The 71901-nt window shown below is 50.6% G+C and overlaps 1 protein-coding gene across 1 annotated transcript; it reads right to left on the bottom strand.

The window, feature by feature from the left end:
• Positions 1 to 27516: 27516 nt before the first annotated feature.
• On the bottom strand, positions 27517 to 33013 carry Smim38 (small integral membrane protein 38). Its single transcript, XM_040750589.1, has 3 exons — positions 31937 to 33013; positions 31006 to 31076; positions 27517 to 30673 (listed from the first exon to the last, which is right to left on the bottom strand). The coding sequence occupies exon 3, from the start codon at positions 30097 to 30099 to the stop codon at positions 29944 to 29946; it is 156 nt and encodes a 51-aa protein (XP_040606523.1). The 5' UTR covers positions 30100 to 30673; positions 31006 to 31076; positions 31937 to 33013; the 3' UTR covers positions 27517 to 29943.
• Between the last annotated feature and the right edge of the window lie 38888 nt (positions 33014 to 71901).

Genomic DNA, 71901 nt, shown 5'->3' with positions numbered 1-71901 from the left:
TGGGTGAGTCCAGGGATGGAGGGATAGATAGAAAGATAATTGAAATAATGAACTAAAGATGGAGGGATAGATTGGGAGGATGGATAGAAGGATGGAGAGACAGAAAATTGGTAGGAAAGTGATGACTAGACATATGGGGGTGGACAGATTGAAAGACAGAAGGCAGGATGGATGAGGGGTGAACCACAAACTTGCAGAGGTACTTTTCTGCCTTTCTTTGGGCCCCAGCAGTAGGAGAAGCCCATCACAGTTGGCTATGAGATAAGTCATTTCCCTGACCCCTGCTCAGAGCACCCTCACAGTTAGACTCTACATATCATCCAGCAAATACTACTGCCCTGCACCTCAGTTGCCTCCTCCCTCCCTGACTGGGAGAGTCCCAGACTAATTTAGGAGCTGGCTCCTCTGTCTTCCCAGACTCACTCCAGCCTAGAGCAAAGGAACAAGGACAAGAACCAGAAAGATAGAGGGACAAGGGATGGTCTTCAAAATGCATTGTATACTTTCATGAAAATGGTCTTGTGTAACTCAGAATAAGATACAATAATGCTATATTAGCAAAAATTACAAATACAAATGAATTAAGGTAAAATGTCTTCTTGTCAAATCTGAGGCAACTCAAGAAACCCCAGGGCCACCAGGAATGTACACACCAACACCGTTAAGAACACATTCTGGACAGACTATGGACACCCCCATGGAGGGCCTCACCCTCCCTGGGGGAATGAGGGGATAACGGGGGGGGGGGTTGGGGGGAGGGCACGGGAAGAGGGGAGGGAATGGGAGAGGGACCTGGAACTGACTTGTGAAGCAACCTTGTTTCTTATCTAAATTTAAACTGGAAAATAAAAGAAAAAAAAAAAGAACACATTCTGTACATACCACAAACCTGATGGTAGAGACACCATATAGGATGTCAATCCCCAGAGTCCAAAGAGTTCAGACCACCACTGGACAAAGGAAGGGAACCTGCCACAGATGTCACCAAAAAGGGAGGATTCGAAGACCACATCCTTGATTAGTTGTTCAGTGAGGTGGTCACATGAGCAGGAGTCAGGGATGCCACACCTGCCTCCTGCCCTCACTGGGTGAGCCCAGGTAGGTAGCACCAGAAGATCTGATGCCTTCTTCTGTTCTCTTCAGGTACCTGCACACACATTTCAGATGCTTGCTCACCACACACACACACACACACACACACACACACACACACACCTTTAAAAATAAAAAAGAAGAATAAAAAGAAAGACTAAAAACATATGTGTTAACAGATCACCGAGTGTCCAGGCAACAGTAACTGGCCACCCTGCAGAGGGGATGGTGGTGCACGCCTTTAATCCCAGCACTTGGGTGACAGAGGCAGGCGGATCTCTGTCAGTTCCAGGCCAGCCTCATCTACATAGCAAGTTACCAGCCAACCAGAGTGACAAAGTAAGACCTTGCCTTAGGGGGGAAAAAGTACTAAGCTAAATATGAGGGTGGGCTGGGAACCTCTCTTTACCACCCACCTACCATCCTCTCCCTCCAGCCCAGGCAGAGTCCTACAATTTATGTAGGGATCCACATGATTGGGAATTAAAGAGGGGCCCTAATGCTCAGTGAGATTTCAAACTGATCTCTGAAGCCTCCCAGCAGCCCTAAGGACTCTGACCACCACTGGCCTCAAGCCTGGGAATGAATCTGATGCTATCCAGGCCTCCCAATCAAAGGCCCTGCGTTAGACACACATTTTCCAAGCACTTGGAGGGTCTGTGAGGTCCTGAGAGGCAAGAGGGCCGGAGGTTATAATTGGCCTCCCCTGAGCAGCCACCGCCTCTTGAGAAGGGGCCTCTGAGAGTGTTCGATCTCCCAGCCAGCCAGGCCATGTGTTTAATTAAGTTCCATGAAAGCATAGCCAGCAGAGTGTGAGCGTTTCATCTTTCACAGTCAATACGGGCATGTGTCTTACCTGGTAAGTGCCTTATGCAGGAAGAATTTCCCAAATGGGTTCCATATGCCAGGCCTCCCTGAAAGAGGCCCTCCACTGGGGCAGGCTGGGGCTAAGGCACAGGCCCCCTCCACCTCCGCATAGTCCCAGCCCCAGCCCTCCCACAGCTGGTACTGTTTAAACAGAAGACATAAAGGTGGAGAGATGGTGGATTCCAAAGATTGTTCCATCAGGGCAATCACCTCTGGAGCCAGACCCACCCCAGGTGAGTCAAGGAAACCTATGACAAGCACCGGTCCCCCTCCCAGGACCCTGACCACAGAGGGTCCCCCTGTTCACCAGTCAAGGCCAAGAACATACAGCCTGAAATACTTGGGAGCCCAGAGATGGAAGGGCCAAGGGAATGTGGGGTTGATCTCTTCCCACACACCTTCCTGATGCACCCAAGTCCTGAAAGGGGACACAAATCATCAGAGGCTGTAAATGTTGTAAGTCATAAGGAGGTACATGAACCTAGAGTACCAGCTATGAATCTCTGTGCAGCCAGTAAGGATAGAGTGTAGAAACAGGCGCCTGATTTGGCTCTTGCCTCTCATGGTGGAGGCCTGTTTCTGTGTGTACAAATGCCTTTTACAGTGCCCCTCCGTCATGTGACTTTCTCTCGTCCTCTGAAGTGTTATTCTACACATCTGTAAATTTGCTTATTTTCCAGCTAGTGTCCTAATTATGGCTAAGTGCTGGAGAAATAGGGACATTTATTTTGCTCACTGTGGTTTCTCCGTGCCTGGCACACATGTCAGTAAATAAAAAGTGATCAGTTCATTGGTCCCATCCCTGCCACCATCACCACCATCATCACCCTCATCAGCATCGTTATAGACATCACCACTGTGATAACACCACAGCTACTCTACGTTCAGTATCAATCAGGCCCTGTTCAAGATGTTCTAGGGATTTAAGCCATTGCGCTTCCTGGGCTATAACTAAGAATGTTATTGACCCACTCCATAGGTTAGGACATCAGGCCCCCTTGACCCTCTGCACCCTTCCCTTTCTTATTCTCAGCATGCTTGGCATAGCACCAGCTCCTACCACATCTTGTAATCTGACTCCGGCCCTGATGAACCCCAACTTCAGCTCTAGAGAGGCTCTGCCCAGCTGGCAGATAGACCCCCGGGCCTCCAGGATGAGTCCCCTCACCAGTCATCCGCTTCTCTAACTGCTAGTCATTCCCAACCTAACCTGTGTCTTCCCATCCCTGCAGGCTCAATGGACCAGAGCCCTGGGGGAGGGATTCCAGCTGAGGCCCCCAAGAAAGTGGGGAGGGCTCCTCCAAAGAGAGTCCTCCATCCACATCTGGAGATCTGAGTGCTTTCTCTACCTCCGGACTCTACCTCAGTTCCCCACCACCGCCACACGGTGCTCACTGGGGCTGGAGTGCCGTCTGTCATTGCCTGGCTTGGGAGGCACTTTGAACTATCAGGTGCCCTTGGGGACTCTGAGGAGCCATTCAAGCATTTGAAATTGCCTGAAGTGAAGGTGTGGGTGACATTTTGAAAGTGGGGCCACTTGGGTGTTCAGGATTTCTGGGCAGTCTGCCAGTTTCTACTCCAATTAAACGCCCCATTTGGCCAACTGGTGGGCCCCTGGGCTGGAAAAGAGTGACGTCTGCAATGGCCTGTGTCTGGATATAATTTGAGGGGGATGACAAGAGATTCATGTGCAGAGGAGAGGGACATGTTTGAGATGTGGTCAGAGCAAAATCACAACATCACAGTCCTCAGCAAAGAGAGTCCACAAACTCCTTCAGTGCTTCATTAGCAGTGAATTCATGAGGGACAGGAGAACAGTGAACAGTCCAGTGGCCAAGGCCAGGTGGTCCTTCTAGCTCTGAGGCTCTTTGCCCAAGATTAAAGGGCATCTTGGTGCCACGCTGGCTTTGGGCAAACGCTGGGGGTGTTCTGAGTGGCAGAGGCTCCTGTGTGCAGGCCTCTCCACAGGTGCTTTGTGGATGTACGTAACTCTCTGGAGAAACTCAGAGCACGGGTGTGCATACAAAATGGGGAGACTGAGGCTTAGGGAGTTGAACAGCTGAGGAGGATGGCTCTGAATTCAGGAGCAAACCCAGAGAGCTTCTTTGACTCTCTGGCGTCCACTGGAGCTTCAAGGGAAAGGAAATGCAGAGGAGATGAGTGTGCGCACACACACATGCACACATATACACTGACATGAACAAACACCCACACAGCTACACATACTCACACATTCCCGCACACCTATATACACAAATGTGTACACATAAATGCACACACGCATATATATGCACACACTTGTGCACACTTAAAAGTGCTTGGACATACCTGTACAAAGTGGAACATGCCTTTGACTATGAACAAAGCCAGGTTCATGGAACAGAAGCTGAGGGGAACATGAAAGGCAGACTCTCCCACCCTACCTCTGGAAGCTTCTACAGGTAGGCAACCACCTGACGATGCCCATTTGTGGAGGCCTGGCAACCAGAACTATCTCAGGAAGCAAGACCCTGTGGTAAACAGGACATATCAATTGGGGGTCCTGTGACCCCAAAGCAGCTATCTTGACTTGCAATCTGATTACCAGATGGATCCTTTCCCTTAAAAAAAAAAAGAAAAAAAACTCCATGTGAAAACCAAGACAAATGGCCACCCCACCCACCCTGTCCTCCCTCCCATCTGGCACTGTCTGTGAATATGAAGCCAGCAGCTATAGACACCAGGTATTTACAGTCTGTTCTCGGCTGTGCTACCCATGGCCCAACCCAGCCAACTGACCCCAGCAGCTATTTCAAGATGCCCATTCTCTGACATCTGTCAGCTCCCTGATCTGCAAAGGATTTGTGACCAATTCCAACGCAAATAGAAGGTCACTCAGAAATGGTACCCTCACTCAGACTCCAACCCAAGGTTACAAAAGGCCTCTGCCAGCCTGGGACTCAGTCTCCAAGGCTGTGCCCATGACCCATGCTTACAGGCATGCCTGCCAACCACCAAGGGGCACTGAGCATGAGGGTGACAGATAGTACCCCAGTTTGGAGCCTGGAAGATGACTCAGTGCCTAAGTATAAGGACCTGAGTTCAAACCCTTAACACCACTTAAAAATCAGATGTGATAGCATGTGGCTGTGGTCCCAGTCCTGGATCCTGGACACAGGCAGATCCCAATTCACTGGCCAATCAAACAGTCTAACCAATTCCAGGTTTGCTAAGAGATCCTGTCTTAAAAAACCAAGCTGGTGGCCGGGTGTTGGTGGCGCACGCCTTTAATCCCAGTACTCGGGAGGCAGAGGCAGGTGGATCTCTGTGAGTTCAAGGCCAGCCTGGTCTACAGAGTGAGTTCCAGGACAGCCTCCAAAACAATACAGAGAAACCCTGTCTCGAAAAATCAAAAATAAACAAAACAACACCACCACCAAGCTGGACAGAGAGCCCCCAGGATCCACCACCCCAATCCTGGGGTTCCATACATGTACCACCTGTCTATCTTGTTGTGCACAGGTGCTGGAGATGGAATTCAGGTACTTCCTCATGCTTGCACGGCACGTGCTTCACTGACTGGACCATCTACTGAACCATCTACTTAGCTTGATGGGGGAGATGACTGGGTGGAGAGAGGAGTAAGGTGGGAGGAGACTGGGACTCGGCTTTCTTTTGGCTGAGGAGTTATCACGGTAAGAGTTGGCTATGGATCGCTCTTTTCTCTTTCTGATCTTTCAGGATTTGTCCTGATATCTGGTGTGGGTTATTATAATTAAGACCAATTAGGACTTGTGTCACATATTGGCACCCTACTTAAAGGCACAAATTAATGAAAAAGTCACCGTCACATGCTGGAGCTGCACTCGGAGCTCCTGATGGAGTCACCGTCCCACCCAGCTAGCTCAGTTGGTAAAGCATGAATCTCTTAATCTCAGAGTCATGGGTTCAAGGCCAATCTTGTTAACATCTCAACCGAAAGAGGCCAAGTTCCTGTCTCCTCCAGCCTTATATTCCTCTTTGTGCCCAGACATATCACTTCCTGTCTGTCTGTACAGACCACCAAAACTCTGTGGTTAACTAGGGGCTATCTCTGCCCTCTGATCTTCAGACAAGCTTTATTTGTTAGAGTATAAACAAGATACCATCACAGAAGGGTTTGTTCTTACTCTTAATGTCAAAGGGTTCCACCCATGCTTTCCTGGCCTCATGTGCTAGACAGAACACCATGGCAATGGAAGTGTGTAATGAAGGTGTCTCGTGCCATGTTGGACAGGAAGTAGAGTGCAAGGAAGGGACCAGGGACCAGCAATTGCATTCAGAGGCATGCCTCAGTGCCACCAGATGAGGTCAAGCAGTCAACACAAGGACATTTCAGATGGAATCACTCATCACTTTTCTCTTCTCATATAGGCGCTTGTCATCAGCTAGGCAATCCAGGATGGCCACAACTCAGGCACACGCACAGAGACCCTTATTTCAAATAGTGCCATGCTCACAGGGACAAGGCTGGGACCTACTTGATTCTAGAAGAGACACACACTGCCCCTACCATAATTCCAAACTATCTAAGGAAAAGAAGGGTATCCTAGTTAGGATTTCCATTGCTATGAAAAGACACCATGACCATGGCAACTCTTACAAGGGAAACGTTTAGTTGAGGGGGGTCACTTACAATGTCAGAGGTTCGGTCCATTTTTATTGTGGTGGAGAGCATGGTGGGTCACAGACAGATGTGGTCCTGGAGGAGCACACTGGGCAGTATCCTGATCATAAGAAACCTCAAAGACTGCTCCTACAATAACACACGTACTCTAATAAGGTCATGCCACTCCAACAAAGCCACACCTCCTAATAGTACCACTCCCTATGAACTTATGGGGACGAATTACATTCAAACTACCACAAAGGGTTAGAATGAGAACTCGGCAATTAAAGCACTGGCTAGATTCCCAGCACCCACATGGCAACTCACTGTCTGTAACTCCATAACTCCAGTCTTAGAGGATCTGGTGTTTTCTTCTGTTCTCTGAGGGCACCAGGCACACATGCAGGCAAAGCACCCACACACATAAATTAGTGTGCTTTAGAGGCAAAATGATTGAACATCATCTTTAGAGAAAGAATTGGCTTTAAATCACAGAAGGGGACGAGCATGTCTGTTTCATCACATCCAACATCTCATACGTGGACTTAAGTCTGCGGTGGAACCATTCCAAGACTGGCTCATGTCCACAGCCGAGGCTGGCATCCCTGAGTACCTTGCTGGGCTATGATAGGCCAGCGCCACATGTGGCCTTGTATGACTTGAACTCTCTCACAATGTGGAGTATGGTATTCAGACCAAAGAAGCTGGATGGAAGCCATATTGCCTTAGTTAACTTTGACTTGGAGGCTATACACATTCTGCCAAGTGTTCCGTCAGAGCAGCATGGGTATGCCTGGGCTCAGGGGAAGGGACACATGAGATTTGCTCAATAGAAACTACAAGCTTCATGTGATGAAGAACCAGGATGACAGGAGCGTCGCTGTCTCTGGGAGCTGCCACTGGCTCTTGCTTCTCAGCTTGAACCTACCTGAGTAGGATTCTAGAGCTTTCTCTGAGCCTGCCTTCCCCCTTCTCCTCAGGTGTGCTATCTCGTGCTCAGTGTTCCAGAGTAAGGACCTCTTTGTCCTGTGCTGTGCTGTGGCAGCCACAAAGATCAGACCACTGAGAGATGTGGCCATCAAAGTCCAGCAGCTGGAGTCTCTCTGCTGTCTCCTTGTAGCACCCTGGCCCTTGTGTGTCCCTGGTGGGCAGATAGGAAGCAGGGCAGCACAGGCCCCAAGACAATGTGATTCTTGTTGGATTGCCTCATTCCCCAGAGGGCATTGATAAACAGTGAGATAAGCCACTAATTCCTGGGTGCTGCTGCCAGAGACACAGCCTCTACTAAAGTGCACCCAGCTCCTTATCACACTGTCACCAAGGACAGACTGATGTCACCTCTCTGAGGGGGGTGGAGGGGCTGCAAACCCTAATGGATTTGCCCTGTCTAGATAAGACAGTCTCAGCCTGCTCCCATAACACAGTAATTCATTTTACAAACAGGCTTGAGAGAAATGCTAGAGGTAGAGGGTCTGATTAGCCCCTCATGGCAGCTGTTTTCTAAGGATACAACATCCTAGAATATGCTACACAGAAAAACAGGTAGTCCTAGAAAGAGGTCCAGGCAAGGTGTGATGGTGCACGCCTTAAATCCCAACACTTGGGGGGCAGATATAGACAGATCTCTGTGAGCTTGAAGCCATCCTGGTCTACAGAGTGAGTTCCAGGACAGCCAGGACTACAGAGAAAAACTCTGTCTTGAAATAAATAAATAAGAAAAAGAAGGCCCAAATGTCTGAGTTCAAGCCCAGGGCCTGTAAGCTATGCTGATACAAGTGAGCCTTGACCTCTCTGAGTCTTAAGCTATTCATCTGTGGATCTAGATGAGCCAGCACTGATGTAAGACTAATATGGGCACCAAGGAAGGGATAAATGAATGTGACAAGCAAGGGAGTTCTAAACTGGAGCCAGGACCCTGGGTTCAAATTCCAGCACAGGCACTCATTGGCTGTGAAGCTCAAGTTAGTTGACTGAGTCACTTTTCCTGTATGTGTGGAATATGCATATGTGTGTGCATGTTTTTGCATGAGTGTGGATGTGTGTGTGAGCATGTAAACCTGAAGCTTATATTGTGAATCATCTTCAATCACTCTTCTATCTAAGTCATTGAGGCAAGGTCTCTCAATCAAACCCAGACCTCATCCATGTGGCTAGTCTTGCTCTGGGGAATCCTGTCTTCCATCTTCTGAGATTGCCCCCCCCCCCCCCAGCCTTTATGGCATCTGCGTGTGTTTCTGGGGTCCTGAACTCTGGTACTTACAGCTGTACAGCAATCTCGTTAACCACTAAGCCATCCTCCCAGTCCCGCCAACTTCCTGTTTAAAAAAAGAAAAGATAAAGGAAGTTCAAACAGACTCTGACTTTCTAAATTTTGACATCTTTTTATTTTCCTTTCCCATAGTACATAAACAACATTCATTCAGTAGAAACTATTTCAGGGCCTGGGGGTGTGACTCAGTTGGTAGAGTGCTCGTCCAGCACGCGCAAGGCTCTCTGGGTACTATCCTCAGCACAGCATAAACCCAGCATGGTGGTGCACGCCTATCATTCCAGCGCTGGGGAGGTGGAGGCAGAAGGATCAGAAGTTTAGGGTGTTCCTTGGCTACAAATCTAGTGTGAAGCCAGTGTGAGCTTCATGACACCCTATCCAGAAACAAAACAAAACAAGTGAACTTCACATCTTGAATTTGTTCTTTCTTCAGACCAGTGGTAGATATGAGTGACCCTCGACTCCAAGGTCACCTAGGGGCCACAGGGTAGGGTGGGGTGAGAGAGTTTACCGCACTTTCCACTTATGATGCTTTCAGCCTGCATGAGCTTTCAGGAAGGTATTCCATTGGAAGTTGGGGATATCTGCATATTCCAGGCAGGGAGAATTCCCATTCTGGCCAAGCTTCAAGAACAGAATTGCTCACTCACAGTGTCACTCAGGTTGCACCTGGCCCGGTTTCCTACAGACTAACTCTGGGTCTTTTCATCTCCTGCCTACCTGCATAGCCCAACACCGAGGCCATGAGAAGTGATCAGAAAACAGCAACACCTTTTATGGAACTACTGTGGGGGTGCTGTTTCTGTGGACACAAGTGTACTCTTTAGTAGCAGCCCAGCTTTCCACAAAACTGACCAAATCTACAAATGCATCTCCTTGGATTCACTTCCCCTTGGATCCTGCTCAGTGCCTCCTTTCCTGAATGGAAGAAGAGGCAGAGCAAGGACACCAGTGTCCTTTGCCACCACTGTCACATGCCTCTTTGAGACACACAGAAGCAGAAGCCCAAGCCTGGGGTCAATGCCTGTGAGGAGGATATGAGGCCAGTTAGTACCAGGGAGTTGAAGGCCTAGAACTGTGTTGTACCCATCCTCCAGCTTTTCCCAGGAGATCCCCACTATCACCAAATGATGGGAAACAGATAAACTATCAATAGACCTTCAGTCAGTCCCAGACATTGCAAAATTCAAGAGTCAAGAGCCAAGGTCCCTTTGTTCCAGGACAGTTTAGAAGCTGTGGGCATCTTCTTCAAGCAAAAATCTGAAGCAAATGCTGGGGAAACGTTTCAGTCAAGTAGTGTGAAGACCTGGGTTCAGATTCCCAGCACCTGCATAGAGAACTGGGTGTGGCAGCTCTTTCCTGTTGTGAGATGGGAGTGTTGGTGAGATGGGAGACAGAGACAGGTGAGTCCCCAGAAGTTTGGGGGCAGCTAGCCTGATCTATGTGATGAAGTTCCGGGCCAATGAAAGACCCTACCTCAAATAAAAGGTGGGGTAAGAAAAGAAGCCAGGACTGTGTGTGTATGTGCATGAGTACATGAAGGTACACACCTGCACCCCACACAAATACATAATACACACATACATACACACCGCACACACAAATGCATACATATATGCAAACACACAAATGCATGCATGGATACACATGTACACAAATGCATGCATTCATGCATATGCATACGCAGAAATGCACATGTACACACATACAAGCACACAGATGCAGACTCATGTACACACACAAAAATTGAAGCAAAAACAAAAGGAGAGATGTGACACTACTTTGGACAAGTCTCAGTCAGTGATATCCCTACTGAGTGGCTAGTGTTGCCCACCCAGGAGTCTCCTTCTGTGCTTGGCACTTTCTCACCAAGTTAGTCTTCCCTCTATATGGGATCAGCATGTGGTTACCTCCAAAGGTGCCAAAATCAGTCTCAGTCAACTTGACCTTTGCTCTCAAAGTGCTCCAGGAGCTCTGTGTTGGATGGTGAGGAACCCCAGGGAACCCCCTCACACAGAAGAGACAACAATATAGTTTTCACTAAGAATCCAGGACACAGTAGGTAGTGTGAAAAATGTGTCAGAAATCAGAGTCATTCATGTTCTCCCCAGTGCACTCTGATGATTTTAAACTTTATTTTATGGTAGGACCACAGCTTTGACCCTCTATCCCACCCTATCCTGAGGGAGCAGATCTGTCCTTGGGCAGAGTCAGGGTCACCAGAGCATCCCCTGGAAAATAAAAGACCACTCTGGAAACCATCATAAAACATTAAATACTCAAACTACATTTAGAGTCATCACAATCTGGGGGCACTCGTCCAATCTGTTGGGAGACGCTATAGATAAGGGGTCTGTTCATTGAATTAGATGGAAAAATGAAAAAACCCTGAAATTCATAGCTGAAAATATTCCATTTCTGAGCCAAGACTGTTTTCTGCTAAAAGGGAGGGATGGCCTGGCTTATCCATGAACAAAGGCAATTTGCCGAGCCTCTGGATATGTTGGAGTGAAAGATGAAAGGGGAGACATATTTAGACATATGAGGTCGCCAGCCGGTCCCTGAAAAAATGCAGAGATTTGAGATCAGTCAGTGAGCTAACACAGATTGAAAGGTTACAGCATACAATGAATGACATCATGTGGCCAGGTCTCGCCAGTAACATATGATGAGCCTGCTGATAATGCAAACCATCCCAGCTGTCGAGCTGCAGAGTGAGGTGTCCACAGAAGACAGCCATGGGGCCCAGCTGCCCCATCTGCATCCTGCATACAACAGGAGTCAGCTTGCTAAGGCTGTGAAGGAAACCGACCTGCAGTCAATGAGAAGCCTGCTCATGCTCTGAAACTGTAGATTTCTGCTGAGTTCATAGACCTGCTGGCAGGTTACAAAGCTGGGGACATCACAACCAGATTGAAGGATGGTGAGCCGAGAACTCTGTAGACACCTACATCTTTGGAGTGTGCCCATTATTCAGTCTTGTGAAGAAATGGGAAGGACCCCAAAATGTGTCTGTGTGTGCTGGGGTAGTTGTTTCTACCCCATTGAGGGGAGCAAAAGTGGATAGTTCATCTGAGGTGACATTTGTCAGAGCCCTCTGAACCCCACATCATTGCGTAAAGCACTCAAGAAAACAACCCAGATGTAGGACTTGGTAGAGGTGGCTGAGGAGCATGAAAGATTGTGTCAGCAGAATGGAAGGGAGGGATCCCTCGATGTGGGAAAGGCCATGAGGCATCTAGCCTGGCAGACTTGGAATATAGCTTCATGTAAACTGGTACTACCTGTCCACAAGAGAAGACACAGCTGGGTACCACAATCTAATTACTTTCCAAAGACTGCCCCTGTAGATACCATGAATATGTCCACTAATATGTGGTTTCAATATATGAGTGTGGGAATCCAGCTTCCATGTATGATTTAGAGCATGACCATAATCCATAGTAACCAAACACAGAACATATCTTCCTGGGAGAAAGGATATTTACTAGACTAAAGGTCCCAATATTGTTTTGCTCTTCACAGCATTTTCTTTCAAAATAAGATCAACCAATGCATCAACTTTGCCATCCTGTCCTATTAGTTTCTTTTTTGTTTGTTTGTTTTTGTTTTTTTTGTTGTTGTCTTTGTTGGGTGGGTTTTTTGTTGTTGTTGTTGTTGTTGTTGTTTGGTTTTTCAAGACAGGGTTTCTCTGTAAAGCTCTAGATGTCATGGAACTCAGTCTGTAGACCAGGCTGGCCTTGAACTCACAGAAATCTGCCTGCCTCTGTCTCTGTCTCCCAGTACTGGGATTAAAAGTGTGTGCTACACCCAGCTCCTATTAATTTTTTAACCATCCTTCCATCTTTGTTCTCACGAGGTCAACATTCTGAAGAATAATGTAAAGTATTTGGCAAGTTGCTCCTTAATTCTGTCCACCCACCCAAAATGTCTTTGACAAGGACATCACACAGGATGGACTGACACTCCCCAGTCCCAGCTATATCCCATTAGGAGTATATGACATTGGCTAGTATCTTTCCAGTGACTCTAATTTTGGTCACTTGGCTGGAAAGGGGTTCCCTCTGTGGAGTCACTAGGCTGGGGAGGGTTCCCTCTGTGAAGTTACCTTTCTTCCCTTAGGATATGCTGTCTTTACTCCTCAGAGCTGGAGAAATTGTTCAGTGGGTAAAGTGCTTGCTGCACATGCATGAGAACATGAGTTCAGGTCCCCAGATCCCACATAAAAGCTAGGCATGACAGCATGAACCTGCAACCCCAGTGCTGGGGGACAAAGACAGGTGTATCACTGGCCAGCCAGCATAGCCAAAACATGAGTTCTAGGTTCAGTGAGAGACCCTGTCTCACAAAATAAAGTGGAGAAGGATAGACAAAGGCACCCTTACATCAACTTATGGCCTCTACATGCAACCCTCAGTACACACATGTACACACATGTACACACATTCAGACACCACAGACATTCACAGTAAGTGAGGAAACAAAACTTTTACTTGGCCGGGAGAGTTCACTATTGACAACAGTGATTCTTGACTGAATCATTCATTACTCTGCTGGCTACAAATGTGATTTTCTTTTTTTTTTTTTTTTTTTTTTTACAAATGTGATTTTCTAACTCAGCCACTCAACATCCATTCACCGCCATCCCAGTGCACAGAGGAGCTCTCTCCCACAGCTTATTCACGTATCCCATCTGTTCATGCCTCTGTGTAGGTCTTATGGGATCTTGTTTTGAGAACTAGGTTCAGAGTCCCCAGCCTGAGCTATGAGTATGGGGCCCCTCAAGATAACCACATGTCCTCTGACCAACCCCAAAATGGGAAGTTTTCATCTCTCACTGGTGGGCTTCAGAGAATAGGTATCTTCAAAGGACACATGACAGTCACACATCTGTGTTTCATGATGGCTTCTCACAGGTTTCAGAGAGACTCTAATCTCCTCTAAACACAAGGAAACTCTAGACCAAGCACTTGAATGGACCCCTATGCTGACCCTGTCACAGTCTCAGCTGAGGTCCAAATTTGAACATGATGGAGACATTAGTATCATTTCAGCCCCTGAAGCAGGCCTCCCCTCCTCAGTCCAACTAGGGTCAGCTTGACTGAACAGAGGTGCACCGAGGGAGCTTGTAACTCAATGTGGCTTCCGGTATGTCTCTGAGGGTGACTCTGGGGGAGACTGGTGGGTTGTGTGGATCGGGTCTGTCCCCAGTATGGGCAGCACTATCCAGACAGAACAGAGAAGCAATGTCTCCCAGCAGGGGACTTCTCCCTCCCATCTGTGGCTAAGGCCTGGAGGGGACCCGAGAAAACAGCAGACCAGAGACGGATGGGATCCTCCCTGCTTCTGAGGGTCAAAACAGGGAGGGAGGAATCCATGTTCCTGACACCAGGTCTCCTAGAGTCTAGCAAGAGACCCCAGTGCCCTCACCCATTAACTGAGGTAATGAGGATTGAGCATCTCTGGAATGGCCACATGGAACTTGGTATGTCCTGGCCAAGCAGATGACTCACAACAGAGTCAGTTTATAAGGACTGAGGTGCAATTGGGCACAACACGGGTGTTCCAGGGTGCCTCAGGAGCATACACTTTGCAGTGGCCACTTTCTCTCCCTATGTACACACACTCAGAGCAGGACTCACATTCAGTCCTGGAGCTACTGTCACTGGTAGACATAGGAAGGTATGGGTGATGCTGTTCTGTCACCTGTGTCTCAATGTCTCTGCCTCACAGACTATACACAGCCATCCAAGGATGGAGTTAGGAATTTACAGCTTTGTGCTGGAGTTTGCAGGAAGGGGGCTGCTGGTGGTGGTTCTAAGCCCATAAAGATGGCACACATGGAGATGACACCCATGGAGATGGCACCCAGTAGCAGAGGATCAGAGTGAGGTCAGCCCCTGCATCCTGCCCTGCCTGGTAGGAGAGAATTCCCACAGAGGCTGGCTCATTGTCTGCAAGCTCTTATCTGCCAAGGCAGACATTCCTTTCACAGACATCTGCCACCCCTTGTCCTGCCTGGTCTTGGGTTTCCACTGGAGGCAAAGGTTGGAGTTGGAATAAGGGGCCACAGCCAAAGAGGACGGCTCTGTTTGCGGACGGCTCTGTTTGCACACGGCACGCCAGGCATCGCTCCCACGGGCTCGGGTGTCTGGGTGCACAGGTGGCAGGAGGGCTCTGCCTCTGCTCCCGGGCCCGCAGAACCTCCCCCTGCTCTGCTGTCCTCCACCCCTCTGCCCGTCCCCTTGCCTCCTTTTTTTCTTTCTTTCCATGTGTGTGTCTACACATGCATGCTGCTGTGTGCACGCGTGCCCGTGGAGGCTGGAGGTCGTTGGGTGTCATCTTCCACATTTTAAGACCTGGATTTTCTTCATTATTGGTGTGTGAGAGATGGGGGTGGGGCAGTACAGGATGCGTGTGGAGGTTGGAAGACGACTTTCGGGAGTCACTTCTCTCCTCATACCGTGGGCTCTGGGGATGAAACACTGGTCGTCAGGCTTGTTTGACAAGCGCTTTTACCCGCTGAGCCCTCTTGGTCTCACTGAGCCAGGAGCTCACTGATTTGCTTAGACTGCCTAGCCATTGAATCCCAGGGGTCTGCCTGCCTCTCCTCCCCAGCGCTGGGACAGCTTTTTACATGAGTGTTGGGGCTCCAAATTCAGGTCCTCGTGCTCCAGCAGCAAAACACTTTACCATTGAGCCACCTCCCTAGCCCCATTTCCCTTCTTCCTTCTCTCCCCTCCCTCTTCTCCATCCCCTCTCTCTCTCCCTCCTCTTTTTCATCTCTCTCTCCTCCACTTTTAGTTATCTGGGCATCTTGTGGAATCTAGTCAATAGTAAGAACTCCCCTTGGTTCACAGGTAGCTCACAGTTCCAAGATCAAACAGGCAATGTCATGACAGAATGTGGCCCGCCTATAGAGGGTCACCTATCCTAGTCACCCTGGTCAACTTCCTAGAGGAAGTGATACACTCCTAGCTTCTTGGAAGAAGACCCTGTAATCAGTGTTGAGCACTGGACAGCAATGGACAGGCACCGTGGGAGGGTGGGAGGAGACTATTGTAGAGGGAACGTGCAGGGAAGAGACTGAGAGAGGCCAAGGGACAGGGTGGTGACAGAGTCTGGAGGAGGGTCAGCTGAGCTTGTGAAGGCTCCAGCGGGTGGGTGATGGTGCCTTCTCACCTGAGTTTCAATCTCCATGTCTCTCAGTGGTAGCATTGGGGACAAGCACACAGCTAAGGCTCAGTCACTTAGCACTTGCTGATGGGGATGGGGGTGGAGAGAGCATCATTTCCAGATCATTCTTCTGGAAAGAAAGGCCTCATCATGGCATGGCTTTTAGATCACCACCCTGAAGGTGGTGAGGCAATATTCTAGCAAGAACTGGGAAAAGACAAAATAAGCTTGAGGGTGGGTGGACAGACAAGTGGACAGGAGGAAGGATGGGAGAGGTGGCACTAACTCATGGTCCTCCTTCCTGATCTCAGTCAAGGTGATGGCAAAGGGACTGTGAGGGTTGCCACTCACCACAGGCAGGCTGAGAAGAGGGCAGAGAGAATGGCACAAACCTTCATACAAGTGCTCAAGTGGTAGCCGCTGGAGGTTGGGGAGGGTATTTAGAAGAGGCATCACAGAGAGTGCTATACGGGAAGGTGATGACTGAGGACCAGGGACCTTGACAAAAATGTGGGTCCTGCTCTGAACTCTGATCCAAGCCATGAGAGAAGATTGAGGAAACACCAGTCGAGGTGTGGACACAGGGGTACCCAGAACCATCCTGAGCCTTCTATAATTCTGGATACAATGGGCCTGATAGGTGCCCTCTGTCAGGGACTGACAGCCAACACCTGTCACTGAAAAACAGCTTCTAACAGAGGAGAGAGACAAAACCATGAGCAGAAAAACAGCTCTGGGGGCTCAGAGGCTTTTCAAGGAAAAAGAAAAGTCTGAAGCCCTGGGTCCCATCTCCAGCCCGGCACAAACCAGGTGTGGTAGCATGTCTCTTAATCCCAACATTCGGAGGTGGAGGAAAGAGAAGTCATCTTTGGCTCTATAGTGAGTATGAGGCCAGCCTGCTTACATGAGACCCTAGACTCTAAGGACATCCGCACTCACACCAAACACACACACACACACACACACACACACACACACACACACACTTTAAAATAAAGCAAATCTTTTTTTTAAAAGAAAGTTAGTGGCAGCACCATGCATTTGAGTACCCATAGGAGGATTTTCTCCTGACCCAAAGCCAGAGTAAGAGCAGATGAGAGACCTCGTGAAGTCTCAGACCCATGCTGCACAGCCGTACTTCACCCAGAAGCTACCGCAGTGTAGGCTCTACCCATGCAGGACAATACCAACACAGAGGAGCTGAGCCTGCAGCTGCAGAAGACCCTGGAAGTGTAGCAGCATACTCAACAAGAAGCCACTGGTCCAGGCAACAGTGTGTGACTCAACCATCTTCCTGGTGAGCTGAGGGTAAGAGCAAATGGGCTGCCAGTCTTTCCTTGGCTTGTTATGATCTCCATGCTGACCACACTCGAGGTCTTCTGCCTCCAGCTGCCTCTGCCCATGGGGAGCACTCTTCCCTCTAGCTGCCTCTGCCCATGGGGAGCACTCTTTCCTCCAGCTGCCTCTGCCCATGGGGAGCACTCTTCCCTCTAGCTGCCTCTGCCCATGGGGAGCACTCTTCCCTCTAGCTGCCTCTGCCCATGGGGAGCACTCTTCCCTCTAGCTGCCTCTGCCTGTAGGGAGCACTTTTCCCTCTAGCTGCCTCTGCCCATGGGGAGCACTCTTTCCTCCAGCTGCCTCTGCCCATGGGGAGCACTCTTCCCTCTAGCTGCCTCTGCCTGTAGGGAGCACTCCTCTCTCCTGCTCATCAGGGGTGCACTCTGCAGGTGATTTGCCACTCCCAGCCCTGCTCTTCCACTTCACCAGGAAAGCTTTGTCAATACCAGAAACTCTCTTGGAGCCAAGCTCAGCATCATCACAGTGCAAACCTCCTGGCCCCTGCTATGTCCCCACAGCTCTTTGACCCTCTGTGTCCTTTTGGTCTTGTGGTGCTCTGAAAATCCTGGCCTAATAATTAAAAAGAGGGACTAGAACCTCCCTCACCAGGTAGGCTGTGACCTGATGTCTACCATCCACTGGGGACTGTGGCCAGCTTTGGGCCTCTCTGAGCCCCAGGGAGTGAACAGCACCTGCTGAAGAACAATTACGTAGAATTAGCAGAAGGATGCCGGCTTGAGCATTCTGATCTTCAAAAGCTGCTGGCCTATCCAGTGTCAGCTTTGGCTCTGGAAGTGTCCTCAGAGGTGGAAGTCCTGTCTGTACCTAGCTCTTGCTATGACCTGCCAAGCCCTCAAGGTCACTGTCAACAAGCCCCTAACCATTAATGGTCCAGAGTTTGGTGCTGGGTGGATCACCAAAGAAACAACTAGCTGAGCATGGTGGCGCACGCCTTTAATCCCAGCACTTGGGAAGTAGAAGCAGGAGGATCTCTGTGAATTTGAGGTCAGCCTGGTCTACAAAGTGAGTTCCAGGACAGCCAGAGCTACACAAAGAAACTCTGTCTCAAAAAAACTGAAAAGAAACAGAAATGAAGATGGCTAGTCTCTGAGGGGTGAGTTACAGCCATGCCTAGCCCACTGCGCTAGAGGCAGGAAGCCCTTATGCCCTGACATTTTCCCTACCCAGCCAGACCTGTTTGGAGGACTGACAGGAGCAACTGACAAGCAGGCAAGGAAAACCCAGCCAGGCAAGAAGATTCTCAAGAAAGAAGCCCTGCTGATGGACAAGCGATGGAGGGCGCTTACTGCCTACCGGCCACTAAGCTCAGGCAAGCAAGACAGCCTGGCCTGGTGTGCATCACTGTGGGTAGTGCATTAAAACACAGAACTAGATAGCTTGATAAACAGGCAACACAGGACTCGAGGGATTAAGGGGTTAAGAAGGCTTGCTGTTCTTACAGAGGACATGAGTTCAGTTCCCAGCACCAACACTGAGCAGCTCACAACTGTCTGTAACTCCAGTTCTAAGTCATCCCTCTTCTGGCCTTTGTGGGTACCAGTACTCATGTAGATATACTCAAACACACACACACACACACACACACACACACACACACACACACACACAGAAGCACACATTAAAAATAAAACAAAAATATGGCCAGGCCTAGTGATGCATGCCTTTAATTCCCCCACTTGAGAGGCAGGAGTTGACAAATCTTTGTGAGTTCAAGGCCACCCTAGTCTACACAGGGAGTGCAAGTCTAGCCAGGGTTACATAATGAGACCCTATCTCGAAATAAATAAAACACATAAAACAATCCCAGCATTAACCATATCCCCAGGGGATTTCAGTTCCATTAAGATTCACAAAGGCCTTGGAGATGATAAGGCAGGAACAGGCCATGGGTCCACCCATCCTCCATCTGAACCAGACACACCCTGAGAAGTAAATCTAGGGGCCCCTGCTGGCCAATTCATGCCCATATGTGCTGTAAAGATTAGAACAGACTGCCCCCACGATAAGTTTCATGTGTCAACTTGCCAGAGCCACATGATGCTGGGGACCCAGTCACATTATGGGTGTCTCCTTGAAGGTTCTGGGATGTGATTCACATTCATACTTGGAGACTTGGAGTAGAGAGCCCTCCCTCATGCATGTGTGCACGCCTCACCTCATCAGCTGGACGTCTGAACAGAATCCAAAGCTCCACAGAAGCTATTTCCCCAGCAGATGGCTTTAGATGGAAAGTGCAGCCTGCGAGCCCACCCTGCAGGCTGCAGCCTGTTCTACAGAGCCCACCAATTCCACACAGCCTGCGAGCCCACCCTGCAGGCTGCAGCCTGTTCTACAGAGCCCACCAATTCCACACAGCCTGCGAGCCCACCCTGCAGGCTGCAGCCTATTCTACAGAGCCCACCAATTCCACACAGCCTGCGAGCCCATCCTGCAGGCTGCAGCCTGTTCCACAGAGCCCACTAATTCCACACAGCCTGCGAGCCCACCCTGCAGGCTGCAGCCTCCTCCACGGAGCCCACCAACTCCACACAGGTCCAGTTCCAAGCTAGTTCTTCATCTCCTCCCTTCTTCTAGCTCTTCTGCCTCCATCTTCCTCCTGCTTCCCTCCTCACCCCTTCCCTACCCCACCTCTCTACTCCTCTACTCCTCCTCAACAATTTCTCCCCCAATTCTTCCTCCCCTTCTTTCCCCTCTTCCTCTTTTTTCTTGACATCTTCCTCTCCTTCTTCCTCTTCCTGGCTTCTCTCCCTTCGCCCTCTATTCTCCTCCTCCCCTTCCTTCCCTCTATTCTCTCACACTCTACGTGTCCCCTGTAATCATTTTGGGTTTCTATCCTGATCTAAGGGACATCTACCCAAATGCCCTCCCTGCAACCCTGTCAGATGCCCGACCCTTTCTCTCATAACATTGCAGTAGCACAGCTCCCTAGCATCTGCCCCCTCCTCAGCCACTCCCATTGGTCATTCTCAGTGCAGACCTTTCCAACTCCTAAGCCCCTGATAGTTCCTTTCTGCCTATGCACTAAAGTTCAAATTCCTAAGCAAACACCAAAGCCCTCACAATTTGAATCCAACCTGCCGTGGCATCGTGCATCTCCCCCACCTCCTCCATGTATGCAGCATCAGAATCAGCATGCCCAAGACCAGGGGAGCGAATGAATCCACTGGAGAGATGGTTGGCTGTGTTTCTGAGCCTCAGCTTTGGAAAGTCAAAACCAGGGAACAGGGTGGCCAGGACTCTGTCCAAGTGACCAGCATTCTCAGGAGAGATCTGAGATGCCCTACTTGAGGCTCATATCCTGAACGAGTCCACCAGTTTTCAGACTCCAGGGCCTTGCTTACCCTGCATATTTGGCCAGGAGCACCAATCCTTACCCATCTGCCTCCCTCATTGGGTAAGCTTCCCTGGCACCCTGCTGCCTTTGTACAGCCCAAGACTCCATCCATATGGTAGCTATTCCCCCACATTGATTTCTTTCCCCGTTCGGTATGGAGCCACTGTGGGCAGGGGCCATCCCAGCCTCCCAATGCTATGGGCCAAGGCTGCACAGGGGCCAGCAAATGCTGTTGTTTGCCAATAGGAAAAGGGGCCCCTATGGCTGGTAGCAGCAGGAGGCCCCCAAGCTCTCCCTGACACCCCAGCTGCCGGGTATCCCTAGGCAGGCGCAGTTGGCTTAAAAAGGAAGCACAGTTTCAAAGCTCACTCCACTTTATTTTTAGAACCTGTGACTCATCCCCAGGACCAGCATTGGAGGCCAGGCAGGGAAGAGGCCTGCAGCCTGGGGCCCAAGCAGGGCTGAGATTCCTACCAGTGCTGAGGTCAGTAACATCCACACTGGCCTTGGTGATGGTCCCTAAAACAGACCAGAGGAAACCCTGCACACCCTGCCTCTGTGCCCACGGTGGCTGCCACAGCTCCAAAGGTTCACCACTTTTTATCACCTGATTTTCTTCTCTTGTTGTTCTGTGACTTTTTTTTTGTTTTGTTTTGTTTTGTTTTTTGAGACAGGGTTCCTCTGTAGTTTTGGAGCCTGTCCTGGAACTCCATCTGTAGACCAGGCTGGCCTCGAACACACAGAGATCCACCTGTCTCTGCCTCTGGAGTGCTGGGATTAAAGGCATGCGCCACCAACGCCCGGCTGTTCTGTGACTCTTATAAACAAGATCACTGGGCCAGAAAGAGGCTTCAGCAGGTAAAGGCACCTGCTGCCAGTCCAAAGACCTGAGTTCAATCCCTAGGACCTATGAGATGGAAGGAGAATCAACTCCAGCAAGTTATTCTCTGATTTACTCTCTCTCTCTCTCTCTCTCTCTCTCTCTCTCTCTCTCTCTCTCTCTCTCTCTCTCTCTCTCTCTCTCTCTCTCTTTCACACACACACACACACACACACACACTAAAAATAATAAATAGGATCTTTGCCAGGCATTGGTGGTGCACACCTTTAATCCCAGCACTCAGGAGGCAGAGGCAAGCAGATCTCTGTGAGTTTGAAGTCAGCCTGGTTTACAGGACAGGCTCCAAAGCTACAAAGAGAAACCCTGTCTCGAAAAAAAACAAACGAACAAACAAAGCGGGGGGTGGGGGTGGGGGGAGGGTTGATGTTGTCTCCTCTAGCCATGATTTGAGGCAGCTTAAGTGCCTTAAGGGTTCATATACTTGGTTCCCAGTGTGAAAATGTTGGCACATTGTAGGACCTTTAAGAGGAGGGGCCTAGTGGGAAAGTATTAGGTCATTGGGAGCCCCCCTCCAATAAGAGCAACAGTTTCCCAAAGGAACCCTGTTAGTTCCCAAGAGAAGTTGTTATCAAACAACAAGGCTGGTCCCTCCCCTCTGGTCAGTTTCCTCTTACTTCAGGGCTTGCCCCGTTGTGTACTCCAGCCATTGCCTCCTTTACAACAACACAGCCAGAGCCACATAGATGCCAGCACTGTGCTCTGGGACCTCAGTAGCTGTTCACTAAATAAACCTCTTTTCTTCATGAAGTCCCCAGCCTCAGGTATTTCATGGCAATCACTGAACGGAGACTAGGGTGTTGTGTGCGTATTGTTTATCTGTATTGAGTTGGGTCTGCCTATTTGTCTATAATCTGCTGTTGTCATTTGAAATCATGTTTGTTTGCTTTTTATCTCATTTTCTAAAAAAAGTCATCCAGTCAGCGATAAACAGTTTCCTTCACTGTGTTCCTACCTCACTTCTAATATCTTCCCTTTTTTCCTTTTTTTTTTTCTCTCTTTTTTTGCAGGAAGCACCATTTCATGAGATGGGGTCCTTCACTGGAGAGAGAGAGAGACAGAGACAGAGAGACAGAGAGAGAGACAGAGACAGAGAGAGACAGAGACAGAGAGAGAGAGAGAGAGAGAGAGAGAGAGAGAGAGAGAGAGAGAGAGGGCATTCATTTGCTTGTGCCTCCTGTGTGTGGATGCAATGTGGCCAGTCCCCTCACATTCCTGTTGCCATGCTATCTCTGCCATGATGCACTGCACCATCAAACTGTGAACCAGAAGAAACCTTCCCTTCCTTAAATTGCTTTTGTTGAGCATTTTGCCACAACAAGAAAACTAATCAGAAAAATGGAACCAGGAGTGGGGTCAGTGCTGTGATAAACCTGGCATATGGTTCTTGGCCTTTTGGAACTGGATTGTAAGAGGTATGAGGGAGAAATTGGAACTTTGAGTTGTAAAAGCCCTAGAATGCTACAGCAGGACTAAATCAGCCAGACTGGTAGGACCTCAGAAGACCAGAATGCCAAGAAAAATGCAAACACTGGTGGTTCAGCTTTGAGGTTTGAGAGGGAACAAGGACTTTATCAGGAAAGGGATGAGGGGCCATTGGTCTGTTAATCTAGCTGAATCCTTCCCACGTCCTGAAAATGTATCAGGATTAATTTAAAAAGTAATGCACTAATTAGTTTAGTGGGAGAAATCTCTAGGCAGGCTAGCATTCAGGCTGTGTGGCATGGTTACTGCTCACGGCTGTCATCCAGGTCTACAGTGAGAGAGCAACAACAAAGCAGAAATATGGGAAAATACGCAGATTGGTGAAGGAAAGATTGTAGGCACAGTTCAGGTTACAGACAGGGCAGTCTGGAAAGTAACTGTGATAGTTAAAGAGATTAGCATCATTAAAGAGAGAACGTTACACTGTAATTGGAACTTTCTTTGGGCTGCCAACCAGCTCCCAAATAAAGATACAGAGACTTATTATTAATTATGAATGTTTGGCTTTAGTTTAGGCTTGCCCACTAGCTCTTTTAACTTAATTTAACCTGTTTCTATTCATTTACATTTTGCCTTGGGTCTTTTTACCTTTCTTTCATTCTGCACATCCTACTTTCCTGCTTCCTCTATGTCTGGCTGTCTGGTCCCTGGCCTCTCGTTTTCTTTATTCTCCCAAGCCTAAATTCCTCCTCCTACTTACTCTCCCTACCCCTCTATACCTCCTCCCTCGATATTGTCCAGTCAGCTTTCTATTAGACAAATTAGGTGCCTTAGGCAGACAAGGTAAAACAGCAACACACCTTTATGTAATTAAACACATGCAACACACCTTTATATAGTTTAACAAACATTCTGCAACATTACGTGCTGCACTAGGACAGTGGAAAAGGTGTCGTGAGGGTAAGACTCCAACCTGTGAAAATGCAAATGTAGCTGAAGAGAAAGTGACTGCACTGACTGAGAAAGCAATGATGGTTCCCTGCTCACCCCAAGGGACTTGTTCCCCAAGGACTGCCACACAAAGGCCTGCAGGGCCCAGGCTCCATCCTAAGATAGCAGAGGAACGTAGCAGCATCTTGCAGGACTGGAAGATAGTAGACTGAAGAGGTCATAGAGTCTTGAACCAAGTTCCAGAGAGTCACTATGCAAGGCCATGTGTGGCAAGGTTGGAGTTCCTGCAACGAGGCCCCAAGAGGCTACTGCATGAAGCCATGAAGGTGAAGCCTGTTTTGATGGAGAGCCCAGAATGTTGGCAATGCAAGACCTTGGGATATCTGCTAAGGAAAGCTGCAAGTGTGGAGTTGAACTGGCCTGAAAGAGAGGCTGTGTGTGCTGCAGGTAGCAGAGCGGGGACGGGGATTATTTAAGTCTTTGGAGCCCACAGGATTCCAATATGAACTCCATTTTCTGGACATGAAGCTACAGGATTTTTTTGTTTGTCCCAATGTGCTTCAGTATTGCTTTTGTTTGACCTTCCTTCTGTCCCTCAATCCTTCCCTTTTAGGGTAGGAATGTTTACTTGTGTCATTGTCTTTTAGAAGTATGTAACTTGGTTTTGGACATTAAAGAGCTCAGAATGAATACATTGCCTCAGTCTCAGAAGAGACTTGGTACTTAGACTTTGCCATGTTAAAGCTCATCTGTTAAGGAAGGTGGGATATTTGAAGTTGGACTATTGCATTTTGCATAGTGAGATGCTTATGCACCTATGGAGACAGTGGGGTAGAGGTATAGTTTAAAGTGATACATTTGATTATCAAGGTGATAATGAGTAGACTTAAGATAATTGATTGTAAACTTGACAGAATCAAGAATCACCATGGAAACAAATCTGGCCACGACTATGAAGGCATGTCTAGATTAGGTTAATTGGAGTGGAAATGTGGGCAGCATCATTCCAGGGTTCTGGACTTCATTTTTATTTTTTTGAGACAGGGTTTCTTTATATAGCCATTTCTGTCCTTGAACTCACAGAGATCCGCCTGCATCTGTCTCCCAAGCACTGAGATTAAGGTGATAGATCATTATGCCCCACTCCTAGGTTTTATTAAAAGAAGAAAGTAAGCTGAGCTCAGGGCCAACATTAAAGCCAGCTTCACATTCCTCTCTTCAGACACAATGGAGCAGTTGCTGTTTAGTTGCCCTGGTGGATTGCACCCTCAGAATACCTACTATTCTTCCTTCCTCCCTCCCTCCCTCCCTCTGCCCCTCCCTTCTTCCCTCCCTCCCTCCCTCCCTCCCTCCCTTCCTTAAATTGCTTTTGTCAGATATTTTGCCCAGCAATGAGATAGGGATCCAAGCAGTGTCCTGGTCTCCTGCCCTTTTCTGAGACTCCAGCAGATCTGTTGGTATGATATGCGGCATGTTTTCTTCATTTTTCCCTTCAAAGAGTCAGCATTTCAGGATTAGTGAGGTGGCTCAGGGTAAGGGTGCTTGCAGCCAAACTTAACAATCTAAGTTCAAATCTCAGGACCCACATGATGGAAGAGAACTGACTCCCACAAGTTGTTCTCTGACTTCACACACACACATACACACACACACACACACAGTAATAAATAAAGTTTTTTAAATGTTTGTTTGCTTTGAGAGAGTCTTACTATGTAGCCCTGGCTAGCCTGGACCTCACTATGTAGACCAGGTTGGCCTCAAACTGATAGTCACCTGCCTCTGTCTCCCAAATTCTAGAATTAAAAGTGCATACCCTTCCCCATTTCATTTTTATTCTAGGCAGGTTTTCTCTGTATAACAGCCCTGGCTGTCCTGGAACTACCTCTGTAGGCCAGGCTGGCTTTAGACTCACAGAGATCTGTCTGCCTCTGCTTCCCAAGTACAGGGATCAAAGGTGTGAGCTCAATTTTTTTTAATCTGGTATGCGTGTACAATTATTCATCCAACCACTTTTTTTTTGAGACACTACTCTATGAAGACCAGGTCACAGAGATTCACTTACCTCTTCCTCTCAAGTGCTTGCAGTTCAACCACTTTTTAATGTATTATTTATTTTTACTTTTGAGGCAGGGTCACACTATGTAGTCCTGGTTGGAACTCACTATGTAGACCTGGCTGGCCTCAAACTCACATCAACCCTCTTGCTTCTGCCTCGTGAGAGCTGATATCACAGGCATGTACCACTGCCCTGGCTCTTCATTCCTTCTTGTATGTGAACATAAGCTTGGAAGGCTATGACTTCTTCACAAACTGCATTGGCTGCCTCGCATGGGACACTGTCATTTGAGAGCTTTCTCTGAGAGTGCTCCTCTCTGTGTTCCTGTGACACACTGTACACCAGCCCCTACCACTGTCACCATACTGTGAGGGTCTATAGTGTACATCTTATTAGTAAATTGTGCATTGTTTGAGCTCATTGAAAAGTTCCCATATTTCAGAGCCATATTTGTCTTAGAGTGTCCTCCAAGTTCTGGGGATGGGCTGTGCCCCACCAACTCTGTGACCTGGAGAGACACATACAGCAAAATAACCCCAAAGTAACAACTCTGAGCCCTTGAGAGGAGCTGGGAGGCAGACATTCCCAAGAGAACAGTTGGAAGGTGTCTGTGGTAGTTTGAATGTAATTGGCCCCCATAAGTTCCTAGAGAGTGGCACTATTGGGAGGTGTGGCTTTGTTGGAGTAGGTATGGCCTTGTTGGAGGAAGTATCACTGTGGGGTTGGGCTTTGAGGTCTCCTATGCTCAAGCCATGCCCAGTATTGCAGACCACTTCCTGTTGCCTGTGGGCCAAGATGTAAGAAACCTCAGTTCCTTCTCCAGACCATGTTTGCTTATATCCCACCATGATAAAAATGTACTGAACTGCTGAACTGTAAGCCACCCAATTAAATGTTTTCCTTTATAAGAGTTGTCATGGTTTCTCTTTACAGTAATGGAAACTCTAAGACAACAGCCATTCCAGAGAGAACAGCTGGAAGGTGGCCATTCCCAACAGAAGTTACTCTTTGTTATCCCACAATGCAAATGCCCTGTGGTGGGAAGGAGACTTGGAAGTCATGGACAGAAAGCTCCATCCTGAACTCCAAATGATGCCTCACTTCCCTAGTCGATGTCTACTGGATGATGTAAGAGTCCAATTTGATGACCTCCTCTATCTGTTGCTATTTGTCGTTTTAGTGGAAGCCTCACCTGAGGGGACACCTACTGTGCTGGGTCTGTCCATAGGGAACTCCAGCAGGCTGCCTTGATGGGGCTTCCCCAGTCAGCAGTGCCTGATTTGACGTTTGCCCCCACTTCTCCCTTGCTCTCTCTCTTAAGAAATTCATCAAAACAGAAACTATAGCTATCATAGACCATTCTCCAAACATAACAGTCCATTATAAGTCAATATGCAAATTGCAAACATCCAGATAATTTTTCTGATCATTGCACAAAAACTCATTAAAAGAAGCAGGAAAATTAACTTTTATATTTTATTTCAATGTGTCCAAAACCACCACCATTTTCCTACCATCCCATATAAAGCCATTTCTGATATGCCATTACAGTCTTCAGCACCCAGCCTTTAAGGTCACACTCACTGTCCAAAATTTGCACTGGTCACATTTTTAGTGGTCCATAGCTCCATGCACCTACACTCTGTTTCCAGAACTTTCTGTCCATTGTCTGTGACTCCCAGACCCAAGCCAGCTGTGGGTCAGTGCTGTGCTGAGCCCACATCACAGCTGTGAGACTCCTGGACTGGGCACGCTTGGTGACTGACTCCATTGTTCATCTGTTAGCCAGCTCAGGCCACCACAAGTGGGAGACTTAGGCTGCACACTGCATGCTGCATGACCTCACCTGCTGGAGGCCAGAAGTCCAACAGAGGAAGTGTCGCAGGGCTGGTTTCTCCTGAGGCCTCTCTTCTTGGCTTGCAGACAGCGTCTGACATAGGCTGTGCCCTAATGTCTCTCTTCTTTCTCTGAGGACACCAGTCTCTTGGGGTTAGGGACCATGTGACCTCATTTACCTTCATCACCTCCTTCAAGATCCTGCCTCCAAATTCAGGTGCTGAGCACACAAGGATGAGGATTCCAACACACAGATTCCGAGAAATGCTAAATGTCCAGTAACAAAAGCCCCCACAGACCCACTGCCATTTCCAACCACTCACTGTCACCTGTGTGGCCACTGCCTCTATCAGGGGCTGCCAGCCGTGAGCAGAGGGGGCACATCAGTCCCATCTGGGAACTTTTCACTGGGACTTCTTTTGTGGGGGGGGGGAGGCAGCTTTTGTTTTTGGTTTTCTTGTTTGCTTTTTCATTTTGAGACAAGGTCTTATATAGCCCTTGAACTTCTGATCTTCCTGCCTTTCTCTCACAAGCATGTGCAAGACACCCAGCTCACTGAGATAGTTTTGAGGAGCCCCAAGAAACCCAGGAAAGGTGCCTGCTTTTGATGTGCCTGCCATCAGATAAAGACAAAACCTGTGCCCAAGGGGGCCACAGAGACAGCCAAGTACTCAAACCAGTCCCCCAAAAGCCCATAACTGAAATGAGTGACCCAGGCCAGTGGCAGAGGCCATGAGGGACATGTGCTGATTGTCTTCTTCCAACTTCAGGCACAAAGGTAGTGGCTGCTTCACACTCATCCCAATGACTTCTCAGCCGTGATGGACTGATCTGGAACTGTGAGTGGAGTAGTTAAGTTGCTTTTGTCGTGAGTGATATGTATCACAGTAACAATGAGGAGGCTAAGACACTATGACAACATTTTGGATTGCGACATGCAAAATTCAGGGTTCCTGAGGGCACTGCTTTTCATCTCTATTGTGCAGTCTCTTTGTACATGGAAGTCATGTAAAGTCCCTGGAGTAGCCACAGCCTTCTTGCAGCCATGAAGTCCTAAATCTGTGCCAAAGAGGGCAAAACAGAAGTCGGTCCTTGCCAAATTGCAGCACTGCCACACTGCAGCCTCGAACGCTGAGCACACACATCTTGCTACACGGTCTGGCTCAAGGAGAAAACGGGATTACTGACTGCCATCACTGAACTGGGGAGACCCATAAGCCCGCCTCCTCACAGTGTTGGGTCCCTCACACTCAGGGGGATGCATGTATTTGCATGTATTAACATGTGTGGGAACTGTGAGCTCTCCTATCCAATGCCACCTGAGCTTCCCAGTGTGAGTTTTCAGGCCAACACAGTTCTGTGAGAACTGCATCACCATAGGTTCATTCTTGTGACAAACCAAGGTGGGGAACTAAGGACCCCACAGGTAAGGAGTTGTCTCAGGGCCAAGGAGAGATGGGCTTGAATTCCATCTCATAAAGCCATCTCTAGACACGTCCCTGAGGTCTGCTCTGGGAAACTGAGGCAGCTCTCTGCCTGCATCCAGTGACTGGTCAAGGCAGTAGATGTCCCCTTGGGAGTAAATGGTTATGGCTGTCCCCATGACCTGCCACATACAACCCTTGCTCACCCCAGCCTCTTATAAAGAATTAGTGGTAGGGAAAGACCAGACATTTCCTGGGGCATACACTGCCATAGGGTTCTAGAACCTGGTGATGATTGCTTTAACAGCCCATGTGGACAGACATCCTTCAGTGGGGACAGTCCTAACTAGTCCAAGCAGGTTCTGAACCTGTCTTTTCGTCCACCTTCTGGTTTTGCACAGAGGGTAGGACATAAGGCTTGCATACTTGCCTGACTGGTAAAGGGCTAGGGAGGTTAACCCAAGCTAGAGGACTCGTGGGGGCAGCCGCTGTGGAGACCGTGAGGTGGCGTGAAAGGTGTACTGCATGGCAGCATCTGTGGCACCCAATGGACAGGTGGGCCCACCCACAGAGGGAGGATGTAGTCACAGTACCAAGCCTCCAGGCTTGGTCTCCACTGGCCCCCTCACTCACTCTTCCTTGGGTTTGCCAGGGCGAGGCCTGGCCAGTCTGTAGTCCATATAGGTCCCCAGACAGGACCACAGGATGAAGCGCACCAGGAGGATGACAACCAAGAGGACCATGAGTGGGTCAGGGCCAGCAGCGTCCCCAAGCCAGGAGACCATGCTGAGACCGGAGGCCACCACACAGGGTGGAGCAGCAGCAACCGCTCTGGGGCCTTAGCTCAGTTCTGCCTGCCGGTGGCCCCTTCTGAGGGACAGGCCCGTGCAGTCCACAACCAGCCCTTCCCACCGCACAGGGCCTCCCTGCCTGTGAGGGGACAGTTGGGGCTACAGGCGGCCTCCTTGGTCAAGAGGCCCGTGCACCATTCATGGGGAGCTAAGCACTCCGTGCACCGACAATGGCAGTATTGTCCAGAGGCCCTGGCGGCGGGAGGCCTGCGGGAGCCCGCCTCCCGCGCTGTCCCCGCGGCCCCTGCCCGCCTGGCTGACGTAATCCCCAAACATCTCCGGCGGCGGCAGCTGCAGGGCGAAGCGGCCGCCTCCTCCGGGCCTTTCCGGCTGCCGCAGACAATCGGGCTCTTTCTCTCCCCAATTAGCTATCACTTCTGGAGGCCGGCGCGGTCCGAGGCTGGGCAGGCTGTGCAGCAGCAACAGCAGCAGCAGGCCCGCACCGAGCGGGGGCCACGAGGCTTGCAGGGAGGCCCGGCCCAGCAGGGAGGGCGGCAGGGAGACTGTGCTATTGAAAAGAAGAGAGAGGCACAGAGAGGGGGAACAGTCGGCTGGAGCCCAGAGGTGACCCCAGACATGGCTCAATTAGCACACAGGCTGTGCACAGAGTCCTCAAGGCCGCCCCAGCCTGTGGCAGCATGGGGGTGGTCAACATAGACCGCCCCAGAAAGGGTCTGGAACCTGAGAGGGAGGGGTAATCTCCCCGCCCGAGGGCAGCCACTGGAGGTGGACTGAACACTATCTACTCCAGCCCCAAAAGAGGTTTATGAGAAGGAACCCTTACAGCCCCCCACCCCCAGCTGCCCACACAAGACTGCTGCTGATTAGCCAGAGACTCACTGAGTGATGAAGATGCTTGCTCCCTTAGACCTCAGGCTCCTTGCTGGGAAATGAGGTCAGAGGCCCCTGATCTGAAAGACAAAGAGAGTGTATTTAAATGGACCGGGCACCTCCAAGCAGATGCCCTGGAAATGCACCTCCAGAATTTTCCAGAAAAACAGTACCTGCCCAGTTATACCTGTCTGCCATACACATGTGCTTATACATACATGTACACACACACACACACACACACACACACACACACACACACACACACACACACACCCTGTCCCCCTGACATGGTCTACTCTGGCCCCTCACAGCCAAGGTAGGTGGAGACCCTCCTTGGGTGAAAGACAGCTGGCTTGCTGTCTCCTACCTCTAATACCAGCCTGTGTCCCTCAATCAGGGCCTCAACTGCAGCTGGGGGCATTGTGGGAGGAATGTGGATGAGGGTGTTGGGCCACGGGGTACTGCACTTACAACCCAAGTGATCTCACCAAGAACCAATCCAACAAGCTGTGAGAGATACAAGGGGCCCTTCCACATTGAGAGTTTCTGTAGCCCATCACTGGTCACCTCTCACTGAACTCTTTCCTCTGTGGCAATATGAGTATTCACTCTGTACAGTCTTTCTAGAAGGTTCCAAGTAATGACAAACACAAAGGATTGGCAGGTCACCTAGCCTAGTACTCTCAGGACAACACTCTTGGAACAAGTTCTAGGTTTATTTTTCTCACTCCAAATGTAAATGAGGACCTAGAAATTTGGAGCCAGGACCAAGCAGAGATCACACCAAGATTCAAGTGTTTCTGCAATGCCCTGGAAGGTCCTGCTCACTTACTAAAGAAACCCAAGTGAATCTGGCGTGAGGATCCCCAGATGGACACCACCGTGCTCTTTGCAAGGTGGGAAGCCAAGGGCTCCACTCAGCCCGAGTTTCACTCACCTGAGAGGCCACATCTTCGTGTAAGGCTGGCTTTCTTGGAAGCCGGAGCTGTCTGCCCTGAGCATGGCCACCAAGCTCGGGACCCACCAGACTGGCGGAGCCAAGGTGGCCTTGAATAAAACTCTGTTTGTCAAGTACACCAACAGATAGGCAAAGTCAATATTGTCCCAAGGCACATGGCATCTAGACACAGGAGACTCTGGAGTCGAGGCCTGACCCTTCCTGCTCACACGCATCTGGGAATTGGCAAGCACAAGGTCTGAGTGTCCTTCAAGGGAGGATGTGTGTGGCCCTCCTCCCCTGGACAGCACCACGATGGTCCTAAGAAAGGAGGCTGGCGTGGGTGCTGGGCCTGAGGATGGAGGGGGCACAGGAGAAAACAAGAAATCCATGGAGACAGCACAGACACAGCTCCTCAGCCTGGAGGACACCAGGGTGCTCCCCACTGTGGAGAAAGAGACTCTACGAGTCACCCACACTGAAAGCAATGATGAGCATGGTCTGTGCTCTTCCTGGTCCTTTAAGCCCCCCTCCCCCAGCCTCATTACTGGAGTTAAAGAGAGCTGTCCCCTGAACAGACATTTATCAAACTTTGAACATACAATGACAACTAAAGCTACTAGAACATCCCCAAATTGAGAAAACGGGCCTCTACCCAAAGTCAATCCTCTTTTATGACTTCCCTCTTGCCTACCTTCCTGCTTCCTGGATTTCTTACCTTCCCCTTGGATCATCACATCCAGAACCACCTGCTATAGGACACAGCCCAAGGAAAATGACAAACCCAGAGACACAAGTAGTATCTGCTATGATATTCTGAATTCAGTCTTGTCCCTTGTTACAGAGGTCAGACTAGGAGACTCTGGTTATCTTCAAGTCTTGAAGGATGATCCATGGTGCCTTCCTACACCTAATGTTCAAGCACTGACATGACAAGGGACAGGTTTCTTGTTCACTGTTCCCTGGAGTTTGCCAGGTAAAAACCCAGGCTGGTGGGGAAGGGCTGGGGTGACAAGCTGGTGTGTGTGTGTGTGTGTGTGTGGGTGGGTGCCTGGTCCCCACTGGAGGCCTGTTGTCCCTACTGGTGACAGTGTTGGGAATGAGCACAAGGACCCACTCGAGCGGCTGCTCAGAGCCCTCAGCAAGCAGATCTGTGTCAGTGTGTAACTTCCCCACTCCTAAATTACACAGCCACCACTCCTGCAGCAAGCAATGCCAGCACTGGACATGCATCACAGAGGAGGCCCACCCAGACATCATTAACGTCCCACTGGACTGTCTGGGCTTGACCTGTGACTGAGGGCGTAGTCAAGGCCCACACGAGCATCTGATTGTTTAATATGGCTTTGGGGGAGGGTCGTGTGTGTGTGTGTGTGTGTGTGTGTGTGTGTGTGTGTGTGTGTGTGTGTGTGTGTGTCTAGGTCAGAAGTCAACCTTGGGTATTGTTTCTCAGACACCAGCCACTTTTTCATTTTTTTAAAGATTTATTTATTTATTATGTATACAGTGTTCTGTCAGCATGTATCCCGGCAGGTCAGAAGAGGGCACCAGACCTCATTACAGATGGTTGTGAGCCACCATGTGGTTGCTGGGAACTGAACTCAGGATCTCTGAAAGAGCAACCAGTGCTCTTAACCTCTGAGCCATCTCTCCAGCCCTTCATTTTTTTTTTCACCTGGAGCTCAAGTAAGCTGAGCTGGCAGTGAGTCTGGCGATCTGCTTGCCTCCCGTGCTGGGATCACGAGAGAATGTCACCACACTTGGCTTTTCCACCCAGGTTCTAGGGATGGAACTTGGGTTCTCACACTTGTGTGGCCAGCTCTTTACTAACCAGCCAAACTCTCCTCAGCCCAGCGTTACTTTTCCTTTTCCTCCTGGCACTCACAACCTCTGAACTATATGTTTCTTTTTTGTTTGTTTGTTTGCTTTTGTTTTTTGAGCAGGGTTTCTCTGTGTAGCTTTGGAGCCTGTCCTGGAACTTGCTCTGCAAACCAGGCTGGCCTTGAACTCACAGAGATTCACCTGCCTCTGCCTCCAAAATGCTGGGATTAAAGATGTGCACCACTGCTTCCCAGCTTGAACTATATGTTTCTATATCAGGAGCTCTCACTGGTCCCCTAGTGCCACATGGGCTGAGGTCTCTAGGACAAGTTAAAGGAAGTGTACATTTCATTAGACCAGATTCTACCAAAACTGTATAGTCTCTAGCTGTAACGGGGCTAAGAATAAGACTTCTTAGCCTTAGTAACAATTGTTGCTTGTATTATTGCATTTCTTCTTCTTCCTCTTCTTCTTTCTTCTTCTCCTTCTTCTTCTATTCTAGACAGGGTTTCTCTGTGTAGCCTGGCTTTCCTGGAACTCACTCTGTAGACCAGGCCTGTCTCGAACCCACAGAGATCACCTGCCTCTGCCTCCCAAGTGCTGGGACTAAAGGTGTGCGACACAATGCCCAGCACTTTTATTTCTTAACATTTATTTTTATACTATGTTCATGAGTGTTTTCCCTGCATGTATGTGTATGTGACATGTGTGGATAGTGTCCACAGAGGCCAGAAGAAGTTGTTGGTTCTTCTGAGACTGGAGTTACAGACAGTTGTGAAGCACCATGTGAGTACTGGGAAGTGAACCTGGGTCTCCTGCAAGAGCAAAGCTTTTAATGGTTGAGCCATCTACCCAGCCCCCAATCATTACTTTTACTTTTCACAAAAAGCAGACACTTGTGCTGCCAGAGAATGGGAGAGAGAGTCAATGGAAACCCTGGGGACACACTTGAAGAAAATCTGTGGTCAGCCTACTTCTTCCCTGAGAACCCCACTTCCCAAATCCCAGCCACAGTGGGGCCCGGTAGTGCATGTGCATGCCTATAAAACAAGGACTCAGGAGGCAGAGGCAGGTCGTAAGTTCAAGGCCAACGTGAGCTACAGCATCAAACAGGACCCAGTATCAAAAAACAAACGATATGACTGAATGGCTAAGGCCTCATAAGCAGGAAGTGCAGTGTGGGGTGGATGCGACAGTCTGCATGCAATTCCAACTCAGAAGGCAAACCACTAACCCTGTAGCAGCTTGACAGAAAGACCTGCCTGTTGAATAAGACAGAATAGGGACAGGAGATGATCCTTGACATAAATGTTAGGTTTACACACGCACGCACGCACGTGAAAGTGGAGGCAGGGACAGACATGGTAGCAGTGCACACTATAAAGGCAGCAGCAGGGGGGCTGAGGTAGGAGAATCAGGAGTTCAAGGCTGGAAACTAGTAAATTGGCAACCTGGGCTACATGAGACTGTCTTGAAAAAAAAGGAAAAAACCCGCAGCCCCTGAAATCAACAGAACGAGCTTTTCAAAGAGGATTGCCCCTCAATGCTTGAGACCCCCAGACAGGCGAAAATAAATCTTTCTTCCTGCACCACAAAGGCAGATTAACACCACCGCCGCTGGCGGGACAAGTGGGGAGGTGGAGGGCTGGGTCAGCGAGGGGCTTGTGTCCCAAGGAGGGGCAGCCCTCTGAAAAGGCCGCTGCAGGCCGAGCCTGAGGAGGCGTCTTGCAGCCAGTGAAAGCCAGTGTGTAACTCTGCCTGGTGATCAAACAGCCTGCAGGCCGCTGTTAGCCCAGAATGAAATTCCAAATAAATTAGCCATGTCCCAGAAGCCAGCACAACACCGGATTAGGGCGTGCAAAGGAGCGTAATTTATTCAGCTCCTCTTGTCAGAATTCCTAACGGCCTCCCTTGGTATTTCTCAACTGACAGTCCCAGGGTGGGAAGGGACAGTGAGCCACAGGTGGAACTCCACACCAGAGGTGCTAACGGGACAGTTGTACCTAAATGTAGAAGTCACGCTTTTTAGGGACATCCATAAGAGGAGGCAAACTGTTGGAAAGTCTAGGGTGGTTTTTCTCCTGCCATAGGATCAGGAACCAGGAGAAGTCCAACCACTCTTCAGGGTTAGGAGGGAGTGCCCCTGCTCCCCCTTCCCCCCCGTGTACTGCTGGAGGTGTCAGGTTTGGGGTGGCCACCTGCCTACACCTTGAGAGGCCCTAAGGAAGTGAGAAGGGGCCTATGGCCCCAGGCAAGTAGGTCCAGGCTGGGACTCATTAACACACTCAACCCTAAAACAATACCTGTTTTTATCAATGAACCCAGACCAGCTTTCACATGCATACAGGGAAGCTTTCGAAGAGGGGGCAGAGTGGCTTGTGCCCCCAGAGGAGGTGCCTTTGAAGGCTCGGGCCTCCTTGGTCCCCTCCCTCCCTCCCTCCTCCTCCTCCTCTGAAAGCTCCAGGCTTTTTCCCACCCTTCTAGCTCCTGTAGCCCCCACTCCTTCCCTCCTTCTTGTCCCCTTCCTCCTTCTTAGCTCTTCTGATGTGTACCTGCTTTGCCCAAAGGTCTCAGTGAGGGTGAAGGGCCCTTCCTATGTCCCCACAGGGGTTGCAGAGCAGGGGGGGGGTCATAATCATTCTGCAAAAGACAAAACCAAGAAGCCAAAAAGAAATTGACCACCATTGAGATGAATCATCAGGTTATTGTCGCTGAAAGACCTCGGCTATAAGGGTTTTAGAAACATTTAGATGAGGAGAGAGGGAGGGAGAGACTCTTGTCACTGCCTCGGCAGCATCCTCATCTCGGCTATACTAAGGGACTTCAGCGTCTGCATTGCCAGGGGTAGGTGACAGTGCTCACTTAGTAAGAACAGGAGGTCACTCTGACGATGGAAGATGAGCTAGAACCACACCGGGAAGCTGCTACACTGCCTCCGAGGCATGATCTCTGTGCCTCGGCTCTCTGCACTGGTACTGACTGACCCCAAAGCCACTCAGCCTGTTTCTGCTTAAGGATAAGGCCATCAGCCCAAGCTGTCATCCTGACTGTCTTATTCCAACTCCTGGGTCATACCGGAAAGGCCAGTAGCCTCTGGACAAGTCTCCTGCTCAGGTGCCCGGCCTGGCTCATCAGCTGAGGGCTAGGACTTCAGATTCGAGCTGTCTCACACCAGCCTGTATTCACACACACTTGCAAACACACCTGCATTCACACACATGTACACTTATGCACACACATGCAGAACAGGCAGACCTCACTCGCTCATATGACTTAGCTAGCCTGACTGACGCACATCCCCCTGGAGGTCAATACAGAAGGCTCAGAATGGGCACTGCCATCAAAATGAACATGCTAGTCCCATGTGCTTGCCTGAATGGAATACAAGCCTGAGTACCAGACTCCAAGAGAGCACCTGGACATGCTGTGTGTTAGGGCTAAGGTTCAGTGGATAAAAATGCTTGCTGTACAAAAACAAGGACCTGGAGTCCATCCCCAGCACCCATGTGAAAGCCAGGTACAGTGGCATGTAACTGCAACCTCAGGCTGGGCAGGTACAGACAGACAGGACAATTCCCAGGGTTCACTAGCCAACCAGTCTATCTGAGACAGTGAGCTCTAGACCAGTGAGAGACTCTGTCTCAAAAACTAAGGTGGAGCTGGTTGTGGTGGTGAACACCTTTCATCCCAGCACTTGGGAGGCAAAGGCAGGTGGATCTTTGTGAATTTGAGACTAACCTGGTCCACATAGTGAGTTCCAGGATAGCCAGGGCTGTACATGGTGAGACCCTATCTCAAATAAAACAAACAAACAAAATTAAAAAGAATAAGGTGAAGAGTGATTGAGAAAGACACCCCCGGCTGCCCCATGCGCACACGCAGCACGCATGCACATGAATGCACACATAAATACAGCACACACAGGTACACAGCACAAACAGGCACACAGCACACACTGCACACTCATGCACACAAACAGCACACACATGCACACATGTGCATACAAGCACACACATGTACACCCATGCCCTCACACATAGCACACACACATATGCATGTGTGCACACACAGGCACATATGCGAACACACACACTACATATGCACATATATGCCATATGTCACATTCTCAGTTCTCGGAACTCAGAGTCAGAAGTAGGAAAATGACCCCTGTGGTGGAGGTCTCTGGAGCATCTGAGGGCTGCACCTGCTGCATCCCCAAAGCTGGTAGGAGAAGTTGGAGGTGTCCTCAGCATGGGCTGGTTGGGGCAGGGTCCCTGCCACCAGGTTTCTCTTCAGAAGACGTGCTCGATGAGTACCAAAGAGTCAGAGACTTGGGGGCCTGAGCAGAGCAGGCAGTGAGACATGAGGGAGAGCTCTACCCCCACTGAGTTCCCTTCTGAGCAGCCACCACCCTGCTCTCTAACCAGCCTCTCCCAGAATGGGCTCTGACAGCTGGAGCCTCCAGAGATACCCCAAAGCCAAGGGGTTCCAGTTCGCATCCCCTTCTGTCCCCCTAGGACAGAAGTCTGTATCCAGGCTAGTCCCTGGTCACTGTGATTGGCCAGCCACACCAGGCCCTGTCCCCAGTGGGTCATCCTCTTCTTAACAAGCCACGTGGTAAGGTGGTTTTATGTTTTGTTTCTTTTAAACAGAGTCTAATGTAACCCAGGCTAGCTTCAAATTCTTTATATATCCAAAGATGACCTTGAACTCCTGACTCTTCCAACACTACTTTCCGGATATTGGAAATAAAGGTGTGTACCACCATCCCAGTTTATACATTCCTGGGATTTGAAGTCCAGGTCTTTGTGCATGCCAGGCAGCACTCTACAAACTGAGTTCTATCTTGAGCCCACATTGGGCTGATTTTAGTTGAGCAGGTCCCCAAGTCTCTAGGCACAGCACCAAGTGTATCTCACTATCCCCTGCTCTAGATCCAACCAATCAGGGTGGTACACAGAGCACAAAACAGCAAATCCAATGGCAGTAGGCATTGCCTGGTTCTGCCAGGTAGGAGGCTTCACCACCCACTACACACAGGAATTCTTAAGCTTCCAAAGTCCCCCAGGAGGTATCACACATGCTTCCAGCACCTTGAGGTACCTCATCAGATCAGATATTGTCACTGGTCCAGTGACCTGAATTCTCTGAGGTCTGCCTCCTATGCTCTTCTGGGAACATGAGAGAGGAGATGGGAAATGTGGTGGACTCTTGAGGAAGGACACAGCAGGCAGGAGGGACAGGGAGCCCTCTGAAATCGCCATGTGGCCACAGGAGCCTCACAGATATAAAAGGATCAGTAGGAGCCAGCCATGGTATACATTCTGGGATCAAGGGGTTACAGAGACCTCAGAGTCATAGCTGGAGTCCCATTCCATCCCATTGAACTGGCCAGCCTTGTCAACTCCCTCTAGGGACACAGTCTCATAAAAGCTCACTGCATTATTGGTACAGGTATCCCAGGGGAACATGGAGGCTACAGAGAAGTCTCATCTAGAAACCTCAGCTTCCAACGACTAGGCAGAACTCAGTGGTGGGGTCACTGTTCAGTTCTAGGACGAATAGATTAGGGAGAAGTATCTCTTGTCCCAGAGAGGTCCAGGAGTCACCATATACACTGGTGTAGGCAGCTAGGCAGCAGCAGCCACCAACTGAAATAAAGCCCTTCTCCCTGAAGCTGCTTGCCCAGGTATTTTGTCACAGCAATGAAAAAAATGAGACCGACACCAGAATGGATGAGACAGAAACCACAGGCAAGTCCACACAGACCTGGCACAAATGTCCATGGTGGCTTACTCACAACTGCTCATCTGGGTACAACTTGGTTGTCAGTTATGTGGGAGATAAGAAATCGAGTTCCAGTCTATTCCTATTCAGACAGCCTGGAACAGGTACACAGCTCATGTGATGATATTGAGTAATAGGTGAGCCACAGGCACACGGGCTACAGGCATAGACAGTACACACTTGGTGGAAGGCAACAGGACAAGTACAAAGCCACCTCTGCAGGAGACATTGATAGAATGTTCTAGAACAGGTAGAGTCATAGAGACAGAACATAGGCCTGGCTATGGGCAGAACTTGGTAGCAAAGGGCCAGAGTAAGGGGACTTGTGTGACAAACTGTCCTGTGACAGCCATTGAAATCTGTATATAATGGTATCAAACTGTGAAAAAAAAATGTAACTTTTCCCTTATGCTAACTAAAGCTCAGAATGTCTACACCCCAAAAGCCATGCCCTTGTCACTGACATGAGGGTAAGGTTCAGAAAGGGCAAAGTTCTTGAACTTGGGCTAAGATGTTGGCGAGCTGTAGCCTCTAGGGCCATGCGCCTGTACTTGCTGCTCTGGATGAGGAAGGTAAAGCTCCAAGGAGCCCTGTAACCCAGTGTCACCCAGTGTCCATCCTAGCCCATTTCAGGGACTACCCCCAAGCCCCTAAAGCTGTCCCCCAGACACTGCTCCCTTCACCGTGTTCAGGAGGAAGGGACAAATTGGGGACTTTGCTCACAGAGAGGTTTTGAGAGACCAGAGTTCTTTTTTTTTTTTTTTTTTTTGTTTATTTGTTTGTTTTTTCGAGACAGGGTTTCTCTGTATTGTTTTGGAAGCTGTCCTGGACCTCATTCTTGTGGACCAGGCTGGCCTCGAACTCACAGAGATCCGTCTGCCTCTGCCTCCCGAGTGCTGGGCCCCAGAGTTCTTACTGACTTGTCCTCAGGAAGATCTGAGGATCTGTCCCCAGCCTCCTCTGGCCCAAGGTGACCAAGAAACTCTAAAACTGCCCACAGAGTCAAACATTTCTCCCAGGGAGCCCTCTGGGCCCACTGGTGAGGAAATAGGCTAGGCCTCCCCATCTCTCTGTGGAAAACTGAGACAGGGAGAGCCAGGAGAGTTGTCTGGGGTCTGGAGGGATCCTGACCCCAAGCAGTGACACTACTCCCCAGCTGGAAAAGCCTAAGCATTTGCAAGAGGGACTGAAGGTGACTTTAGGGGGGGCACATGGAGTACCCGCACTTCTTTGGACTGGCTGAAGGACCCCCATATTCCAGGCTGATTCTGTCCGGCAGGCCTGGCATAAAGAAAAACAAGAGTTCAGAGCTTTCTGGGACTATGCTCTGTCCTAGGGAATCACAGGCTCCACCTAGAGGCAGGAATGTGGGGCCCAGCAGGGAGGAATGCAGCTCTCTCCTTCCTGGCTACACCACATGCCATTCACTATCCCTGGGCCTCAGTTTCCTCCTCCTGAAAGGAGGGTCACCATATCTGTACCCAGTCTATGCCAGTGGCTGAATGTGGGTAACAATAGAAAGCTCTAGCATATAGGTCCGGGTGCCTCCCCCGGCAGTATCTGCATGTGTTCCTGGGAACATGTGTCAGCCCCCTCCTTGGTGGCCCTGAGATAGCAGGACAAGTGATCTACACTGAGACTCTGTGACCCATAGAGAAGTCCCTGACTGGGAACCTTTCCAGTCAACCACACCCACGCAGAACGACCAGCAGGGAAAGAACAGCCCCCTGGGACTCTGCTGAGGATGACTCCCATGCCGACAGGACCCTGAGCACAAAACCAACAGGAGGACCTTGAGCTGGAGGAGTCCTGGATGACAGCCACCCAGACCCACCACACCAGTGCAGGCAGGGCTCTTTTGATGCATCCATGGAGAGCTACAGAAGGCAGGAGTACCCTCCTTTGCAATGTCCCTGCTCCCCTGGTGCTATGAACAGTCAGAGTGCTGATGGGTGACAGATATGTGGAGACAGAGATAATGGGTAACAGACACATGCAGACAGAGGTGGGGAACTCTAAGTCCCTGACCATTCCCTCCCCTGAAAGCTCTGCTCTGAGCTACATGTCCCAGGGGACATAGGAACAAGGAGCATTTCATCATCATGGCACCCTCTAAAGCAGAAACCAGGGTTGGCACATCTAACAGATCCAGTGAAAGAGGCTAACAAAGTCTTGACCCCTCAAGGACACTTGACTAGGAAACAGCAGAAGAGAAACCAGAACCAAGAAGATTTCAGTTTGCTCCACTGCTCAGGCTAACCAGAAATTCACTGCCAAACTCATGGCAGTCTTCCTGCTCCATTCTCCCAAGTGCCAATCAGAATGGAGATTGTGACCCAGACTCACCTCTTTCCCACACCTTCACTCTGGCATGGTGCTGAGGTCCCTTGAGTGGGGAGAGCCTCCCTCACGTCACAGCCCAGCATGGGGCTGACATGGGTGGGGGTGTGTCTAACCCACCTCCTGGAAGCAACACGTTTTTTAACTCCAACACACTTGAAGCAAAGACACACATGTCTTTGAATTAGAGGTCAGCCTCTTATTCATCTACATAACAAGTTTCAGGACAGCCAGGACCACACAGTGAGACCCTGTCTAAAAAAAAAATAAAAGATGGCAGTGGTGGCACAAGCCTTTAATCCCAGCACTCAGGAGGCAGAGCCAGGCAGATCTCTGAGTTCTAGGCCAGTCTGAACTACAGGTCAAGTTCCAGGGCAGCCATAGATACACAGAGAAACCCTGTCTCAAAAAACAAAGCAGAGCAAAACAAAACAAACAAATAACAAAAGAACAATCATAAATGTTATAAATGTGAGCATCACAACCATTTTATAGGAGAGCCAAGCTCCCCTTCCACATTGGCTGACTGCCCAGGACAGTACCTCAAACCAGATGACTTACATGAGTGGCCACAAGTTCAAGTTCAAGGTGTGGCAGGGCTACTCTCCCCAGAAGGTTCTGGAGGCTGTCCTTCCTGCCTCTTCCAGGGTCTGGGGGCTTTGGGGCATCTCGGCTTATGTTCACATTACTATGATGTCACAGGACTTCCATGACTTTGTGTCTCTTCCCGTGGCATTCTTCTAAAGGACAGAGCCATTGGATCATGGCCCACCCTCCTACACAATAGTCTCACTAATTATGTCATCCAAGACCCTTTTTCTAAGTTATGGAATTTTGAGGTGGGCATGAATTTTTGCAGAGACATCACCGAACTCTGAATATATGTTTGAACAGGTCTACAAACTAGCAGTCTTGGATTGGTCTATATTAATTATACATAATGACCTTCATTGTGACATTTTCATATGTGTATATATTTTGACCATGTCACTCCAGGAACCTTGTATCCCCCTTCCTGCTTACGCTATTCCCCTTCCCAACTAGTTCCTCTCTCTCTCTCTCTCTCTCTCTCTCTCTCTCTCTCTCTCTCTCTCTCTCTCTCTCTCTCTCTCTCTCTGTGTGTGTGTATGAAACCTAGTGAGACCATGAAGATCACTTACAGTAATAACAAGTTGTTTAAAGAAGCCTGGACCACCTACCAGAAGCCACACCACTGAAGAGAATGTCCCTACCCCATCAACACCCTAAGGGAGGGGTGCAGCTTCATGACAACCCCACTTTTGAGACATGACTATGAACTCCTGATCCTCCTGCCTCCATCTTCTCAGTGCTGGGACAACAGGTGTGTACCATCATGCCTGGTCCATGCAGGTCTGGAGACAGAATCCCAGGGTTTTATGCATGTAGGGCAAGCAGGCTACCAACCAAGCTACATATTTTTAAATCTTCTGATTAAAAACAAAAAAAAGTTATCATGTGCCTCTAAAATACCTTGGACTTAAGTGCTGTGTGCCCTAGAAATCCACCCGAATTGTGCAACTGGCACCATCACCTGGCATCCTGCAGGTACTGACCCCACCCTCTGTGCCACCATCCTCAAGCGCAGGAGGGCCAGCAGCCATGCTTTCTGTTGCCCAGAGTTGTTTACCTCTCCCTTGTCCCCATGCCCAGCAGGTGATATCGCTGGCTGTAATCTGTCCTGTCCCAGGGCACCTTCCCACAGGCCACCCTGCACAAACAGCCTGGCTCCAGCCGCCACCCACCTGACTCCAGAATCCCAACATGAAGGCAGAGGTTTGGCTGTGGACACCCCTGTCATTTTTCACATAGCAATCCAGTTACCAGGCACCTTGGCACCTAGGCCCAGTTCCACCACCACTTGGCAGGGCCACAGGACTGTTGGCAGTGATGGATGCTGCCCCTCCGCACACCCCACCCACCCTGCTGCTGGCCGCCAGCCTTTGTTGTGCCAACCCCAAGACCACAGGCAGCCAACTCCCAGCGGTTGCCAGGCCCAAGGGCCAAGACCCAAAGTGAGCTCTCCCCAGCATCCAAAGGGCCAAGGTAGGCTTCCTGCCTGGCCTCTGAGAAGCTCCACAGCACTTTCTGTCTCCCCTGCTCTTCTCCAGGACCTTGCTCTGGGCAGTTCAGTGTGAATCTCCCACACAACAAGTGTCACTTTCCCTCAGCCTCATCGTGGCAAAGAAGAGTCACTTCAAGACCAGAGGCAGAGCTTGGGGTGTGGCTCAGTAGGTACAGTGGTCACCTAGCATGCTCAGAGTCTGGGATCTGATCCCCCAGGATCTAATAAAACCAGGTATGATGGCCCAGGCCTGGAATCCCAGGACTGGGTTTGGTGGATGCAGGAAGACGGTAAGTTCGAGATCATCCTCAGTTATACGTCAAGTTCTAGGCCAGTCTGGGCTGCATGCAAACAATAATAAGGAGGAGGAGGAAGCGAAGGAGGGCTGGAGAAATAACTCACTGGTTAAGGGTGTGTATTGCAATTATAGAGGACCCAAGTTCTGTTCCCAGCCCCAACAGCAAGCAGCTCACAACAGCCTGTAGCTCCAACACTAGTGATCTGATGTATTCTTTTTAAAAATTATTTATTTAATTTGTTTTGTTTTGAGACAGGGTCTGGCCAACCTGAAACTTGCTGTGTAGACCAGGTTGGCCTCAAACTTACAGAGATCCACCTGCCTCTACCTCCTGAGTGCTGGCATTAAAGGCATATGTCTTTGTGAATTTGTGCACATGAGTGCAGGTGCTTGCAGAGGCCAGAATAGGGCAGGGCACTGGATCCACTGGAGTTGGAGTTACAGTTGTGAGTCACTGGATATGCTGGGAACTGAGCTCTGGTCCTCTGCAAGAGAGACCATGCAAGACACTCTCTTAACCACCGAGCCATCTCTACAGCCCATGCCACGTCTATATGATGTTTCTCTATAGGGCAGAACTACTCAAGAGAAATGAACGGCCCTTGGAGAAGGCAGCCCAAAGGCCCAGGCCGCTGTATCCAGGCCAGGGCCCTGCCTGAAAGGAAGGAGGGGCAGGAGCAGGCTCAAGGTCCTAGCATACATGCTCCAGCAGAGGATTTCAAGTACCTCCCATGCATTAAGCAGCATTTGTCATTAGGACACCTCAGTGGGTGAGAACTTAGCCCTGCACACTCAGAGGGCCTAGGTACCAGACACTCACAGCTAAGGGACAGGCCAGCAGGATGCAGAGTGACATGCAAGAACCTGGGCTAGATCTGAATACAGAGGGTTGGCTTGGGGTGACCTTGAGGACTTTAGGGAGCCTTGGGAAAGATCAAGTGACCCTGACCCCTACAGTACAACACTCAGTTCTGCCACCCAGCCAAACTTTATCAACCCAGAAGAGCCTCCATGAAGATGGGGCTGTGTGGATATTACATTATGATTGTCACCTGTGCATGAACCCTGCAGCTGCTATTTCTGCAACCATGGGTGTTGCAAAGCCAACCCTACTTGTCTAAGATCCATGAACAGAGATGACCCAAGTGTGTTGGCTCCCCCTGCCTCATTATCCTCTGTGATAAGCTGACTAGCAATTGGTCCTAGAAGACTCCCTGACACAGACACACATACGTGCACGTGCGCACACACACACACCCTTACTGAAGTCTCAGGCAGGAATAAACTGTGACCACTATCAAGAAGCACAATGATAGAGTGAGGGACATTTCTAGGGAAGTAAAATTCCTTCTCCAGGGACAGTGCACAGTCCTGCAGTCTGCCCCCACAGAGAGCCCTGCTGCAGGGTGGGGGCTCTGGAATGTTCGCTGAATGCATAGCAGAGTTGTGAGTCAGACAGTGTGGAGGAGGCCCGCAGCGGGGCTGCAGGCAGGAGACGGAACCCTCCACGCAGAACTCTGGTAAACGGCAGGCAGGGCCTGCGTCCTGTTCCAAGGCTGGCAGCCTCTTCCGCTGCCTGCCCCGGCCACATCTGGGGTGAGGAGCACACAGGCCAGGAAGGGATGGTGCTGGCCCAAGTCAGTTGGGGACTTGACATTGGGGCCCCAACTCCTCACACGGTGCTCTCACAGCCAGGCACCAGCCAGGCACTGCTATTCCTTGACAGTAAATTGACCTTTGTGCATTTAAATGGGGCTCCCTCAGCCCAGGAAGACTGGGCGCTATGTCCTGTTTCTCAGGACATCTCCTTTCTCCAGTACATGAAATGATATTCAAAACTCCTACTGTATGCTGGGCAATAGGCAGGGATTCCCACACATTGATTCAGGGACAGAGGCCTGGCTACACGGTGGTCGTAGAGGCAGCACAGAGAAGTCAGCTAGCTGTGAGGGTTTGCCCTTGAAGCTTCAACCCTCATCCATGCTGACCAGTCAGCAACCTCAGGCAGGAGTACGAGGACCAGGCCACACACCTCAGGCCCCACAGAATGACCATGAGATCAAGTTGCAGGGACAAGAAGACCACAGATGCTGTTCTGGGGGACACTGGGTAGGGGACACATGGCTGCCACTCTACACTCACAAGGCTGAGGTTTGAGCCCTACCTGTATTCACTGGGTAAGCCCCTCACCTCTCTAAGCCTCAGTTTCCTCATCTGTAGAATGGGGGTGGAAGCCCACCAAGGACTGTTATTATTTAATGATATCTGTGAGGGTTGGTTCAGTTGATGGAGTGATCTGTGTAACAAACACAAGGCCCTGAATTCCATCCCCAGCCCCATGCATCTAATCCTAGCGCTGGGGAAGCAGAGGCAGGAGGATCATCATGAATTCTAAGCTGGCCTGGTCTGCAGAGAAAGGCCCTAGTCCCCAACACTGAATTAAATAAGCCAGACACAGTGTACACACCTGTCATATCAGAACTTGGGAAGCAGAGGCAGGAAAATTGGCATTAAACAGAGGACAGCCTGGTCTACAAAGCAAATTCCAGGCCAGCCTGGGATTCATAAAAACAAACAAATAAACAAATAAATAAACATACAGAAAAAAGAGAAGGAAGAAAGAAAAAAAGCTAAGAGTGAGAGAAAGAAATGGGAACTAGGGAACCAGGGTCTTATAATATCATATAGGGACATAGGCCTATCCTAGGCCTTGATTCTCGGAGCACCTTTCTGGAGACCAAGCCTTTAAAAAATGGGCCTCTATAGGGCCTATCCCAGGTGTGTGAACTGGCTTTTTGGAGCCCATTTCCTATGGTGGGATATCTTGATTCCTATGGTGTTTTCAGTCTTGATTCTGGGGGGAGTGGGGAAGCTTTGTCCTGCCTCAACTTGGTATGCCAAACTTTGTTGACTCCCCAAGGAAAGCCTTACCCACTCTGAGGAGCAGATTGGGGGCAGGCTTGGTGGGGTGGGAGAAGCAGGGGAACTGGGGTTGTTATGTAAAATTTTAAAAAACTGAATAAAATAGTTTGTAAATAATAAAATAAAGTCTTTAAAGGGCTAAATAAATAAATAAATAACAGGCCTCTGAGGACAATGCTAAATAAATAAATAAATAACAGGCCTCTGAGGACAATGCTAAATAAATAAATAAATAATAGGCCTCTGAGGACAATGCTAAATAAATAAATAAATAATAGGCCTCTGAGGACAATGCTAAATAAATAAATAAATAATAGGCCTCTGAGGACAATCAAGACACAAACTTCAGCGAGGGTCTTGGGCATCCAGAAACCAGGCTACTCAGCTACTTCCTCTCACACTGGAGCAGGGCACTGAGGATGCATTAGCCTCTGTGGAGTTCTGAGGGAGCAGGCAGGTGGTCTTGCCCTCTGCAGGATCACCCTCCAGCTGCCCCCTTGCCAGGACAATGTACCTCTGGTCTCTCAAGGCCACCTCTAAGAAGCCTCTCTCTCTCTCATACACACACCCACCTTCAGCCCTGATGCCTCTGGTCCACATGCTCTGTCACCCTGAGGATGCTACCAAGTACTCTGTGCATCTCGGTCCCCTCCAAGCGAGGAGGAAGCCCCATTGGCTTTGAGGAGGTGCTGCTCCAAGTCTGGGGTCACCTTTTGGGAAGCCAGTTGGTCCTGAGATGGCAGAGGAAACAGCTGGACAGATGAGGGCAGCCCATCCACTCCATGATGGGGACCAGATATTCACCCATGCTTGACCTCCCTGAGGAATGACCCTACAGCCTCGAGCCAACGGCTTCATCTTCCCAGGCCTCAGTTTCCCCACCAGCTCAGTAGTAGAAATAACAAGACTTTCTGCCCACCTAGCGTGCTCTGAGGACCCAGATGGAGTGTAAGTAATGGAGACGGAGGTGCCTACACATAGTCACATAAGGGTCAGCTCCCCCAGGGCCGGCCTCAGCTACAGCCCTAAAAGCCCTCACAGTGATTCTTGACAGATGAGGACACCGAGATAAAGGAAGGCAAGCAGTCTGTCCATCACCACAGTGGCTGAAGTGAGAGTTGAGTCCTTGCTCCTGAAGACCCAGCCAGGCCACCACACACAGTTGGCCTGTGAGTGGACACTTCTGTGCTGAACACAGGATGGGGGTGCTCCAAGGTTGTCGCTGGCAAGGGCCCGAAGGATAGTTGGTGACCAGTGAGTCAGGGACAAATGGAAGGCACACATAGTCTGAGACACGTCCTGCGGATCACTTTAGTCCCCAAGTCTCCCCAAGGGGACCCATCCCTAGGAAGTCTCAGCAACTCAGCTCAGCTGGCCATGACCCAGAAGAGCTCCATCAGGGTTTGGCAGACTGTGTCTCCCTTACTGTCTTAACCTATCTTCTTCCCAGGGACATGTTCCCAGCTAGGGAGGGTGTCCTTCAAAATGCTTCCACTTAAGTCCTGACCCCCAGTATCTCCAAAAAACGATGGGATGCAGAGAAGTAAGTTAATTTTGAGCCAAGGGTAGTGACATGTTTGTCATCCCAGTACTTGGGAGGCAGAGGTGAGGAAGGTGGTCATGAGTTTAAGGCCAGCCTGGGCTGCACAGTGAGACCCTGTCTCAGAAACAGATAAGAGAGGGTCCCTAATCTGACTGGATGGGCCCTTTATAAAAGCACAGATGCCCAAAGGACAACCATGTGAGGGGAACTTGAGAAGAAAGTTGCCATCTGCTACCCAAGGAGAGACCTCGGGAGCAGGGCCAGTGACTCGTCTGTCTTGAACCTCTAGACTCTGGCACATGTAACAATCAGTGTATCTATCAAAGCCGCCAACTATGGGGCTCTGTTACAGCAGTCACTGGAGAAGATCTCAGGACAGTGAGAGGAAGTGCTCCTTCATTAGAGCTGGCACCCCTCCAGCAGCGCCACACCCGGGTGGAGCCCAGGCTTCTGCAACAGGCAGACCCTCAAAATGGCAAGGCAGCCTCTCAGCTCACTGCACCTGGCCACATGGGCCAGGGCTCCCACCCCATCCTCCCACTCCACACACCAGGGACCTCGTGGGCAGGAACACGTGGCCAGCTGACCTGAGCCTTCTGCAGTGAAGGGGCTTGGGCACTTCAGGTGGACTCTGAGCTGCCCTCCCGGCCACCACGCAGGCATGACCTGTGCCCAAGACCTGTTTTGACTAAGCCCTGTCTGACTGCAGCTCTTGGCAGGATGTGGGGAAAGGACAGAGCCTGCCAAGGTCACCACCACCTTGTCGCCCCTCCAAAAAACGTGCTGAGGAGACACAGTCTGGAGTCCCCCAGAGGCCTACACAATGCTACACAGTCCTCTGAAGGTGGGATGTCCCAGGTCCTCACACCAGTCCCCAAAAGCTGGAGATCAACCCCAACACACAGATAAGGAAACTGAGGCTCAGAGGGCTGGGGATGCACCATCAAACATGTGTGGGTAAGGTGTTGAGATGAGAGATACACAGCCAACCCCATACTTTCTCCTGGGAAACTACCAACCCCATGGTAAAACTCAGATCCTTCCAGAGGGGCTACTACTCCCTAGCCCTGCTTGAACTGCGGCCACACCCCAGGGTATTGGGGGGGTTGGGGCCAGATTCATCTGATTATCAGTTCTAATCCCAGAATAGGGACCACAGGACAGAACAGGGTCCCTCTGTCAACGCACAGAGTCGGGGAAGCTCAGGAAGTGAATGGGCAGGTTCCATGGCACTCAAAGCCCAAAACTGGATCTTGGGGCTCAAGCCCCTCCCTATAGGTTCAAATCTTACTTCCACTAGGTCCTTTGACCTTGTACAAGTTGCTGAGACCATCTGCTTCTTCAGCCATTAACTAGAACTGCTGAGGTTTCCACACTGGGCAAGGGTCCTGGCCACAACTCTGTCTCAGGCCTCAGGCTTCCCAGGTCACTGTTCCCTAGGACCCAGGGCTCTACCCCCAAAAGTACCCCGAGGTTGTCTGGCCCAAGTCATCCATGATGAGCCCTTCCAGGCCCTTGGAAGTACAATATATGTGTGCTTCATGCTCATCCCTCTGCCAACCAAAGGGTACTGAGAGGCCCCCCAAGTCTTCCTTTGCTAAATGTGTTATTCAGGGTGAGCTGTGTGTGTGTGTGTGTGTGTGTGTGTGTGTGTTAAACATCAGGTGTCTTCAATCATTTTCCACCTTAATTTTAAATTATTTAGTGTATGTGCATAATTTGTAAGTATGGGCATTCACACGCCATGACACACGTGTGGAAGTCGGAGGACAACTCTTTCACCTTCCCCCTTATTGAGGCAGGTTTCTGGTGACAATTGCTATGCTGCATATACCACGCCAGCTGGCCACCAAGCTCCAGGGCTCTTCTTCCTCTACCTCTCGCCTTGTTGGAGAGTTGGGGTCACAGATGTGAGTCACTGCATCTGCCTTATTTGTGGGTTCAGGGGTTGAGTTCTCCTTTGGGCTTAAGTGGCTAGTATTTCCACCCAATAAACCACTTCCCCAGCACATCTCTGTCCTCAGGGTCTCAGCATGCAGTGCTGACTGACCAACAACTCTCAGAGATCAGCATGCCTCTGACTTCCCAGTAGTGGGATTGAAGTTATGACTCACTGTTTTAGGCAGTGTTCTGTGAACAGAGACCAAGGCTATGGCAACTCCTATAAAGGAAAACGTTTAATTGGGGCCGGCTTACAGTTTCAGAGGTTAGTCCATTGTCATCATGGCAGGGAAGCATGGCAGCATGCTGACAGACATGGTGCTAGAGAATTCTACACCTGGTTCTGCAGGCAGCAAGCAGAGAGACACTGGGCCTGGCTTGAGCATTTGAAACTCCCAAGCCTACCCCCAGTGACACACTTCCTCCAACAAGGCCACACCTACTCCATCAAGGCCACACCTCCTAATTACTGTCAACTAGTGCCATTTCCTGATGACCAAGGATTCAAATATTGCAAGGCTGTGAGGCCATTTCTATTCAAACCATCAGAGCCACCTTATTCCTACTTTCAAAGGGTGTCTCACTGAATCTAGAACTCACTGGTTCAGATAGACTGGCTGGCCAGTGAGCCCCAGGGATCCTTCTGTGTCTGCCTTCCCAGTGCTGGAATTACAAGTGTACATTGGGGTCCTAGCTTTTTAAATGAGTTATAGGGAACCAAACTTAGGATCCCAAGAAACTTACCTACTAAACCATATTCCCTCACAACCCTAATTGGGAATAAAAATTGACCACACATAACTTTCTCATCATGAGAAAGAAGTCCAAGGACAATAATTGCAAGAGAATTTAACAGGATGTTAGCTTTCTTCTAAGTTACTGATTCATCACCCTTAGGGTGTGGCTCTCATTCTTGTAGTATAAGATGGCTGCAAGAGCTCCGGTCATCATATCCACCTCCCAAGCAGCTGAGAGCGAAGGGCATACCTATTCCCTCCAAGGAAGCTTCCTAGAAAATCTATGCTGTTTAGCTCTCACTGTCTAGAACTTGAACACATAAACGATGACCCCTGGGATGATCATGCTTCCCACATGGATGACAGTTTGACTCCACCATTACTCCTATTAGGAGGGTTTCCGCCTTGCAGCTGGGAAAATGACACCACAAGCCAGACACAGTGGGACTCACCCTGACCCACTTCAGCCTGCCTGACTGTGCAATGCTTGAGTAGATCAGCTCTCAACAAGACATCTTCCATGCTGGGCTCAGCCTCTGGGCGCCACTGTCACTGAGGGCTGAGCCTTGCACCCTTCATGCAGGGTGCTCGGACCCCACAGGCCCTGCCACCCTGGCAGCATTAGGCAACCCAGTCAGTGCTGTTTTTATCCAGCTCCAGGCACTCCCTCTGCCACAGAGGAGCCTCGAGGACCCCCCTGGGAGCCTTTGGAAGTGATGAAACCCTGCTGTTCCCTGGCTGTGGACTGCTGGCCTCTAGACCTGTGAGAGGGCAGATTTCTTTCCTGGCAGCTCTTCCCACCAAGGTTACAATAACTTGTTACAGTGCTTGTTTCCTTAACAACAAAGGCTTCCACAGCCCCTGGGTCCCCATAGTGCAAGGTGGCAGAGCCTGACTCTGCAGGCATACTGGGAAGGCAAGAACCACCTCCCCCTGCAGGGCCTCCCTCCTAAGAGCCAGAGTTCTTTTTTTGTTTTGTTTTGGTTTTTGGTTTTTGGTTGTTGTTGTTGCTGCTGCTGCTTTTTGAGACGGGGTCTCTGTGTTTAGTCTGTGTTTAGTTCTGGAACTCACTACATGGACCAGGCTGACCTCAAACTAGCAGAGATCCAGCAGACTCTGCCTCCCAAGTGCTGGAATTAAAGGTGTGTGCCACCTGCCCAACTATTTTGGGAACTCTTCAAAGGCATTTGAAGGACAGGCTTGGCATCAAACAATTGCAGTCCCAGTGCTGAGGAAGTAGAGGCAGGAGGAACAGATAGTCAAAGTCATCCTTGCTATAAAGCAAGTTTAAGGCCAGCCTGAGCTACACTAGGTGCTGAATTAAAAACAAAAACAAACCCTAAAACTAAAAATAGGTTTGGGAATGCAGCACAGCTGGTAGAGTGCTTGTTTAGCAGCATGCACAGAATTCTGGGTTCCATCTCCAGCATAAAATAAAACGGAGTCTGTGGCTCACATCTGTCAGGCCAGCATTTAAAAGGTGGTGGCAGGAGGATCAGGAGTTCAAGGCCATCCTCAACTGCAGAGTGTGTTAGAGGCCAGCCTGGGCTACATGAGACCCTATTTTAATTAACTGCTTAATTAATTAATAGATATGTGAGTTCCCTACCTGCAATGCAGCCAGGAGCTCCTCACCCACCCACTTCCTATTCCTGCCACCTGGCTAGGAGGGCAGGTGCTCTGTGTGGTTATAGAGGCCAGGGTGGGGAGCCAGACCCAGAAGCCTCAGTGAACCCTAGTGCCCTTCAGGACCGCCTAGCCAGCATAGAACAAAGCTGGCTCTCCCCAGGGTAGGAGGCTGTCACCTGGCAGAGGTGCCAGGCTGGTGAAAGGCCACCATCCCTCTCCTGGCACCGCCATCCACTGCAAATGCCTGGCCGGAGTTGGTGCCAGCAGCTTCCAAGACTGTCACGTGCTAGGGCGACCGGCTGAGGGGCCTGCCCGCCCTCCCCGGGACACACCTTTGATTCGGAGGAATGTGTGTGTGTGCTTTTTATTTCTTGAAGGGGAAAAAGCTCTCTCTCGGCAGAATTCCTCCAGGGACCCTGGTGGTGAGGAGTCCTGGGAAGGTCAGGCCTCCACAGGGACCCTAGCCCACCTTCCCACAGTGCTCCCTGAACCTACAAGTGCCCCCTGCTATGCTGTGAGGGAGTGCCTTTCATGTTCACCACTGAGACTTCAGGTCCAGGAAACCAAGCAGCCCTCTCCCCAGTGACCTCGAGCAAATGTAGGCTTTGCCTAAGCGCCAGGCTGCTGCACACTCTCCACAGGGTGCCTATGGATTCTTCAGTGCTGACAGCTGCCACTATCTCCAGTGTCACCACAGTGTCAGAGCTTCTCCTCCTGGTGTGCATGTTGGGGATGATAGGAAAGTGACAGGCATCACCCTGGACTTTGGGACAGAGGTGAGGCACTTGGCCGATTAGACAAGAGCCAAGCACTAACTTGCACAGTGCCAGTTCTTAGGAGGCCTGATAAACACCCGTGCTTAATGGATGCTGTTTTCTTGAACATGGGCCAACATCACATGGGCCTGTCACCTGCTGCTACAGCATGGTAGCTGCTCCAAGCCTTCCCCCTAAAAAAGACCACACTTCATGGGTTGGGAGAAGGGGGAGCTTTTCCCACTGGGGGGAGACGCTTCTGTATGAGGGCCAGTGTGGACCTCTCCTTCACCTTTTTTGTTTCTAGTATTTTCTTTTCTAATCACAATGTGTACATACAGGACTCTGGAAGAAGGCCAGTTTCTGGGCAGTGTAGAACCCAAAGTCCCCAGGAGCCGGAGGTCATGTGCATTTCTTTAAGGTTCTGAAGCGGCTTCAGGATATTCGGTATCACTGTGCGTGACCCCTAGGGGACCCCAGGGAAAGTGAGGGCAGAGCCCAGGCCTGTCCTCAGCCCTCCCAGCTGCAGGTGAATCTGAACTTGAATCTGGATCCTACTTGTCCTTTATGAGTCAGGCACGTTCTTTCTGACCCACCAGCATAAGGTCACCTTCCCACAATACTTGGGGATCTCCTCCTGCCTGAGCCACCCTAAAGCAGCCAGAAACCGTCTTCTTCCTCTCAACCTGATCCCGATAATATCCAGAATCCATCCATGAAGGAGTCCCAGGCTCAGGACAGGACCAGGCTCCCTGATCCCCTTCCAAAGTGCTCTCAGACTACCTGTTTTATTAGGTGAGGAAAGCCAGGTTCAGAGAGGTTAGAAAACTTGTTCAAGGCCATAGAGCAGCCAGGCTGGAGTCTACCCGTGTCTGCCTGGCCCCCTTAACCCTTTCCTTCCAGTTGAGCAGATCCCCATGTGCCTCCCAACCCACCACACATATGCTAACCCTTCCACTCATCAGCAATAGAAACCGGTACTGACTCTTCACTGTGCAAAAGGAGTCCTGGACATTCCCACAGGACACAGTGCCATCAGAATGGGCCTCCCAGAAGGTGAGGGGGCAGAAGAGGGAACAGCGAGGCCATAACTAGGGAGCTGTGAGATGCTCTCCAAGCCATCTGGGTCTAAAAAGGAGGGGAGGGCTGGCTTAGCAAGGCTCTCTAGGACCAAGCCAGGAAAGAGGTCTTTTATATAGTATCTAGTGATGCCATAGAAGTTCTGAGCCCAGGGAGCATGATAAAATATGCCTACTATTATTTTGAGGCAGGGTCTCAGGTAGCCCAGGCTAGCTTCAAACTCCTTATGTAGCTGAGGATGACCTTGAACTTCTGATCCTCCTGACAACACATCCCAAGTGCTGAGATTATAGGTGAGCACCACCATGTTTGGTTCATGTGGTGCTGGGGATGGAACCTAGAGCTTTGTGCACGCTAGGCAAGTGCTCTACCAACAGAGCTTCGGTTCTAGCCTGAAATCTACCATTTAGAAGTGTTCACTAGGAGCCACCTGCCCCAGGAAAGAAGACAATAGAGAGGAGGGATTGATGGGAGGCAAGGAGGGTACTTGGGGTAGGAGCAGGACACCAGTGAAGGAATTTGTATTTGGGACTATTAGGAAGACTTAGGTGTATTGTAGGTACATGTGTACTGTTTTATCACCTTATGACTTTACCAAAAATGTTCTTGGAACCCTGATAGAAATTAGATAAATATACAAATAAGAGCAGAGCCTACTTGTATGGGGTATGGTAGGTTGTGTCTCTAGTCCCAGCTAGAGAGAGAGAGAGCTCTCCCATGGCAGCTGACCCACTTGGCTCCAGTGTCCAAGATGCCACTGTGGAAGGTTTTAGGCTGGCCAACAGCCCTACTCTGACAGGAATCTTTAGTAGCTAGAAATCACAGGAGATGTTTGTGATGGTCAGACTACATCATGAACTTGACTGAATTTTAAGTCACCTAGGAGATACACCTCCTATTCATGTCTGTGAGGTTGTTTCCACAGAGGTTTGATGGAAGAGAGAAGACTAACTGTGAATTGGGCAGCACCATCCCATGTGCTGGAGTTCTAGATTGAACAAGGAGACAATGAGCTGAGAAACAGCATTCATCTCTCTCTGCTTCCTGATCTGCTGAGGTGTGAGCAAGCAGCCATGTGTTCCCACCACCTCAGGGCCTCCTGTTGCCATGCTCTCCCCACCAGAATAGACTGTAACACACACACCCCCAAAACTGTGAGCCAAAGTAAATCTCTCTTCCCTGAAGTTGCTTGTCAAGCATTTGATGACAGCAGTGAGAAACACAATTAAATGAAAGAAGACCAAGCAAGTTCCTGGGCCAGGCCCCCACACCCAGTGAGGGTGTGAGGATCCCAGCCCCAGAGGGATGCTCAGACACCAATGCCTGTGTCATTTGACAGGGACCATGCAGACATGAGGATAGCAAGAATCTAGCTGCCATTCCATCCGGAGGGGACTCTGGAGGGGTGAAAAGAGGACAGCAGTTCGGGGTCACAGGCAGGCCAGACTTCCAAAAGGTAGAGGTAAGCATATACAGCAGAGCCTGAGGGAGCCAGCGAGCAACCACAAGGGCCCTGTCCCTGGCATCAGGGGAATTTGCACCACCCCTATGGCTCAGCCATGGCCCAATGGGTAGACGGAATCAAGATGCTGGACTGAGCTATCTTGAGCTAGATTTTGAAATGCCACACGTAGCAAACAGTTAATGATCAACTGGTCACCCCTGTACAGAAGTCCTAGAAGTCACAAGGCTATAAAATGTGTAAAATGCCTGCCCCTGACCATGCCAGACATGACAACTAGGGTGACGATTATTCCTTGGTTTCCCCTTTGCATAACTTTGCACTCAAATGCAGGCCATGAGATTTGCTGTGGGAAGATCTTCCCACCACGAGCCACTGCACTGAGGAGTTTCCCACGTACTCTGCTCCTCCCTGGCCAAGACCTGCTCTCCCCATGGCCATCACCAAGATGACATGTACCCTTCCCCAAGCTGCTAGTCTGGGAAAGGAGCAGAGTGTGTGTGTTGTGTCTTGGAAGCAACAAAAGAGTGTGGGGACCGGACAGGGTTCATCCCACGGCTGCCCCGCCTGACAGCACCGGCTACTGTAAGAGCTGCTGACTTCTGACAATTTATATGCTAATTCCATAAATGATTCTTCCCACATTCAATCAAAGCTGAGGAATGTTCCAAAGTCCGAACAGACTGTACCCATGAACAGACAGGGAAAGATGTGCAAAAATTGCCCTTGGGAGTTCCAGGGGGTGTTCACACCTGCCTAATTTTAGGCCCACATGTTCCTTCAGCTGACTTGGCCAGAGCAAAGTACTTGGGCATTGAGAGCCTGCAGCTGTCCATCTTGACCGTGAGATCCCATTTCCCTGTAACCTCTGAGAAAACAGAGTGCAGAATGGGGAAGTGAGCAAGGGACAGAGGGGGAAGGAGGATGACTAGAGAGAGGGATGGAAGGGAAAGAAAGGGGAAGAAGAATTAATTTGACTGATGCATAGGTGGATGGATGGATAGGAGGGGGCAGAAAGAAGGGAGGAAGGGGTGAGAGAAGAAAAGAGAAACTATTTTGGCTGGTGAGTGGTGGATGAATGGTTGGATGGGTGGAGAGGTAAATGGACGTAGGAAAGAAGAGATAAATGTTGATGGAGAGATGGTCGTTGGGGACATGGATGGATGCATGAGTGTTAGATAGATGAATGTAGGGGACATGGATGGGTAGCTGGATAAACAAGCATTGGGTAAATGAAGGTTGGGGAGATGGATGGATGAGTGTTGGATAGATGGGTGGGGGAGGGAAAGGATGGTGGGTAGAGAGGTGGGATAGGTGGGGGAGGTGAGGTGGATGGGTAGGTAGAGAAAACTGATCATCCCCCCAGAAAGCTCATTGTCTCCTTAGAACTGGACAAGGATTTCAATCAAGGGACAAGGCCAGGTCTCCCCTCAGCCTTGTGTATGTCCTTTGAACACTGTTCACAGAGTTTCTTCCTAGGACACCTATCCTCCAAATTCTGCATCCAAGCTTCACTTCTAGCTCATGCCCTATGGCCCAAGGGTCCTGGTTTTAGACCCATGCACAGGTGGGTAGTCATGTGCCTCATACTCTCCTCCATGCCAGGACAATGCAGACGCCGAGGGCACCAAGCAGGTGATGGCACAATCCTGAGTAGTCTCAGGCTACTCCTGAATGATCAGAAGTGGACAGAGGCCAGGACAAAAGTATAAGAGTGAACTATGTTGAGGCTCCCCAAGGGGCAGGAGTGACCCAGACAGGACCAGGAAGTGGGTACCAGCTCAAGAAAGGCACATTAGGTCCAAAGAGAACATGAGTTCCCACTAGCAGCCATGACAAATGATTTCACGCCCAATGGCCCTAGAGCAACTAATTCTTCCATATTTCCAGACGTAACAAGTCTGAAAACAAGCCATGGCAAAGCCATGCTCCCTCCAGAGGAAGGACCCCACCACCTGCCTCTTCAGCCTCTGGCGGCTGCCTGTGCTCCTTGGCTTATGGTCATATCTGCAGGCTCTATGTGTGTCCTTCTCTTTTCTTCTGTCACTTAAAGGACACTTGTCAACAAGGATGATGCAGAATGTTAGCCTGAAATTCCTCTGTGTCATTTGTTTTCTGTCGTCAATAACACAGTAGCACAGACTGGGTGAGTTACAAAGAGAGATTTATCTGCGCTCATGGTTTTGATAAAGTGCTAGAGGCTGTACCTGGCATTGGCCTACTTGCTGGTAGCATCCCCAGGTAGCACAGGGCATCCTATAGAGAGACACTGAGTGTGTGTGCGTGTGTGTGTGTATGTGTCTGTCTGTCTGTCTGTCTGTCTGTCTTTGATAAAGCCATCAAAATTCTCTCTCAGGTCTCTACTCTGACCTCATCTGACCCTCACCACTCCCTGGAGGTTCCATAAAATACCATCGAGGATTAACTCCAGCTCTTGACACCACACAATGGGAACCATGAGCTCAGGGAATGGGCAAAACCCCAGCATGATGTTATCTTTATCACATGATGAAAGAGGGTCAGGACTTAAATAGACCACTCCCTTCTATTGGAGACAGGGTCTCTTTAGGTACTCCAGGTTGGCCTTAATTCTCAATCCTTTGCCTCCACCTCCTGAATTCTAGGACTACAGAGGTGTATAACTGTAGGGTCATTTCTTTTTCAGACCCCATTATGTGCGATATAAATGTCCAAGACACTTATCCCAAGGCAGGGAGGAATACTATGGGGCAGTAATGAGGCGGGGCTACAGATGAAGGCACACAAACGGTGACACTTATCCTCATGGGACCCAGAGCTGCCATTGGCTTAAGTCCATTACTGGGTCTGAACTAGGGAAGGACGTAATCCACTGGCATGGAAAAAGAGAGGGTGGGGGAGTGTTGCTGGGGGAGGGGCTGTGACTGAGGGGTGTCTCAGGCCAAGGGAAAGAAAAGAGGGGCCTAGTAGCAACAAGCTCTACAAGATAGGGCATGGAAGGGAGATGGCACTAGGGTCTGGCACAGGAGCTTGCATGGAAAGGCCTTCTCCTGAAATGGAGGACTAGGCATGGCCATGAATGATAGCCCTAATAGTCCTGGATTCCATGGTTCTCTCATCTCATGGGTCCAGAGCCAAGAGACAGAAGCCAGGAAAAGTGCTTAGCAGATTCGTAGCACAGGTACCTGAGGTCTTCCTAACACAGCATGCTCACCTGCTATAGTACATCCCAGACTGTACAGAGCTTTCTACACCCTACCCACGTAAGTTTTCACCATGCTGATGCCCAGGCCTCCTTCCACAGCGTGGCCATGCTTGTGCGATGCCACGGTCCCAGACCTCGAGCGCTCCCTCTTCCCTCCTCATGGTTCCCTTTAGTTAGGAGCTGGGCTCACCAAAACCCCCACACTGCCCCTTGCTGCCCCATCCTGTTCTCTGTGCCTCCCTTAGAAACAGACAGTTTGGCTCTTGCCTGCACCCTGGCAGCACCTAGGCCTGTCCCCACCAGGTCAGTTCACTGAGGACAGGTGACTGGGACTTACTCCTTTCCCGGTGCCCACAGACACAGAGAATGGCCCAGAGGCGTGTTCCCACGGAGGCCTGGGAGACAGGGCCAGCAGGGCTATGGGCCTGTACAATGTGGTTTTGCACTGTGGATCTGGATAAACTGGAAAAGCAAAGCTCTGCGCTGGGCATGCAGATCTGGGCACAGGAAGGGTTTCAGAGAGCTGAGAGCAGGCCCAGGCCAAACCCTAGCACAGTTATTGGAGCCACACATAGCCCTCCCACACAGAGCCCCTCCGCAGCAGGATGTTAGGGGGGCTAGCCAAGCACGGCCTGTGTCCACGTGGTAAATTAATCAAATGCACCCTGATAGTGATCAATGAGAGCCCTTGGCAGCGCCCTCCTGGCCAGGCTCCAGACTTACCTTCCAGCTTTGGGAAGGCCGAGGGTGGCAAATGTGATCCTTGGCAAGGGATGGGGCATTGTCTCCAGGCTGTGGGAAAATCATACCGTACAAACATTTCCTTCAAATGAACTTACGAGGAAATGTCCGTGATGGCCTTATTAAAGATAACCACCCTGGCTGAACATGACAAAAATGAAGTACTAATCAGGACTCAGATCTGGCTAAGTGGCCTCAGGGATCATCCCTAAACCAACGAGGGCACAGACAGTGGGGGGAGACCCCTTGTTTGGTTGGACCACTCATGGAAGTTTCAAGGGGGAAATCTAGAAGCCTTTGTATCCCCTATCCCAAAGCTCCAAGACAGAGTGAGTTCATGAGGTCCCCAGGCTGGCAGAGACAGGGTGGACTGCATACGGGGGGCACTTGGGCCTCCAGGGCCCTCACACAGGAATGTCAGGGTCTGGCTTCATTTCTGAAGCTGCCATATGGCCCTGCGTCCTGGTACCCAGGCTAGTAGCCAAGGAAGAGCCCAGGGCGAGGTCTGCCACCCCACAGCTCACTGCCTAGAGCCATTTTTCAAAGGTGTTTCCCAGGAGCTCTGGAAGGAAGGAGGCTTGGGACAGGGCCAGGCAGCGGTGTCTGGGGCTCTTGGCAAAAGTGCCGCCCTCCTAAGATCAAAAGTCCTTCTCTGGGCTCCCACTGGCTTGAGAACCAGGTGAAGGGGGCAGGGGGCAGGGGCAGGTGGATGGGGGTGGCACTCTGCATGCTAGGCAACACCAGTCTTGTCTTTCTGGGCTGGAGGGGGGCTGACCACAGGTGTGCCCTCTGGTTCATGGGAACCCTGGTCCTAGGGGCTGTGGCTCATGTTACAAAGACCCACAGTGGGGCCCGTTCAAATGGGCACTCCCTGAGGACACTGCCTGACTTGTTTGAGGATCATTAGCTGTGTGACAGAGGGGCCCAGACCAAGGAAATGGGAAAGCTACAGAGTTCACACCCTGCCAGCTGACATGGTACTGTCCGTGTAGGCCCAAGGATGGGATGATGGGAACCCCACATAGCCATCCCACAGGGAGAAGAGGCCACCCAAGGAAATGCTTGCTGTGGCTGCCACAGCCTAAGGGCTGGCCAGCATGGGTCTTGCACTCACTCAGAGTGGTCTCCCCATCATAGACAAAACTGGTATCGACCTCTTAGAATTAACATTGCTGGGTCCCCTTGCCTACAGGCTAACAGTATGGAGAATGATGGCCCTGGCTGTTGCTGACAGGAGTATCCTAATTTTTTATTGCCAGTTTCACATGCACTGCAGCCAGGACCAGCCCCAAGAACATGATGTAGCAGGAAACTGAGGCAGTGACCAGCTTCATCTTGGGTACTAATAGAGCATCATGGGATAGATCAGGCCTCCAGAGAAAAGGAGGTCGCCTTCAGAAGACGCTGTCTGACACGCAAAGGAGGGACGGTCACTATTTGCCATCTACAGATGACTGCAGACGTACAAAACACATGTGAACCACCTGGCAGAGGAGACCCAATATCAACCCTTGGTTACCTCTAAACCAAGCTGCCCTGGTCCCCCAGGAGCCAACTCTGCTATCTCCATCTATTTTGTGAACCAACAACTGGCTGGAATGGCAGAGAGATATCTGTACCATCCATCATAGAGGCCAGACATCTATGAAGCACGTGGCAGGCAGGGTTGGGGCTGAGAAGGGTTGCTGCAGCTGCCCTGTCCCGCTTTCTCCGCTCCTATCTGCCCTCCCCACCCCTGCCACATCCAGCACAGCACATGTCCATTCACAACAGTGCTGGGGGCCAAGAGTCATCATGTGAGACCAGAGGATCTGCCAGCAGGTAGACACTGCTTGTCAGGAGAACATAGCTATGCTGAGCCAAATGTGTCGGCCTGTCTCATAATAGCATTTCGTTAATCTGGGGTTTGCAGGTGTGACCAGCCGAGCTAGACTCATACTAGGCATCCTGGTTAGAGCAGGAGTGCCGGGCAGAAGAGGAGGCCAGGCAACAACACGGGGAGAGGCAGGACTGACAGCTAAGTTCCCAATGGGAAGGCTCATCCGCCATCATCATCAGCCTGACTGAATTCACAATCACCTAGGAGACACACCTATGGGTGTCTGTGAAGGGGTTTCCAGAGAGGTTTAACTGAGGGGAGACCCACCCTGAGTGGGGGAGCATCATCCCATGGGTGAGGGTCCTCGAATGAATGCAAAGGAGAAAGTTCATCTCTCTGTAACCAAGCTGCCTCACACTCCCAAGGTTGTAGAGCTTCATGTGGCCATGCCTTCCTCACCCCCCTTCCCCGAGGGAATGCATCCCTTCAAACTCCTCCTCCATTACTTTGTCAGGTCACAGCAAGAAAGTAAGTGCTACACCAAGGGACACCAGCAACATAAAAAGCTAGGAAGACTCTTCCTGCACCTTCAGCGGCTGCAGGCATCACCCCACCGTGATCTTGAACTTCAGGCTTCCAGAATGTGAAGGTGAGTTTCCACAGTGTAAAGTCACACAGCCTGCTTGGAGGTCAGGACAACAATCCATGGGCCTGTCACTGTCCACTATGTGGACTGCATCCCTGTCACTTCACTGACCACTGGGGGACGAGGGAAGACAAAATAGAAGCCAGGAACAACCCACCATAGTTCTCTCAGAGGACGGTTTCCTCCCCCACCCCTCGCCAGCTTCACCTCCTCCACTCCTGCCTGGCCTGGAGTTCCCCTCCATTGGCCACCAGCCACCACCACTGGCAGGAGCAGAGATCACCACTCTTCATGCCGTGGTCACGAGGAGTCACTGCCCTTTAGTTATGTGGTAGAATGGCTTGCCAGGGGAAAGCAAGGCCATCCGGTCTCTGGTGCCCCCAAACACATTCCTGGCATCTCACAAAAATGCTGAACATACCCGACTACAGCAATGCTTTGGACTCTAGGAGCTATGAACCCTGAGCCCCAGGGAGGCAGTGACTTCACACCTCCACCCCCACACACACCTCCACACACACACAAGTGTGAGCTGTCTATCACATCGATACAGTACAGTGTCTCTGCTCATGCTCACAGCCAGTGCCCCGCTGATTTCTGGAAGCATCAGATGTGCACAGAAGGGGGGACATTAATGTTAGGGAGGTGTCTAGAAAGACCTGAGCCCCAGTTCCTTTCTGTCAAGCAGAAATAAGGATATGCATGTGCATATTAAATTGCACATGACAGAGTCCCCGTGGTGGCCACTGTCACCCCCAGGGTCTGCTTTAACACTGGACTAGCCCAAGGTCAACCACTTCCCCATTCAAGCTCCAGTGCCTTCTTCCCTCTTCGATGTCCATGGAGAACAGAAGGTATGTAAAAGCATGGCCAGATTTGTACTCCAAATTGGATCCCTTTATCCTTTGACAGCTCAGAGGCACAGTGGAAACCACGTGGTTGGCCCAGATGCAGACACCCACTCATTCCTCCATCTGCCAATCTGCCCATTGGTTTGGTGAACAGATATTTACTGGGAATCTTTCTATATGCTAATACCTTCCTGGGCACCAGGGACTTGACCAGAAACAAAACACAGTCGTATCCTGGTCGGGTTCACATTCTAGACAGAAAACCCATGTTAGAGAACCCCCAGACACACCACACCAGCTAAGAGGAGTACTGATGGGCAAGCCAGGAGGGGAGGCAGGACGGCCTGTGTATCCACTGGGCAAGCTGCAGAACATTCAGGAAATGCTGACTGAGGCCAGAGGGCAGCCCTGGAGATTTACTCCTGCCCCCACATAGGTCCTCAAGGTCCCTTAGGCCAGAAGATGGACAAGTATACGCAAATGGGGAAGGAGGGACAGCAGAGGGGACAATGTATATGGGTCTTGGTATCAAGGAAAGCTGCTTAGAGGAGAGGAAGCCTTTATGAAAATTGTAAAGAAGACCATGTGGGTAGCCACTAGCTTAGCATCAGCCTGGGGAGATGAGGGTACTGGGACAGGAGCCACTCATTGCCACTGGAGCTCTGCTGTCCTCTGCTGGCCAGACTAGGGTTTTCCGTTGCCCTGGACTCTTTCTACCTTGGCCCATCTGCTGGACAACCCAGGCCTGCCACAGGCCCTCACCTGTATGCAAATCACTTCTAGGCACCAGTTCATACTGCCAGCCCGTTACTCAGCTCTGGTGTCTTAAAAGGTGCTGGTGATGCCAGCCCACCCCAGGCTCCACTGAGACTAACTCAAATACCTACAGCCTCAGGGTCTACACACAGGTGCCTGCTGCCTCAGCTGGGGGAGGGACACTGCTCAGAACACAGAACCGAGCAATGGTGTACAGGCACAGAGGGGAAGAAGCCACTGCCAGGGGCCCCAAAACTGCTGTGACATGCAGAGAGCCAGGTGCCCACTGGCCAAGACCCCATGAGAAATGCAGCCCTTTCCTTGTTCTGCTGTCACACCAGACAGTTACCTCCCAGAGATACTGCACACCATGCAAAGCCTTTCTTAAGAACTGTGATCTCCAGAGTGCCTACAGCCCTAGAGATCGCGCCAATTCTATCTTGTACACTAGGAAACAGAGGCAACAGGAGAAGGTCCCAGAACAGAGCCCTGGCCAGAGAAGTCCCAGATCTTCTCTCCCAAGAGCCACTGATAAATAGACTTATCTTCTGAGGTCCACAGATCCATGACGGAGCCATGTCCAAGGTGGCTGACTGACCCATGGTGGCCTGTTTGGGGACCACTCCAGCTCAGGATAGCATGCTCTTCCTGATACAGGCTCACGACAAGCCACCACAGAGCAGCCCTCTGTCCCATTGTGTCCCTGGTTGTAGCTCTGACAACTTCCAATGTGAAGAGGCAATGTGGACAGAACCTGTTTCCCTGGGTCATATACAGAGACACAGCCATAAAATGGCATTTAAGCCACTCTGTCCCCACTGACTTCCAACTCCAATCCAACTCTATGAGTCTTGGTGCTTGGGGTCCATCATCAGCATGAGATGCCGGTAAGAGGCACTCACAGAGGGCTGTTGGGACAGGATTTGAGGGAGGTGCTTATTTCTTCAAACATCTTTTCTCTTTTATCCTGGGTATGTGGAGTGTGCTGTAGAATGATTTCGCACACTGAGGTCCACTTTTAGGGGGAGCGTGGCAGGTTCGCCTCTGCAGCTCACCTGAGCAGCCCCTGCAGCAGGCAAGATGGCACAGTGGGTAAAAGCACTTGCCACCCAACCCTGATGATCTGAGTTCCATCCCAGGAACCCATGCTAAAAACAACAAAGAGAAAAAGAAAGCCAGATGTGGCAGTGTGCATCTGCAACACCAGTGTTCCTACTGAGAGATGGGTGACCAAGAGAGAAGATCAGCATGAAGTCTGCGGGCTGACCAGCCTAGAGTATGTGTCACAGTGCCGGGCTGACCAGCCTAGAGTATGTGTCACAGTGCCGGGCTGACCAGCCTAGAGTATGTGTCACAGTGCCGGGCTGACCAGCCTAGAGTATGTGTCACAGTGCCCCAAACAAGAGACCTGGCCTCAACAAGGTGGAAGACTGAGAACTGACTCCCAAAAGTTGTCTCTGATCTGCACACATATGCTGTGGCAAGTACATGCCTCCACTGCCACTCCACCACACACACACACCTCAATAAAAACATTTTAAATAGGGCATCTCTGTCAGAACATGAGGTATGGCTCTTCCAGGCAGGGGCCTTCTGACATCTAAAGATCTGGGGCTGGAGAGAAGACTCAGCAGTACCCACATGGTGGTTCACAATTGTCTGTAACTCCCGTTCCAGGGAATCCAGTATCCTATTCTGGTCTCCAAAGACACTGGATGCACATGGTATAGACATACATTCAGGAAAAATACTTACACACACACACACACACACACACAATAACTTAAAGAGACTGAACAGAGTAAATGGACCAGCACTGGACCCCTGGTTCTCACGCCCTTCATCTACTAGAGAATGCTAAGGGAGGGGGGGGGCCAGAAGCACTAAGCCCAAGGACAACAGGGACACCACAGCAGCAGCAGAGTGGAGTATGGGCTAGGCTAGGGGAGAGATGTTGCCCGCCAATGTGTCGAGGACAAGTTTGGGAAGGTGAGGGTAAGGATATGGAAGTAAATTATCCTAAGACCCAGCAAAGGCACCAGGAGAGAACAGGAAGGCACCAGGTGTCCATTAGGTCTGGAGACAGACAGATAACAGTCAGGCATGAGGAGAAGCCCAAGGTCCCAAAGGCATTGTCAGCACCTGCCATCTTCACCCTCAGAAAAGCAAAGCCTCTGTCCCAGGCCACCTCCAACCAGTTCTACGGTGGCTGCCCTGGGGGATACCCTGGGAGGGGTGGGGGTCCAGGAGGAGCAGAGGGAAAAGGCAACAGGCTCAGGTCCTGCTAAGAGTCTTGCAGGGCTGAGGAAACAGCTTAGGCAGTACAGTACTTACTGGCAAGCATAAGGACTTGGGTTCAACCCCAGAACCCACGTTAAAATAAGAAAGGAAATAATAAGGCATGGTAGCATGAACTTGTAATCCTAGTGTCAGGAGACAGAAGTGCTACTTGTTGAGTTCCAAGCTAGTGAGAGATCCTGTCTCAAAAATAAGGCGGATAGGTCCCGAGGAATGGACATCTGAGGCTATCCTCTGGCCTACACATGCATGTACACACATATACATGTCCACACATGCAGCCATAAGCATGAACCACACAAATCCTTTTCAGGACTTGGCTATCACGACACTGGAGTGATCACAAATGGCTAGCGTCTACACTACCCATGTGCTTGGGTGTGTATGAAGTCCTGGATTTAATTCCAAGCACTGGAGAATGCAATACAAATAATGTAATGGGATTAAAAACTGATACCTCACACAGAGCTGAGGCTCTTAGGGACAGGCTGACTCCCATCATAGTCACCATGCTTGTCACTAAAGGAGGAGGGAGGGAAGGGGAGCTTCTCCCACCCTTGATTCAGCATAAGTCTAGTTAGACCACCATGGATTAGCCCCGACAAGAGCCAAGGGCCCACCCCATCTGGGCCAACAGCATCAGCAGCCCCTCTTCTTTCTACCTCAGTTTCCCTATCTGGAAAGCAAGGGTCCTGACCTTGGTTTCTCAGGTGTCTCCATACAAAAGGATGCTCCAGGTCTGAGGAAGCTGTTGGTCCAGAATTGCCATCCCTAAGTGCTCCAGGCCCCTCCCCAAGCTTGTCCAGGGCTGGCCATGCTCTCTTCAGTAGCAAGCAGAACTCATACAAGACCACAGGGGGAGTGGGGTAACCCCTGCTGTGGCTGCAGAGCCCACCTCCTGGCTGATTCTGGGCTCTAGGCACAAGTGAACAGTTGGGCACTGATGGCTCCCAGCTCAGGGTAGGAAGTGGGGAGACAGTGGATTCCAGCAGGAAGTATAGCCACTCCAGAGCCTTCTCACCCATCCCCCACCAGCATCAGAGAAGGTAACAGCCCATTCATTACCAAGCCCTAGAAACCCAGGCACTGCCCCTCAGGAAGTCCCTGATCAAGGTTGGGCTTCCTCACCACCTACCACCTCCTGCAGAAGGACAGATGGAAGACACACTCGTATGTCTAAGACCAAGGCAGGAAGCAAGTGAGCCCAGAGCTTGGCCACCTCACGCATGCAGCTTCAGGTAGCGGCTAAGCTATGGGATTCGATCTCTACCCAGAAACTCAAAGTCCCTCTCTGTCCCTGCACAGGACATGCTCCAACCAGGTTCTTTATGTCCAACCAAGAGGTCCAAACACAGATCCTCAAAGTATAAAGTATGAAGGGGAGTTTCCTGCTAGAACCCCTGGCTAAGGCACACACCCCAACCTCAGTGGGGCAGGGACCACAGCAGCACCAAGCCAGAGTTCTTCCCTAAATCCACTGTCCAAGGGGGCATTTACATCATCTGACCTCTGGAGACGGGCCTGAGTTAACTGTGCCTCTCCAGGGAGGCTTTGAGAATAAACCCAACAGCAACTGTGGACGTGCCTCCTGTTTGCTGAAAATAAGAGACAAAGGAGGCTGTAGGTAGCCACGCTCCAGAAACAGCCCAGTGGCCACCACCTCAATCAGAAGTTCTGAGGCATGGCCTTGAATGACGCCCACACAATCCCCCCTCGGTGGGGGCCGAGCCTTGGACCTGGGTTCATTAGGTATAGTGTTCTTGGTCTGTCCTCTGTGGAAGGCGATGCATCTGCCAGCTGTGCTCAAAAAGCAGAGACCACAGCTGGGGGTGGGGCTCAGCTGGTGGAGTGCTTATCTAGCGTACATGCAGCCCTGGATTTGATCCCAGCACTACATAAGCTGGGCTGGGTGCTATAGGACTCCCAACATTAGGGAAGCAAAGACAGGAGGGCCAGAAGTTCAATGTGAGCACAAGACCAGCCTGGGCTATATGAGAACCCCGCTTCCCATGAAAGGCCAAAGGATCAGTCAGGGCCAAGGAGGAAGGAGGCAGGCCTGGCTCACCTAGAGACAGGTGCTGGGGCCCTAGTCCCCCACGGATTAGCCAACTGCTCTAGGGCAGGTGCCCCGCAGGTGTGTGTTCCGCTCCTGCCCGGTGGGGCCCTGACTGAATGACCCAGAAGAAAAGCTCAGGCCCCAAAGTGTGATTAGAGGGCAGGGTGATGCCCGTCTGCTGCCCCCAGCGTCTGCTGGCCACTTTGATGTGAGGCGCGCCACCTGAGCCCCACGCCTCCTCTAACTTTTAAGAGCAGTGGTGTGCCCAAGCCCCACAGGCTTCCTTTCTGAAGCAAGGTGCTGTTCTAACCTGTGAATAAAACCCACCAATTATCTCCAAGGCTGGAAACTCAATCTGGGCTGTTCTAGGGGAAAGCGACTACATCTAGGAGGAGCGGAGCAAGACCACATCAAACGCCCTGCTCCTGGGCCCCAGCAACAGATCAGGCATCAGTCCTGGATCCCAGCCAGTCACCGAGAGGAGGATATCAGAAGGCAATGGGAAGATGCCCAATGGCCACCATCTGCTCCCACAGGTGACACTGCTGGAGAGAACAGCAGTATTCCTGCTCCAGCAAACCCTGCTGCAACCCCCAGGTACAGTTGACTGATTACCTGCCAGGCCACTCTGACCCCATCCAGCTGCTGCCCAACACTCTCTCCTGTCACCTCTGTCCCACAGGCTTGTTCTGCCTCAGCAGTAGACTCAGTACCAATGCACACGGTCTGTCCACACAGCCACCTCTTGAAGAAAACAGAGAACTTCCCCCACCTCCGAAGCAAAGCTACCTGAGGGCCCAACCTCACTCCCTGCCCAGCACCTCTCTTGCTTCCCTTCACATGCTAATGTTCAACATGGTACAGCACAGGTAAGAAAGCCAGACACATGACGGCGCACCAGGTCTAGAACCCAAGGCTCCCACACGCCCTCTCTCCACCCCATCTTCCCAAGTGATCAGTACATCCTTTCGCCACCTCTTGTGGCATCTGGGCAGGGGTTCTCTTGTGGACCCCAGAATTACTGGCATCTCAGTAGCCTCAGGGTATGGCTCCAGGGTGGCCCCAGCACCACCCAGGGACACCAACATCCTCGTGAAGTGATTCCCTGTTCTTGTTCTACACTTTAAACCACATCTAGATAACAACTGCGGCTCACCACAGTGCCGCTCAGGGTCTGCCATACATCACAGAGCAACAGTGAGACCTGGGCACATTCACAGTCTCCAAATACCTCTGGCCATGAGTCAGAGTCACGGCTGAGCACCCAGTCACAACGGCCAACTGTCACCCTTTAACGCAGTCCCTTATGTTATGGTGACCACCCCCACCATAAAATGATTGCTATTTCATAAACTGTAATTCTGCTACTGGCATGAATCATAATATAAATAATATAAATAAATATACAGAACATCTGATACACAACCCCAAAGGTTGAGATCTAGTGGTCTAGACAAACAGAAGTCCCCAAGGTCACTTTGAGAGGCTGATGTGAGTCCTCAGGATGAATCTTGAACCGAGGGCAGTGTGGAGTAGCTCTGTGAGGCGGTGGGCAGTGTGTGGAGTAGCTCTGTGAGGCGGTGGGCAGTGACAGGGACCAATAGCTAGTGTCGCTGGTTAACTGTCCTTGAAATTGTTCAGACACACATTAAGGAGACTGGCAGCCCTTGGGAGAAAGAAGCCAGGAGGTCCCCTGTGTGTGGTCCCTGGAAGAGCTAGGTGGACAGATGGCTCAGCAGTGAGGAGCACTGGCTGCTCTTCCAAGGACCCAGGCAGGACCCAGGTCTGGCTCCTGTTAGCCAGAAAGGCAAAGCTACACAGCCACACAAGTCCAGGAAATGCTTACGAGATGACCTGGGGTTAGGAGTCAGGGAATTGCAGGAGCCTCTGGTAGCAGCTACTGCCCAAGGTGCCCAGTGCAGAAAATGAAAATGTCTCAGTGTTCAGGTTGCAAGTATCCGCCGGGCAGCTAAGACCCCCGGGTAGATGTGGTCTCGATGCAGCCTCGGGTCCTCTCACTGACTCCCAGTGTGCACTAGACATGTCTAACAACTCACAGTGCTCCGCTGAAGTGTGGGCAGCCCAAGGTCAGGTTCAGGTCAAGGGTGCCCACCCAGCCCCACCGTGAGCACACTGTTGCTCTGACAGGCTCAGTCCCCCATGCCACCAGGGACAGTTGTCTTCATCACACACACCTCCCGCCGACCCCCGCACTCACTCCCTGGCCATAGGGATGAAAGGATCCTCGTGGGCCCCAGACCCTAGGGCCAGGCTCTTCAACCTCAGCCACCTCCCACACCCACCTTCTCTTTGGACAGCCGCCAGGGCTGTGTGTGACACCAGCTCTATTCTACATTTCAGTGCGTCAGGATCCACAGCTTTTTTATTCAGTACCAAGAGGTGACCACAGAAAACTGGGGGAAGCCCGCAGAGCAACCTTGAAGGCCCCTACAAGCCCACTCTTCTCACATAGGCTGTCCCCCCCTGCAGCCCCGTGGCCACCCATGCTGCACAAAGCCCCCACCAGGACCATGGCATCTGAACTGGACAGGACAGTGTGCTGAGGAGGCCCCCAGAATACCATTGTGGTTCCTCTGGTCCCTCCGCACACATTCCAGCGATTAGCATCTCAGGTCCCAGGGCAGTGTGAGTGGAAACCATCTCCCCACACCCAGCTCTGCCTGATCAAACTGACCTGCAGGGTGGATTTCTGCCCAAAAGCTGGGGTAGACGACGCTGAGTGGACTGGACCGCACTGGACAACAGAGGCAGTACCAGGGCACTGACTTTCACCCAGCAGGCACCAGACTAGGCTCACTCTGAGGTGAGGACAGGGGATTTGCGACTTGTGAGCTGGCCTGGAAAACCCAGAAGCATCAGCAGAGCCGATCTCACCAGTAGGTGGCACTCAAGGCTTAGCAGTCAGGGTCGGGGGCCGGACACCACTGCTGCTTGTGGTCCATCTGGTCCAGCCATAGTGCCAGAGACCAGCCCAGCTCAGGACAACTGTGTCCTCCAATCCAGCCTCCAAGGAAGCAGCTTGCAGAGGGGCAGGTCTCAGACTGTCTTCAGGAGTCCTAAAGGCTCCACACTGATGTCAGGGAAATGACCAGAATTCCCAAGTTGTTCCTTGTGCGCTGGAAGCTGGCACCTCTCCAGCAAGCACTCAGCCTGAGCTCAGGTGCCCTGTGTCTCATGTGGAGGGGGGGGGCACCT

Source organism: Mesocricetus auratus, unplaced genomic scaffold (assembly GCF_017639785.1).
Source record: "Mesocricetus auratus isolate SY011 unplaced genomic scaffold, BCM_Maur_2.0 Super-Scaffold_4256, whole genome shotgun sequence".
Classification (NCBI taxonomy): domain Eukaryota; kingdom Metazoa; phylum Chordata; class Mammalia; order Rodentia; family Cricetidae; genus Mesocricetus; species Mesocricetus auratus.
The sequence above is the reverse complement of the archived record's forward strand: the minus strand, read 5'-3'. Positions and strand labels throughout refer to the sequence as shown.

Bases quoted from the DNA above. Each gene is read 5' to 3' on its own strand.
- Smim38 (XM_040750589.1), bottom strand. From the start codon at position 30,099: ATGGTCTCCTGGCTTGGGGACGCTGCTGGCCCTGACCCACTCATGGTC.